This window comes from Melopsittacus undulatus, assembly GCF_012275295.1.
Source record: "Melopsittacus undulatus isolate bMelUnd1 chromosome W unlocalized genomic scaffold, bMelUnd1.mat.Z SUPER_W_unloc_3, whole genome shotgun sequence".
Classification (NCBI taxonomy): Eukaryota; Metazoa; Chordata; class Aves; order Psittaciformes; family Psittaculidae; genus Melopsittacus; species Melopsittacus undulatus.
In genome coordinates this window covers 467,122-530,725 of record NW_022993945.1, presented here as the reverse complement: position 1 = coordinate 530,725, position 63,604 = coordinate 467,122, and the positions used below count along the sequence as shown (strand labels likewise).

General features: G+C 43.6%; 1 protein-coding gene across 1 annotated transcript; it reads left to right on the top strand.

Annotated features, from left to right (window-relative positions):
- Positions 1–24,905: 24,905 nt before the first annotated feature.
- Positions 24,906–43,394, top strand: LOC117438246 (AN1-type zinc finger protein 5-like). The gene is made up of 5 exons (XM_034073765.1): positions 24,906–25,056; positions 25,514–25,625; positions 30,776–30,873; positions 42,842–42,967; positions 43,246–43,394. Exons 1-5 carry the CDS (start codon positions 24,906–24,908, stop codon positions 43,392–43,394), a joined length of 636 nt encoding a protein of 211 aa, XP_033929656.1.
- The last annotated feature ends 20,210 nt before the right edge of the window (positions 43,395–63,604 follow it).

Here is a 63,604-nt window from a genome sequence, read left to right as displayed (position 1 = left end):
TCAGCTTTCTGGGAATATCTGGTACAGAATTTGCCTGTTACCTCTTCCCCTTACTGTCCTTATCTCAAATTCTTCAAAAGCCCTGTGTCAGGTTCCAAACTGATAGTCAGTCATTTGTCTTCCAAAGCAACCACTACACTTACTGAGGCCCTGCTTCCCAGGAATCATAGAATGGTTAGGGTTGGAAAGGACCTTGAGATCTAATTCCAACCCCCCTGCCATAGGCAGGGATGCCTCACACTAGACCATGTGTAACAGACTGATCTGAAAACAGACTCCACTGTCCGTTGTCTCAAAGATTGGTCTGAGAAGCTGAGATGGAATTCCACCTGTCTTTTGCCTCAGAGATGGATGGGAAGAGTTCAGATAAGACTCTTTAGTCCAGTACCTCAGAGGATTGGTGTGAGGAATTGCTACCCATTATCCCAAGAATTGCAGCAGACACCTGTGTGTGCAGACACGTGCAGTTAAAGAGCTGGCTGCAAGACCAAGGAAACTGGTCCACCAGGAATGTGTAATGCATGACATGAGGAACAGAGGTACTCCCCCCATCTCATTATAAAAAGGGGAAAAGGTAATCACCAAGAGGCACATCCTCCATGAGATATCACCGTGAGGGCAACTCCACAAGACACACTCCATGGGGTACCTTCAAGGGGACAACTCCAGAAGGACACCTCCAAGAGGACACCCACCTCCAATGGACTCTTGGGAGACACTGACTATGAACCCTGAAGAACTCCCACCACCGACAACGATGACAAAGAATCCCTGGGATACCTCTGGATCCACAGTAGTGACTATCTCTCTCTGCACCCCAAATCCTTGCTTCATTTTCTACCTTTTTCCCAATATGTCCTATAGCTATCCCCTTTATTCCAATAATTTCACTTTTTTATAATAACTGTCTTTTTGTAATTTGTAATAAACTTACTAATCAATTACAGTACTTGACCTTGTTTGCATCTTAATTTCACTATTGGGATCATGAACTGAAACAGGGTTCGGTACTGGGGTTTTCTCCAATCAGAGCCTGACACCATGTCACCCAGGGACCTGTCCAACCAGGACTTGAACACTGTCAAGGACAGAGCATTCACTTCTTTAGGCAAACTGTTCCAGTGCCTCACCACTCTCACAGTAAAGAACTGAACAGCCCCAGGCTTCTTAGCCTGTCTTCATACAGGAGGTGCTCCAGCTACCTGATCATCCTCATGGCCCTCCTCTGGACTGGCTCCAACAGCTCCATGTCCTTATGTTGGCAACACCAGAACTGCACACAGTACACAAGTTTTCAAAGTACTCTGTTCTCATGAGAAGAGAGTAGAGGGGTGGGACCACTTCCTTCACCTGATGGTTATGCTTCTTTTGATGCAGCCCAGGATACAGTTGGCTTTCTGGGCTGTGAGTGCACACTGCCGGCTCATGTTTGGTTTCTCATCAACAAACACCACAAGTCTTTCTCAACTAGGCTGCTCTGATTCACTTCTCCACCTAACCTGTAGCTGTGCCTGGAATTGCTCCAACCCAGGAGTAGGACCTTGCACTTCACATTCTTGAACATCATGAAGCTGGCATTGGCCCATCTCTCAAGCATGTCAAGGTCCCTCTGGATGGTATCCCTTCCCTCCAGTGTGTCAATCACAGTACAAACTTGGTGTTGTTGGCAAACTTGCTGAGGGCGCACTTTATCCAACTGTCCGTGTCACTGTTACAGTTTAAGCCCAGTCAGTAATTCAGAACCACACAGCTGCTTGCTCACTCCCCTCCTCCCCTTCTTCTCCCCTGCTCCTAGATGGATGGGGAGGAGAAACAAAAGAATATAAATCACATGGGTTTAGATTAGAACAGTGCAGTAAATAAGGTATAATACAAAACCACTACTACCACCACAAATAATAATAATTATAAGGGAAATATAATGATAAGGGAGAGAATATAAAACTAAAATGGGAAAGGAAAAGAAACAATACACACAAGTAATGCACAAAACAATTGCTCACCACCTGCCAACTGATACTCGGTCCGACTCAAGAAGCAATATCGGCCTTCTGGGTAACTCCCAGTTACCTCCCCGGGCATGACATGCTGTGGTATGGAATACCTCTTTGGCTAGCTTGGGTCAGGTGTCCTGACTCTGCTTCCTCCTGGCTTCTCGTGCCCCTCCTCACTGGCAGAGCATGAGACTAAAAAGTCCTTGGTCTGGGTGAACATTACTTAGCAACAACTAAAAACATTGGTGTGATTTCATTGGTATTATTTGGAGAAGGCTGAGGTTCTGAATGACTTCTTTGCCTCGGTCTTCACTGGCAAGTGCTCTGACTACACCACCCAAGTCTTGGAAGGCAGATGCAGGGACTGCAAGAATGAAGACCCCAGGCCCACTGAAGGAGAGGATCTGGTTTGAGACCATCTTAAGAACCTGAATGTGCACAAGTCCATGGGACCTGATGAAATCCATCCACGAGTCCTGAAGGAGATGGCAAATGAAGTTGCTAAGAAACTGTCCATCATATTTGAAAAAAACATGGCAGTCAGGTGAAGTTCCTAATGACTGGAAAAAGGGTAATATAATGCCCATTTTCAAGAAGGGGAAAATGGAGGACCCAGGGAACTACAGACCAGTCAGTCTCACCTTTGTGCCTGGCAAAATCTTGGAGCAGATTCTCCTGAAAGGCATGCTAAGGCACATGAAAAACAACAAGGTGCTTGGTGACAGCCATCATGGCTTCACTAAGGGGAAATCCTGCCTGACCAATTTGGTGGCCTTCTATGATGGGGCTATGGAACTGATGGACAGGGGTGGAGCAGTTGACGTCATCTACCTGGACTTGTGCAAAGCATTAGACACTGTCCCGCATGACATCCTTGTCTCTAAATTGAAGAGACATCAATTTGATAGATGGACTACTTGGTGGATAAGGAACTGGCTGGATGGCCCCATGCAAATAGTTGTGGTCAACGGCTCAGTGTCCAACTGCATACCAGTAATGAGTGGTGTCCCTCAGGGATGGGTGTTGGGACCGGTCTTGTTCAACTTCTTTGTCGGTGACATGGACAGTGAGATTGAGTGCGCCCTCAGCAAGTTTGCCGATGACACCAAGCTGTGCGGTTTGGTTGATACGCTGGAGGGAAGGAATGTCATCCAGAGGGACCTTGACATACTTGTGAGGTGGGCTGATGCCAGCCTTATGAAGTTTAACCATGACAAGTGCAAGGTCCTACACCTGAATTGGAGCAATCCCAGGCACAGCTACAGGTTGGGCAGAGAAGAGATCCAAAGCAGCCCTGTAGAGAAGGACTTGAGGGTGTTGGTCAATGAGAAACTGAACATGAGCCAGCAATGTGCACTCGCAGCCCAGAAAGCCAACTGTATCCTGACCCAAAGTAGCCAAAGGGGTGTGTTCCATAGCACAGTACATCATGCTCAGTATATAAAATGGGGGGAGTTACCTGGAAGGCCCAGATTGCTGCTTGGGTTGGGCTGGGTATAGGTCAGCAGGTCGTGAGCAATTGCATTATGCATCACTTGTGTTTATTGTTTTCTTTTCCTTTTCCCCTTTTGGTTTTATATTCTCTCCCCTTGTTATTTCCCTTACCATTATTATTATTGGTGGCAGTAGTAGTAGTTTTGTATTGTACCTTAGTTACTGGACTCTTCTTATATCAACCCATGGGAGTTACATTCTTTCAGTTCTCCTCCCCATCCCTCTAGGATTGGGTGGGAAGAAGGAGGGGGAGTGAGCAAGTGGCTGTGTGATTTTGAGTTACTGGCTGGGCTTAAACCACAGCACATCTTCCCAGGAAATTCCTGTCCTTATTAAGCAGAACATAATGGCCATCATAGAACTAAGAATTATGTTCACATCTATTTTCTCCACACTTTTGAGGTGAATTTAATCTAATTACTTACATGAAACCTTGACTTGCAGTGTAGCAATGAACAGAGACTCTGTCAGAACAACGAATTTATTTAAGGGGAAGGGAAGAAAGGTTAGCATCTCCTGGTGAAACTTTCTTTGCTTTATTTAGTTTATGTTGAAATAGCTTGGCAGCTGGCAATTTTAATCAGAAAATTTAACGCATCATCAAAGTAAAAATATTTTTATTTGGAAATGTATTTAAATACATTTAAATTCAATGCTTTTATCTACTGTCGTCCTGGGTTCAGCAGTAGCAGTAATTTTTCTCCTTCTTAGTAGCTGGTGCAGTGCTGTATTTTTGACTTTCAGCCTGGGAACAACACTGATAACACCAACGTTTTTAGTTGTTCCTAAGTAATGATAACTCCGATCAAGGCCTTCCTCAGTCTTATGCTCTGCCAGGGAGGAGGGGAAGCCGTGAGGAAGCAGAGATAGGACACCTGACCCAAACTAGCCAAAGGGGTATGCGTGACACTTCAGGCCATCAGGGCAGAGATGCAACATATAGATGGGCTCATGATGGAGGGGTGGACTTAACAATGGACACTATAGCCCAGGTTATTCACTACTGTGAAACATGTGCTGCAGTTAAGCAAACCAAGCAGCTAAAGCCTCTTTGGTATGGAGGACGATGGCTGAAGCACAAATATGGGGAGGCCTGGCAGGCTGACCGTATCTCAGTCCCACTAATCCGCCAAGTCAAGCGCCATGTGCTTACCACAGTGGAAGCTATCACCAGATGGCTAGAAACATGTGCTGTGCCCCACACCACTGCCTGGAACACTGTCTTGGGCCTTGAGCAACAGATCTTGTGGCAGCAACTCACCCCAGATAGTACTGAGTCAGACAGTGGGACTCATTTACTGAACAACCTTATAGACACTTGGGTCAAAGAGCATGGCATTGAGTGGGTATATCGTATCCCCTACCATCCAGCAGCCTCTGGGAAAATCAGATGGTACAACGGGCTGTTAAAAACTACACTGAGAGCAATGGGTTGGGGAACTTTCAAACATTGGGATACACATTTACCAAAGGCTACCTGCTTGGTCAACACCAGAGGATCTGCCAACAGGGCTGGCCCAGCCGAATCAGAACTTTTACTTACTGTAGAGGGGGATCAAGTTCCTGTGGTGCACATAAAGGATTTGCTGGGGAAGACAGTCTGGGTTATTCCTGCTTCAGGTAAAGGCAAACCCACTCATGGGTTTGTTTTTGCTCAGGGACCCTGACATACCCGATAAGTAATGCGGGAAGATGGGGAAGTCCGATGTATACTTCAAGGGGATTTGATTTTAGATGAAACCAGCCAATGAACTCAATTGTATGCTCTTGCCTGCTATGTAGCACTTTTATAGCCCACGACCTAGATGTCTTCAGGTCACCAGCAACTGGCCCTGATTTCCCTCAGACCACCATTCCAACAAAGAATGAACTTTGATGAAATCAGGCGAGTTCTGCAGTATCATCAGCAGGCAATGATCCAACACTGCACACAGCCTCTCCTGCTCTGAAAGACTTACAAAAGATGGAGCCCGACATCATGGACCAAATGCACTCAGCAGCTTTATAGGGATTGGTCAATGCGCTATGGAATGGTATCTCTCTCTCTGTATGTGCATATATATATATATATATAAGAGAGAAGAGTGATGATATATTGAAAAATGTGTGATCTGGGCATGATGTGAATGATATGGAATAAGGGGTGGATACTGTCCTGGGTTCAGTAGTAGCAGTCATTTTTCTCCTTTCTAGTAGCTGGTGCAGTGCTGTGTTTTTGACTTTCATCCTGGGAACAATGCTGATAACACACCAATGTTTTTAGTTGTTGCTAAGTAATTTAACTAAGTGGTTTAACAGTTGGTTTTAGGTGAATAAAGCATGAAGAACTTTTTGTCCGATAGTGCTTATAATTATTTTGTATGATTTTTTTGATCCAACCAATAGAAAAATGGCAACACTAATACCTAAGAATGTTTTAATAAATCAAGCAGTACAGAAAGGAACATGGAACATAATTTGGACTACCTCCAAGTCACACTTTTATAGTTGACCTAGCTTATTAGCTCACACAAAGAGCATCTGAAAATTCCCCTTACTTACCACTTAAAATTCCTCTCATTTGTACTGTTTTCTTTATAGCAAACCAGTGCATTCAAACAAGTATCTTAGATTTCAATATTTGAAACGGACAAATATTTCAATCTGTATGTCAGCCTCATCTGATTTACAATATAAAAGGACAGCACAAATATTAAAAGAAAAAAATAAAAATCTTACCCTGAAGTCAGCAAGAATATACAGAAAGTTTACTCAAAAATTAAACAAATATTACTTCAGGGGGTTGGAACTAGATGATGTTTAAGGTCCCTGTCCTGGGTTCAGCTATAGCAGTCATTTTTCTCCTTTTTAGTAGCTCATGCAGTACTGTTTTTGACTTACAGCCTGGGAATAACGATGATAATACCCATGTTTTTAGTTGTTGCTAAGTAATATTTCCTCTGACCAAGGACTTTCTGAGTCTCATGCTCTGCCAGGGAGGAGGGGAAGCCCTGAGGAAGCAGAGACAGGACACCTGACCCAATGTAGCCAAATGGGTACTCCATACCACAGCATGCCATGCCCAGTATATAAACTGGGGGGAGACCACCAGAAGGCCCAGATCACTGCTCGAATTGGGCTGGGTATCTGTCGGCAGGTAGTGAGCAACTCTATAATCTCCCCTTTTAATTTCCCTTATTATTATAATTGGTGGTAGCAGTAGTACTTTTATACTGTACCTTAACGACCAGACTGTTCTTATGTGGGAGTTACATTCTTCAGATTCTCCTCTCCATTCCTCCAAGAGCAGGTGGAGGAAGAACTGTGGGTGTGAGCAAATGGCTGCATGGTTCTAAGTTACCAGCTGGGCTCAAACCACAACAGTTCTCATTGGCACCCAACATGGGCCACAAAGGTTGAGATAATGACAGATCTGATCAGAGTGTGTCTAATCATATTTGTGATAAACATTCATTGTTTTGAATTAGTAATCACTTGTCACAATGCTGATTTATTGGCTCTCATAGTTGTTGGTCTTGATTGCAGTTTCAGCATGTTGTACCTTACAGCTGGTATTTGCTGTTTTAGTGCTTGTCAGCTGGGGGGCCTGGGCTAAGGTTCTTGTTTCACTGTGCTGTATGGTAATGACTCCTCATACAATAGACTCATTGATCATGAAGCTGGTTTGGCTTGTGTTCCCAGCATGGTCATCACCTCTATACTTTGGGGTGCTGTCCTGGGTTCAGCAGTAGCAGTCATGTTTTCTCCTTCTTGATAGCTGGTGCAGCGCTGTGTTTTGACTTTCGGCCTGGGAATGGTGCTGATAACACCTATGTTTGTAGTTACTGCTCAAATGTTTTGTTTGTCCAAGGACTTTGTGAGCCTCATGCTCTGCCAGAGAGGAGGAGGGCAGGAAGCAGAGACAGGACACCTGATCCAAACTAGCCAAATAGGTATTCCATACCACAGCACATCATGCCCAGGATGTAATGGAGAGTTACCCAGAAGGGCTGGTGCTCTGGGGGGGTTGGAGGAGGTATTGGTCAGTGCTTGGTTGGGCAGGGTGGGGTGAGTTATGGATCAGCGGCTGGTGAGGTGTTGTATTCTCTTCACTTGTTATTTCCTTTATCATTATTATTATTGGAAGTAGCAGTAGTGATTTGTGTTATACCTTAGTTATTAAACTGTTCTTATCTCAACCCGTGGGGGCTACATTCTTTGGATTCTCCTCCCCAGCTCTCCGGGAGTTGGGGGAGAAAGGGGGGGAGTGAGTGAACAAACTCTGTGGTTGGGTTTAAACCACTACAGATGCATATAATTGGAATTTTTAACAATCACACATCTTTTTTTATCTCCTCATGTGGTCAGCCTATGTAGGAAACATTCCCTTACATTCCCAGCATCCCCACCAGACTATTTACAGCATTATTTGAGAGTTCTAAATGTTTTGGATGGTGTTTGAATACCCTTGAGACCTGCCTGATGATTGTGATGGGGATCAGCATGTTGGCACATATACAGAGTGTGTTTTACCCACCACCATTTCATCTGATCTCAAAGCAGTGTTGGGTTTGGGTCTGGTCTAGTGTTAGATGATGATATATGACCAAGAGATTTTCCCTGAGGCTGGACAGTCATGAGTGGCAGGGTGTTTGGGATAGTATGGGCAAGAATCTAGGCCAGTGGACCCCTCCAGTGCTTTGGAACTTCATCACTGAACAAGTACAAAATCCAGAAAAATTAGTAAAGCACTTAAATGCTATGTGTTGTCATCCTGGTCATACCAGAGAGGGACAAATCATGGCAATGTGCTGGGGCTTGGCTTACATGTTCAGAGCCCTGTTCAACACCATCCAGCAACTTCAAAGGGAAAAAGATGTCTCTGGATCTGATGGCAAAGCAACAGACAACGCAGCTGCTCCAAATCCAAGCACAGCAGCTGTACCAACCCCAGTGACAAGTACAGCAGCTACTCAAACTCTGACTACAACTGACAATGCAGCTACTTCAGCTCCAAGCACAGCAGCTATACCAGTCCCAGCAACAATTACAGCAGCTACTCAAACCCTGACAGCAAAAGACTGTGCATCTGCTGGTGCTTCTCAGTCCCCCAAGCACAGTGGCTGCACCAACACCGACAACAGATACTGCTGCCATTCCAACCACAGTGATAATCATTGCAGCTAAAACAAAGGACCAATTTGTGCCAATATCAGTTGCCCCTGTAAGCAAAGGGAAAAACAAACAAGATGCACAAAGAGCAACCCATACAGTGAAGGAAGATGAAAAAACAATGCACTTACTACACAGGACAGCATCTGAATAAGAGTTATGATCATGTGGATCAGTGGATGAGAAAGTTTATTAAACAAGCCCACTAAATCCAGTAAGTGCACAAAAGCGAGCACACTAATGGGAATTAGGTAAATACAGTAAATAAGTACAATAAGGCAAATCAGAGATATAGATGGGCTATAGTGTCCATTGTTAAGTCCACCCCTCCATCATGAGCCCATCTATATGTTGCATCTCTGCCCTGATGGCCTGAAGTGTCACGCATACCCCTTTGGCTAGTTTGGGTCAGGTGTCCTATCTCTGCTTCCTCACGGCTTCCCCTCCTCCCTGGCAGAGCATAAGACTGAGGAAGGCCTTGATCGGAGTTATCATTACTTAGGAACAACTAAAAACGTTGGTGTTATCAGTGTTGTTCCCAGGCTGAAAGTCAAAAATACAGCACTGCACCAGCTACTAAGAAGGAGAAAAATTACTGCTACTGCTGAACCCAGGACGACAGTAGATAAAAGCATTGAATTTAAATGTATTTAAATACATTTCCAAATAAAAATATTTTTACTTTGATGATGCGTTAAATTTTCTGATTAAAATTGCCAGCTGCCAAGCTATTTCAACATAAACTAAATAAAGCAAAGAAAGTTTCACCAGGAGATGCTAACCTTTCTTCCCTTCCCCTTAAATAAATTCGTTGTTCTGACAGAGTCTCTGTTCATTGCTACACTGCAAGTCAAGGTTTCATGTAAGTAATTAGATTAAATTCACCTCAAAAGTGTGGAGAAAATAGATGTGAACATAATTCTTAGTTCTATGATGGCCATTATGTTCTGCTTAATAAGGACAGGAATTTCCTGGGAAGATGTGCTGTGGTTTAAGCCCAGCCAGTAACTCAAAATCACACAGCCACTTGCTCACTCCCCCTCCTTCTTCCCACCCAATCCTAGAGGGATGGGGAGGAGAACTGAAAGAATGTAACTCCCATGGGTTGATATAAGAAGAGTCCAGTAACTAAGGTACAATACAAAACTACTACTACTGCCACCAATAATAATAATGGTAAGGGAAATAACAAGGGGAGAGAATATAAAACCAAAAGGGGAAAAGGAAAAGAAAACAATAAACACAAGTGATGCATAATGCAATTGCTCACGACCTGCTGACCTATACCCAGCCCAACCCAAGCAGCAATCTGGGCCTTCCAGGTAACTCCCCCCATTTTATATACTGAGCATGATGTACTGTGCTATGGAACACACCCCTTTGGCTACTTTGGGTCAGGATACAGTTGGCTTTCTGGGCTGCGAGTGCACATTGCTGGCTCATGTTCAGTTTCTCATTGACCAACACCCTCAAGTCCTTCTCTACAGGGCTGCTTTGGATCTCTTCTCTGCCCAACCTGTAGCTGTGCCTGGGATTGCTCCAATTCAGGTGTAGGACCTTGCACTTGTCATGGTTAAACTTCATAAGGCTGGCATCAGCCCACCTCACAAGTATGTCAAGGTCCCTCTGGATGACATTCCTTCCCTCCAGCGTATCAACCAAACCGCACAGCTTGGTGTCATCGGCAAACTTGCTGAGGGCGCACTCAATCTCACTGTCCATGTCACCGACAAAGAAGTTGAACAAGACCGGTCCCAACACCCATCCCTGAGGGACACCACTCATTACTGGTATGCAGTTGGACACTGAGCCGTTGACCACAACTATTTGCATGGGGCCATCCAGCCAGTTCCTTATCCACCAAGTAGTCCATCTATCAAATTGATGTCTCTTCAATTTAGAGACAAGGATGTCATGCGGGACAGTGTCTAATGCTTTGCACAAGTCCAGGTAGATGACGTCAACTGCTCCACCCCTGTCCATCAGTTCCATAGCCCCATCATAGAAGGCCACCAAATTGGTCAGGCAGGATTTCCCCTTAGTGAAGCCATGATGGCTGTCACCAAGCACCTTGTTGTTTTTCATGTGCCTTAGCATGCCTTTCAGGAGAATCTGCTCCAAGATTTTGCCAGGCACAAAGGTGAGACTGACTGGTCTGTAGTTCCCTGGGTCCTCCATTTTCCCCTTCTTGAAAATGGGCATTATATTACCCTTTTTCCAGTCATTAGGAACTTCACCTGACTGCCATGTTTTTTTCAAATATGATGGACAGTTTCTTAGCAACTTCATTTGCCATCTCCTTCAGGACTCGTGGATGGATTTCATCAGGTCCCATGGACTTGTGCACATTCAGGTTCTTAAGATGGTCTCAAACCAGATCCTCTCCTTCAGTGGGCCTGGGGTCTTCATTCTTGCAGTCCCTGCATCTGCCTTCCAAGACTTGGGTGGTGTAGTCAGAGCACTTGCCAGTGAAGACCGAGGCAAAGAAGTCATTCAGAACCTCAGCCTTCTCCAAATAATACCAATGATATCACACCAATGTTTTTAGTTGTTGCTAAGTAATGTTCACCCAGACCAAGGACTTTTTAGTCTCATGCTCTGCCAGTGAGGAGGGGCACGAGAAGCCAGGAGGAAGCAGAGTCAGGACACCTGACCCAAGCTAGCCAAAGAGGTATTCCATACCACAGCATGTCATGCCCGGGGAGGTAACTGGGAGTTACCCAGAAGGCCGATATTGCTTCTTGAGTCGGACCGAGTATCAGTTGGCAGGTGGTGAGCAATTGTTTTGTGCATTACTTGTGTGTATTGTTTCTTTTCCTTTCCCATTTTAGTTTTATATTCTCTCCCTTATCATTATATTTCCCTTATAATTATTATTATTTGTGGTGGTAGTAGTGGTTTTGTATTATACCTTATTTACTGCACTGTTCTAATCTAAACCCATGTGATTTATATTCTTTTGTTTCTCCTCCCCATCCATCTAGGAGCAGGGGAGAAGAAGGGGAGGAGGGGAGTGAGCAAGCAGCTGTGTGGTTCTGAATTACTGACTGGGCTTAAACTGTAACAGTGACACGGACAGTTGGATAAAGTGCGCCCTCAGCAAGTTTGCCAACAACACCAAGTTTGTACTGTGATTGACACACTGGAGGGAAGGGATACCATCCAGAGGGACCTTGACATGCTTGAGAGATGGGCCAATGCCAGCTTCATGATGTTCAAGAATGTGAAGTGCAAGGTCCTACTCCTGGGTTGGAGCAATTCCAGGCACAGCTACAGGTTAGGTGGAGAAGTGAATCAGAGCAGCCTAGTTGAGAAAGACTTGTGGTGTTTGTTGATGAGAAACCAAACATGAGCCGGCAGTGTGCACTCACAGCCCAGAAAGCCAACTGTATCCTGGGCTGCATCAAAAGAAGCATAACCATCAGGTGAAGGAAGTGGTCCCACCCCTCTACTCTCTTCTCATGAGAACAGAGTACTTTGAAAACTTGTGTACTGTGTGCAGTTCTGGTGTTGCCAACATAAGGACATGGAGCTGTTGGAGCCAGTCCAGAGGAGGGCCATGAGGATGATCAGGTAGCTGGAGCACCTCCTGTATGAAGACAGGCTAAGAAGCCTGGGGCTGTTCAGTTCTTTACTGTGAGAGTGGTGAGGCACTGGAACAGTTTGCCTAAAGAAGTGAATGCTCTGTCCTTGACAGTGTTCAAGTCCTGGTTGGACAGGTCCCTGGGTGACATGGTGTCAGGCTCTGATTGGAGAAAACCCCAGTACCGAACCCTGTTTCAGTTCATGATCCCAATAGTGAAATTAAGATGCAAACAAGGTCAAGTACTGTAATTGATTAGTAAGTTTATTACAAATTACAAAAAGACAGTTATTATAAAAAAGTGAAATTATTGGAATAAAGGGGATAGCTATAGGACATATTGGGAAAAAGGTAGAAAATGAAGCAAGGATTTGGGGTGCAGAGAGAGATAGTCACTACTGTGGATCCAGAGGTATCCCAGGGATTCTTTGTCATCGTTGTCGGTGGTGGGAGTTCTTCAGGGTTCATAGTCAGTGTCTCCCAAGAGTCCATTGGAGGTGGGTGTCCTCTTGGAGGTGTCCTTCTGGAGTTGTCCCCTTGAAGGTACCCCATGGAGTGTGTCTTGTGGAGTTGCCCTCACGGTGATATCTCATGGAGGATGTGCCTCTTGGTGATTACCTTTTCCCCTTTTTATAATGAGATGGGGGGAGTACCTCTGTTCCTCATGTCATGCATTACACATTCCTGGTGGACCAGTTTCCTTGGTCTTGCAGCCAGCTCTTTAACTGCACGTGTCTGCACACACAGGTGTCTGCTGCAATTCTTGGGATAATGGGTAGCAATTCCTCACACCAATCCTCTGAGGTACTGGACTAAAGAGTCTTATCTGAACTCTTCCCATCCATCTCTGAGGCAAAAGACAGGTGGAATTCCATCTCAGCTTCTCAGACCAATCTTTGAGACAACGGACAGTGGAGTCTGTTTTCAGATCAGTCTGTTACACATGGTCTAGTGTGAGGCATCCCTGCCTATGGCAGGGGGGTTGGAATTAGATCTCAAGGTCCTTTCCAACCCTAACCATTCTATGATTCCTGGGAAGCAGGGCCTCAGTAAGTGTAGTGGTTGCTTTGGAAGACAAATGACTGACTATCAGTTTGGAACCTGACACAGGGCTTTTGAAGAATTTGAGATAAGGACAGTAAGGGGAAGAGGTAACAGGCAAATTCTGTACCAGATATTCCCAGAAAGCTGAATAATTGCAAGGATTTTCCGTTGCTGTAATGTTGTAAAATGACAAGGGTGGAGCATGTGTAAACTGTTGATCTTTGTCAGTGTTGTGGTAATGATATTTTGACTTTGGTGTTGGGATTTTTTTTTAGAATCGTTCAGTTGGGACCTACAACAATCATTCCATGCAACTGCCAATGCACTTCAGGGCTAACCAAAATTGGAACAGTTTTGGTAGAAGGGGGGCTGTAGAGGTGGCTTCTGTGAGAGACGTCAGAAACTGCCCCCATGTCAGACAGAGCCAGTTCCAGCCAGCTCCAAAACTGACCCACCAGAGGCCAAAGCTGAGCCAATTAGCAATGTTAGGTAGCACCTCTGTGATAACATATTCAAGAAGAAGTAAAAAACACTACACAGCGGATGTAAGGTAGAAGAGTATGAAAAATGTGAGTGCAACAACTCTGCAGACACCAAAGTCAGTGAAGGAGAGGGAGAAGGCGCTCCAGGTGCTAGAGCTGATTCCTCTGCAGCCCATGGAGAAGACCATCGTGACACAGGTTGTCCCCATGCAGCCCATGGATGTGCATAGTGGAGTAGACATCTAGCCTGCAGCCCATAGCAGGAACTACAGCCCATGTTAGAGAATTTTGTGAAGGACTGCATACTATGAGAGGAATCCCATACTGGAGCAGGGGAAAAGTATGAGGAGAAAGGGGCAGTGGAGACAATGCTGTAGGAACTGACCAGAAGTCCCATACCCCATCCCCTTTATGCTGTTCAGAGTGGGAGGGAAGAGGCAGTACTACTGTAAAAGTCAGTCAGAGAAACTTCCTAAGACTCAATTTGGAGTTTTAGAAAGCAGGCATTCTTTACTGCAGCACTGGGAGCACATGCAAATCATTTTGCAAAGGTGACCACACCCGATACTTGCTATAGTGGCTATATATTGAAACAAGGGGGACACAAAACCACAAAATGGAATATATAAACCTTTAGAATTAGTTTTAAGCAATGTTAAGTTTGATGGCTTTGTAACAGTAGCAATGGAAAATTACTGAGGTGCATGGTACACAGAAAAAAAATAGAGTACAGCTAGAGAACATACTGGCACAAGATAAATCGTTATAGTTTATGTAGTTTTAAGAAAAACAGTCTAGAAGAACAGGACACAGGGATAAGGAGTATCTGGGAATGGCAGGTGTCCAGGATCAACTAACTGATAAGTAGGAGGATAGGAGGATTATTATGTCTCTGGTGCTAACGAACCAATTAGACTGGTATAAGCATCTACTGCGCATGCCTCAAAGGCTGCCAGAAGTGATGAAGATTGTTGGAAGAAGTAAACGACCCTCAGAGAACACCACCACATTTTTGTACGCATGCGGGGAACTTTCTGGAAAATAATGTAATCCATACATAGCTTCATGAATATGTATGTATGCCCAGGGACTACATAAGGATGGCTTGTGTAGCAATAGAGAGACACTCGTTAGGAGGAGCTATCCCCCGTGTCTCCCGGCACCACAATAAAGAATACCTGCTTGTCAGCTTGAAAACTTTGTTGGCACGTTTGTTCCTGGAGTTTTCTCCGAATCAATATTTAGCAGACTCATGCATACTCATAGCATCCTAATTACACATGCACTTTCTTGCTGAGTGGGGGTCTTTGGTGGTCTTCGATAGTCTTCCTCACTGTATTTACTGAATGACCTCAATGCCTGTACATGCTTGCAAGGTCCTAGTGCCATGTTTAGAAGCTGGTATGTCCTTGCTTCTATTCTGTTCCAGTTTTGCTCCATGCTGGGTGCCACCCTGCTATCTTGAAGGCTGGCATCCTTGGTCTTATTTACTATCTTCCCAGTTGTTATCAGTCCCATGATGTTCCTTCCATCAGACGAACATTCCTTTCTCTCTATGTGTTAGTAAGTTAGAACAGTTTGGCCTATTCTACTACGTTAAAGGCACACACACTATTGTTAGTTTAAGACTTCAGGTTACACCAGAAGAGCGGAGAGTGAAGTTGAGCTTGTAAGCTTCTCTTCCCTTGTTATTTCTCTTATCATTATTATTAGTCATAGCAGTAGTGAATTGTGTTATACCTTAGTTACTGGACCGTTCTTATCTCAACACATGGGAGTGACAGTGCCTTGTGACAGGCAGAAGCTAATGTGCTCACCCATGTGACCCAAGTTTCTGGGAAAATTCAGGAAAGCAGATAGTTCTCCACGGAAATTGAATGGTTCGTGGTATAAAAGCTTGTATGGAAGATTTTGAGTAGTCTGTAATCTGTCTCTTCTGAAAAACATAATTTTGCTGTTGGTTCAGAAGATTAAATGGCATATTTTAATGTCCTGGTTAGCTTAAATTCTGGCAAGTATTTTATAACCTAGTTAGGTGCTACCTGGACCTTAAGAAGTATGAAAAAGCACACTTTCTTAAGCATTAGGTTACAACTTGATCTTTCAATGTAGGGCCATGTATTTTTGAGTAGTGAAAGACTGTGCTGGTAAAGGAGCCATGATGATTTTTGTTTGCAATATGTTAATGTTAGTTTTAATACCTAAAGCTAAACTTAGTAAGTGGTGACACATGATAATTTGAAAGCAGATCAGGTCAATTGAGATCAATGGTATGTGATAGCACTTTGAGCATACCTGCATAATAATAATGGTGGAAGAAGAGTCTTCATTATAACATAGAGTTATAATGGAGATGAGGGTGTTTGGGTTTTTTTTTTTTTGTTGTGTGGGGTTTTTTGTTGTTTCTTTTTGTTTGTTTAAATCTGAAATTTAATGTTGCATCTATTGACTGCTGTATGGCTGCAAAACTGCAGTTTGTTGAGAGCTATACTGGAATAAGTGCAAGTTTCCTTTGTAGAACTGAAACAAAAATATAAATAGTTGCAGTCTTGTGAGCACAAGCAGGCAAGCAGATTAATTTTACTCATTTCTCCTACTCTTGATTTATTTTGATCCCAGGAGTTTATATCATAGAATCATAGAAGAGTTAGGGTTGGAAAGGACCTTAAGATCATCTAGTTCCAACCCCCCTGCCATAGGCAGGGACACCATGTCACCCAAGGCTTCGTCCAACCTGGCCTTGAACACTGCCAGGGATGGAGCATTCACAGCCTCCCTGGGCAGCCCATTCCAGTACCTCACCACCCTAACAGTAAAGAATTTCTTCCTTATATCTAATCTAAACCTCCCCTGTTTAAGTTTTAAACCATTACCCCTTGTCCTGTCACTGCAGTCCCTAATGAATAGTCCCTCACCAGCATCCCTATAGGCTCTCTTCAGATACTGGAAGGCTGCTATGAGGTTTCCACACAGCCTTCTCTTCTCCCGGCTGAACAGCTCCAACTTTCTCAGCCTGTCTTCATAGGGGAGGTGCTCCAGTCCCCTGATCATCCTCGTGGCCCTCCTCTGGACTTGTTCTAACAGTTCCATGTCCTTTTTATGTTGAGGACACCAGAACTGCACACAATACTTCCAAGTGAGATCTCACAAGAGCAGAGTAGAGGGACAGGATCACCTCTTTTGACCTGCTGGTCACGCTTCTTTTGATGCAGCCCAGAATATGGTTGGCTTTCTGGACTGTAAGCGCACACTTCTGGCTCATGTTCATTTTCTCATCGACCAACACCCCCAAGTCCTTCTCCACAGGACTGCACTGAAATTCCTCTTTGCCCAACCTGTAGGTGTGCCTGGGATTGCTCCGACCCAGGTGTAGGACCTTGCACTTGTCATGGTTAAACTTCATGAGGTTGGCATCAGCCCACCTCACAAGTGTGTCAAGGTCCCTCTGGATGGCAAAAGATATGTAAGGAAGACAAATTCTGCTGTCAATTACAGTTGTCATAATGTTGAAATATATGTTTATGTCTTGTAGTGTGGCTTTAAGTTATAGAAAATATTTCTTTATATTAGGTTTAATTAGCATTTGTTGTGGTTTAAACCAAATCCTCACAGTACTCTCACTCACTCCCCCCCTTGCTCCCCCAGCTCCCGGAGAGTTAGGAAGGAGAATCCAAAGAATGTAGCCCCCACGGGTTGAGATAAGAACGGTTTAATTGCTAAGGCACAACACAAATCACTACTGCCATTACTACTACAAATAATAATGATAAAGCCAATAACAAGCTAAAAGAATACAACACCCCACCAGCCACCGACCCGTAACTCACTCCACCCTGCCCGGCCGAGCACCACGTGCTCCCTCCTCCATTTCCCTCCAGAGCTCCACCCTTCCAGCTCCCTCTTCCAGTTGCATCCTGGGCATCACGTGCTATGGTATGGAATACCTCATTGGCTAGCCTGGGTCAGGTGTCCTGTCTCTCCTTCCTCCCGGCCTCCCCTCCTCCCTGGCAGAGCACGTGCTCAGAAAAGGCCCTGAACAAAAACACCCTCAAATCATGCTCGCTATCAAGCAACTGTTCCCAACCCAAAAGTCAAAACACAGCACTGCACCAGCTACAAGGAGAAAAATGACTGCTACTGCTCAAACCATGACAGCATTTAGTGTATTTGAGTTCTCATGAGTATCAGTAGACAAATATCCCTTATTGTGGCTGCCCATAAAGAGGAAGTCAGTAATATAGAGTTTTCACTAAGATGTCTCCAAGTGCCATAGGCAGTACTTGACTAAATCTAAATTTTTGAAGAGCAAGCTTAATATTCTTGAGTGTCCTCAATTTGTAGTGGATAGATTGACTGCTGTATATCAGTTTTATTGCCATTGGGAACTAATGATTTGGTTACGTAGCTTTTTTTCTCCTAGCTGTGTTTTTCAGGGGTTGACTATCAGTGAAGGTAAATTATTTTTATTTTGAACTCTTGCAGTTGATGGCAGAGATGAGGATTAAAGTTACCTGGTTTTGGGAGGTGCAAATGTCTGTCTATATCTTTAAAACAAAAGAATAAACTGGCTTTTGAAAATATGTAGGATGTATAAATGAATGTATTCAACATTTTAAAATTTTATTTTTCTTGAAAGAGTATCATCTGGTCTAAGTTATTTCAGAAATGCTTTTTGATCATCTGTATTGAGGGCCTGTTGTACACATGCTGATGGCAGCTAATATTCAGCATTGGGCTTCATATGTAATTTAAGCAGAGTTAAAGATCATTTTAGGAGAAGTTTCTATAATAATATAAAATACAGTTTTAAAGTGACTGTTGCCCATAGTTCACTGATTTTTCTGTTCTGTTTAACAAATGTGTTGTGAAAGTATAAACTGCTACTATTAGCATTAGCATCAGAATGAATCGAGTTCAACATTATTGGAAAAAGTGGAGTAGTTCTTTTGGAGTCTGTAAAGATACAATATGCTAATTACTAGAGTTATTTAGTAGACCCAAACTTGGTCTTGTTTATTCTACCTATCTAGCTGTAGTTTTTGTGGTATGTTGTTGTTTTGAGGGCTTTTGTTTGGTTTTGGGGGTTGGGGTTTGTCCTGGGTTTAGCAGTAGCACTCAATTTTTCTTCTTAGTGGCTGGTGCAATGCTGTGTTTTGACTTTCAGACTGGGAACAACACTAATAACACCAATATTTTTAGTTGTTGCTAAGTAATAATTACTCTGATCAAGGACTTCCTCAGTCTCATGCTCTGCCAGGGAGAAGTGGAGGCTGGGGGGAAGCAAAGACAGAACACCTGACCCAAGCTAGCCAAACAGGTATTCCATACCACAGCATGTATTGCCCAGGGAGGTAACTGGCAGTTACCTGGAAGGGCATGCTCTCTTCTGGTGGTATCATATTCTCTTCCCTTGTTATTTCTCTTATCATTATTATTATTGGTCGTAGCAGTAGTGATTTGTGTTATACCTTAGTTACTGGACCGTTCTTATCTCAACACATGGGAGTTACATTTTACATTATTTCCATTCTCCTCCCCATCCCTCCGGGTCCAGGGTAGGGGGGGGTGGTGTGAGAGAGAGAGACTGTGTGCCTGTGTTTATACCTTGACAGGGTTGTTTTTATTTATTTATTTTTATTGTATACCCTTGTCGTAGTTTAAGCCCTGTCAGCAAGTCAGCCATGCAGTTGCTCTCTCACCATCCCCCACCCCCCCCCCCCACGCTTCGTGTCCTCCACCTACTCCCAGAGGGATGGGGAGGGGAATCATAAGGATGCAACTCCCACGAGTTGAGATAAGAACAGTTTAGTCACTAAGGTATAACACAAATCACTACTGCTACCACCAGTAATAATAATGATAAAGGAAATAACAAGGGAAAAGAATACAACACCTCACTACCCACCGACTGATAACTAGCCTGACTGAGCACTGACCGATACCTCGTCCAACTCCCCCGTCTACTAGCCCTTCCGGGTAACTCTCAGTTATATCCTGGGCATGACGTCCTGTGGTATGGAATACTTCTTTATTCAGTTTGGGTCAGGTGTCCTGTCTCTGCTTCCTCCCAACTTTCCCTCCTCCCTGGCAGAGCATGAGGCTCAGAAAGTCCTTGGTCAGAGTAAACATGTGAGCAGTAACTAAAAACATCGGTGTTCTCAGCACTGTTCCCAAGCCGAAAGTCAAAAACCCAGCACTGCACCAGCTACTAAGAAGGAGAAAAATGACTGCTACTGCTGAACCCAGGACAACCCTATAAGTGCTTAGAGGTTGGTAATAAAGCTTTTGTTGTCCATTGAATTCAATTTGGTCATAAATTTAATTAATTTTCCCCTGGTGTCTCCTGCCCATGATAGTTCTTGGTGAGTGATTGCCATGTCCTCTCAACCCACAAGCTTTATATTTATGACAAAGGGGAGAGAGAGCAGCTTGGTGGGTACCTGGCAGCCAGCCAAGATTAGCCACAACAATCCCTTTTGCTAAAGGACTAAAAAAAAAAAACAAAACCAACCAAAAAAACCCAACAACAACAAAACAAACAATCCCCCTCCAAAAACAATTAAACCAAAACTTCAAGCAAAACAAAAAACCTAAACCAAAATAAAACCAAACAAAAAAAAAAACAACAAAAAATACCCACACCCAAACACTAGACCATCTTCATGAAAGGGAAAGAGCTCTACCCTACACAGTTCTGATATTTGCATTTCATGTAGAGGTACTATTGTAAATTGGAACAGGATCTCCCCTATGTGAAACACATTGGGAAAAGGCACAAGGCACTTCATATCTGCAACTGCATCAGGAAGTAACCCTTTTATTAAGGCATGTATGGAGAGGAAGAGAGAGAGACTGTGCTGAAATACTTATCCTAAGTAATAGTTATTTATTCATGGAGCAGACTTCCATATTCCCAACATCCTTACAGGACCTTCTTCAGCACGGCAAGATCCCATACCTGCTACTTCTCCATCTTTAAGAAACAGCAGAATGCCATGGAAAGTTTTCCATTTACTTTGTCAGGGTATTTTCCACTATGGAAAGAAAAACAAAAAGCAGATGTAGTTTTCAGATCTGAATTTAAAAAAGAAAAGCTAAAGATAATGCCAAAAATTTAAATATGTTATTTAGCATTTCCTGTAAAGCATACAAAAAGTTACATTACCTTAATACAAAAGGAAATAAAAATGAAACTGAAAACTTTACAAGCATAAGTTTGCCATGTATTTCCCATCACATACTTTATACCAAATCTGTGACAGTGTGCTTCCCCCCCAACCTGATCTTTATTCCCTGTAACCCTGCTCAAGTGATAACCACCAGTGATGATCCAAATAGATGTGCCTGGCAATGATGGATGCATCAGCTCAAAGCGGATTTGGGGGAGCCTTAACACAATAGCCAACGGCTAATTTGAGCAACACATCCCCCACAACTACAGTGCTGGTCAAGGTCTGACTCAAGCCAAGTTTGGAAGAGACTTAACATGTAGTCGTTATGTAAATATGATTATGAATCAATTATCTCACTCCATAAACAGTGGACAGCCAAGGGCCCACTGAGGTCTCCTACATGGCAGAAGGCTGCGCACCAGGATCTCTTCTCGAGTAAGGAAGCCCCTCAAGGTTACTCCTTACCAAAACAGATCCTTGGTAAGTGACTAACAGCATGCTAAACTTTAAAATCTTAGCTAAATAATATAGGGGATTGATTGTACATACATAATCCTTTAGAAACAAATCGTTGACCAAGTCTAGATCCAGCTATACCTAAACTCCCTTCTGAGAAGGGATTTAGAATGCAAGGGAAGCCCTTCTGAACCTCATGACTCAACAGGAGGGTCTCGCTGACAATTGCCTGATGCTGTCCTTTTGGCAGTAATTATGCAAGTGCACCTAGCCATCAAATCATGTTAAACCACTGTTGCATTTACTATTGAACTTTGTTAAAATTACTGGTTTACATTAATAAACATTGCTACTTCTCTTATTTAGGAGATAAGTGCATCAATCCATCCATGACAAACTCTATCTTAATTCTCTTTTGCCTGATTGGAAGGTCATAAAGCAGATTATCCTAAGTGAGATCACAAAGCATGTGTGGGAAAATGGGGGATCAGGCCCAGTCAGCATGAGCTCATGAAGGGCAGGTCCTGCTTGACCAACATGATCTCCTTCTATGACAAGTTGACCCACCTGATTGATGAGGGAAAGGCTGTAGACACTGTCTATTTGGACTTTAGTAAAGCGTTTGACACTGTCTCCCACAGAATTCTCCTGGAGAAACTGGATACTTATGGCCTGGATAGGTGCATTCTTTGCTGGGTTAAAAACTGGCTGGAGGGTAGAGCCCAAAGAGTGGTGGTAAATGGTGTCACATCTAGTTAGCAAACCAGCCATTAGTGGTGCCCCTCAGGTTGGGTCGTGCACCTTGGCCACAATAGTCCCATGCAACATTACAGGCTTGGGGAAGAGTGGCTGGAAAGCTGCTGGGCAGAAAAGCGCCTGGGGGTGACAATTAACGGTCAGCTGAACATGAGCTAGCAATGTGCCCAGACAACCAAGAAGGCCAACGGCATGCTAGCGTGTATCAGAAACAATATGGCCAGCAGGACTTGTACTACTAGGGAAGTAATAATCCCCCTGTACTCGGCACTGGTGAGGCCGCACCTCAAAAACAGTTCGCATGTTGATGGCAGCTAATATTCAGCATTGGGCTTTAAGCAGAGTTAAAGATCATTTTAGGAGAAGTTTCTATAACGATATAAAATACAGTTTTAAAGTGACTGTTGCCTATAGTTCAGTGATTTTTTTTTATGTTCTGTTTAACAATGTGTTGTGAAAGTATAAGCTGCTACTATTAGTATTAGCATCAGAATGATGCAAGTTCAACATTATTGGAAAAAGTGGAGTAGTTCTTTTGCAGTCTGTAAATATACAGTATGGTGATTACCAGAGCTGTTTAGTAGACCCAAACTTGGTCTTGTTTATTCTACCTATCTAGCTGTACTTTTTGTGGTATGTTGTTCTGGGAGCTTTTGTTTGGTTTTGGAGGTTGGGAATTTTTCTTTATTTTTTTAATGTTTATTTTATACCCTATAAGTGCTTAGAGGTTGGTAATAAAGTTTTTGTTGTCCATTGAATTAGATTTGGTCATAACCTGTACACAGCTCTGTGTCTGACAAGTATATTACTTCTCAGTATTACTATTTGTATTGGGCTTGCATGGCAAGGTTTTGGTAGCTGAGGGGCGTCAGGTGGCTTCTGTGAGAATTTGCTAGAATGTCTGAGTCACTTGGCAATGGTAGTAGCACCTTTCTGATATTGTATTTAAGAAGGGGGGGGGGAACTGCTGCACAACAGCAGCCATAATTGAGGACTGAGAATATGTGGGAGAAGCAACTCTGCAGATGCAAAGGTCACTGAAGGAGGAAGAGGAGGTACTCCAGATGCTGGACCAGAGGTTCTCCTGTAGCCTGTGGAGCAGCACATGCTGGAGTAGTTGAATGCCTAGATGTGAGAAACAAGCTCACCTTTAGAAAAAATTTAACTGGGGACAACGTCAGTGGAGCAAAGGTTTAGTGCTCGGTGCATGCCTTCATATCCTGCATGTGCACTTGTGAGTACAAAGTTTCTTATAGTCAAGCCTTTTACTTATTCATAGGACTTTCAGGAAGACGAATCCCACCTCCCAATGGCTGATGCAATCTTCATTCTTTCTTCTGCGTATATCCAGGAGGGTCTTTTAAGAGCTTAGTTGATAAAGGCCAGTAGTCTTCTTTGATATGAACATTTGATCTACTTAACCCTGTGCACGTGCCTAAAGCCCTTATCATATAACTTTTTCTGTTACTTCCAGGTTAGATGTTGGTTCGATCAAGCATGACTACCATACATCCTATGTCCACCCATAAAAGTCCCTTGTTCCTGCTTGTTTCACAGTTTCAGGAACTTACGTTCTTCCCGTCCACCTATGCGATTGTGCTTAAGCAGGATACAATGCAAAAACAAAGATAAAGCAAGCTTTTTCTGAAGCAAGCTATTTATGTTGCTTATCACACTAGAGAAATTATAATTCAGTAAGTTACATAACTGTAGTTCTCTTATCCCACTGCACACTTTAGGGCTACAGTGACAGTCTTTGGGTTAGTATTAATCAGGATTCTTACTGCTGTTTACCTTTTAGCTTAGTATCAGCTGCTAATACCTGCGAACTATGTGCTTAGTTCTTCCTTCAAATTGTTATCATATCTTGCCATTAGGGATGTCCCTGCTTAGAAGCAATTTACAGAAGCAGATGCAAGCTGTCTATGGGGACCAAGTTCTAATGCATTGCTTAGCAGGCCTCACCAGAAGAGCAGTTCCCCACCTACAGAGGGGCCCTCTGCTAAGCGAGTGCAGTCGTGTTTAAGTGCTGAATCAGGCTCATGCTAAAAAGTAAAGTTATTTCAACTAAGGCCTAATGACTTGGTCTCACCATGAAGAACTGCAGTCTGTGGGAAGGACCCATGTTGGAGCACTGTCTCCCATGGGATGGACCTCATGCTGGAGCAGTGGAAGAGTGTGAGGAGGCAGGAGTAGCAGAGGCAATGTCTGATAAACTGACCACAACCTCCATTCCCTGTGCAGCTTGGGGGGGGAGGGGGGGAATGGGATGGGTGGCAGCAAGAAAGGAGAGGAAGTAGATAATTTGGGAGTAAAGTTAAGCCCGCAAGAAGGTATTTTGAGATTTAGTTGTATTTCTCATTATCCTACTCTGATTTAATTTGCAATAAATTATTTTTTACCCAAAGTCAAGTCTGTTTTACCCGTGATGGTAATTGGTGAGTGGTCTTGACCCATGAGCATTTTGTCATATTTTTCTTTCCCTGTCCAGTTGAGGACAGTGATAGAGCAGCATTGGTGGGAATTTGGCATCCAGCCAAGGTCAACCCACTCTACTATGACACTTTTTACCTCTGTTAAAGGTTCATAATGTTGTTATTAATAAAGTACCAATAAATATTAAATTATATGTTAACATCCATGTAGCCATCTTTAAAAATGTTGATATTTATGTTCAAGGTAAGCAGACCTACTTAAATATTATAATCCTGCAATTGATTTTGGTGAAATCCAAGTTCCTAATACAGTTCTTGGTTTTATTTACAGCACTGAAATGGCTCAGGAGACAAACCAGACCCCAGGGCCCATGCTGTGTAGTACAGGATGTGGATTTTATGGAAATCCTAGGACAAATGGGATGTGCTCTGTTTGCTACAAAGAGCAACTTCAACAACGGCAGAATAGTGGTAGGATCAGCCCAATGGGTAAAGGTTTGAGTTGTGTGGGTTTGTTTTGGTGGATTGCTTCTTTATTTGTTTGCTTGGTTTTGTTGGTTTAGGCTTTTTGTCTTGGAAAATATAATGTATAGGCAATGAGAAGAATCGCAGAATGTATTTCGGAAGGTATTCCAGTAGCTGCATGCTGAAACTATGAATGTCAAAGGGAATAATACTTTAAATCACAATAAAAATGCCTTTTTTTTTCCCCTCTATAGTATATTCTGGCCCAGTTAGTGTTGAGCCTTAATTTGCATTTCTACTTCCCCTCTGCTGCAGGGTTTTTATAAGAACACACTTATATTTTGGTCATTAACAATATAGTCTGTCTTTAACAAAATGCAATATAATGAGGAATGGTTTGAAGTGATTCATAACTGTATGCAAAACTACTTGACTAACTTGTATTCTCTATTTTACTTATAATTCAATTTCTGTTATATAGGGACAGCTAGTGGCTCAAACAATCCCACTTCAGATTCTGCATCTGTGCAGAGAGCAGACACTAGCTTAAGCAACTGTGAAAGTACTGCTAATAACACATCTGAAAAATCAAGGTAAGATTATAGAATCATTTCGGTTAGAAAAGTTCCTTAGTATCATTGAGTCGACCATAAACTGAACACTAATAAGTTCACCACTGCCGCGGCCAGGTGGAGGGGAGAAAACACCGATACGATGTAGGTTCACAAAATGCTCCGTTTATTGATTACAAGGCTGCTCTTAATATACTGTCTTACACACGATCACGCATTACTTGATTGGCTGCTTCACTTTGCCCACGAGGGATACACGCTCCACTTTACCTCTCCTGATTGGTTTCACACCTTCGCTTCAGCTTAGCGTTACATCATGCTTCTGGCATCTTGTTATTGCGTTCCTGTTTTGCTGATCTTGACACTTCTTCTTCTTTTAACCTGGGGTCATAAGTTCACTTTCTCACAGCTTGCTGTAGGCCTGTTCAAGCGCCCATGCTCGACCCCCAACATCTCCCCCTCTTTTTTCAAATAAAGCGTTAGTCATCTGCTGCATGCATTGCATAATACATTGTAACAAACAAGGTCCAAAAAACAAAATTAAGAACATAATCATTATTGGTTCACTAAACATCATGATTAAACTCCTTAACCAACTACTTATTCCTAACGATTTTAACCAAGAGTCTATAGGATTTGTTTCTACATTATTTTCTTTAAGTTCAAACAATTTCTTGTGAATAGATTCAGAATGATCAGAAAGATTCATACAACACATGCCCAGAAGCATTCTAATGCAAAGGGGATGTGAAGCAGCTGCAGAAGTAAACTGTACAGTGTTAACAGTCAAGGAGTTACACTCCCCCTTTTTTTTTTTTTTTTTTTTTTTTTTGATAAGACAAAAAGCCATTTATTGCAAAGCATTAACTCCTTATATACTATTGCTTACACACACCTACAGCAATTTGGCATATCATGATTGGCTACTTGTCTTGAAGACCCTCAGTGACTAACATAATTGGTTAAGCACAGGTGTGAGAACTTGACCTCGAACGCTTGCCAACAGTCCACAGTTCTCAGGACTCAGTGAATTACAGCTTCTTCTTATCTTGCTTGCTTAGGCTTCCTCGGGCCTCCCAAGGCCTTGCTGTATCCCTCGGAGTTATTCAGAGCTCATGTACCAAATATTCATTCTCCTGTGAGAACACTGTCTCCACATCTCCCCCTTTTTAGTTTTACTAAAAGTTTTTTACAATTTCGTATGTCTGCTCTGTCACTGCTGGACTTGTGTAACATAACAACCCACTACTCTAGGTAGCATTATTTCAGTAAGATTAGTCTGATTTGAAGTTACTTGATGTCACCTTTATAACATGTGGCATACCAGTGAATCCTACACACCATGTAACAGGATGGAATAATGAGGATTTAACACATGTGCTCAGTATACTTGTCCATTACCCATGGTCACAAATAATAGAACAGATATTACAAAGATTTTACATAGATTTCTATCACTGCTGTTTCTTTATGTTGTTCTGCGGCTTTATACTTTTCGCTGGCAGTCAGTATGGTCCTGTTGATAGCTGTACACAGCTGGGCCTACCCTTTTTCTCCTGTATGGCTCTCTGATAACAGCGGAGGCCATCCCTCACATCAAGGTCTGGCATGGCATGTGTCTCCACCGCTCTACACCTGCTGGGTTGCAGCCAGCAGCGGAGCTAAAGGTTCTTCTTGGTGGCAAACACAGAGGCCAACCCAGTCTTGCCCTTGAGTGTGGTAGCAGGCATTTGGTCAATCTCAGTCCTTGCACCTTGTTGTCAATGCAGAGTTTCACCTGCTTAACCCAGTAACAAGTCACTACTACAGCAAAGCACACACAGATTTACATTAGCAGAGTAACTATCACAGAGTGCATCAGCATGTTGAAGATGCTGATGACAGCGAGGGACTAACCAAAGAAATTTCTTACAGTGGAGTTCTCCCACCCTCTTAATTTGTTCCATTACTTGCTTTGTAACAGTACCATCATATTAAAATCTTTCTAGCTTTTACCTTAGCATTTTCTAGGAGCTGCTGCAGATCTGCATGCTCTAACATCTCTTTCACAAGTGACAATTCCATACAATACAAGGTATAGTTTCTTGTTAGCAACTGGCTAGTAAATACAGGTGGTTTTATACACAAAATCACAACCTCTAATAATAGCTACTTTACAAGCATGCATATTCAAGCTGTTAATTTTCAGTTGCCCCCAAGTGATGTTTTTTTTTCTTTTTTTTTTTTTTTTTTTTTTTTTGTATTACACATGCATATTGTCTGGAAAACAAGCTTGAAGCAATATACATCAAAACTACAGTCATTAATAACAGCTAGAATGTGTTATCATTACCCTTTTTTTTTATTTTTCTATATTTTTTTATTTTTTTTTCTTTTTTTTTTCAATTTTTTCTTTTTTTTTTATTTTTTTTTTTTCTTTCTTTTTTTTTTTTTTTTTTTGAAGTTGCTCACTCTGCTTTGCACAGCTAAAACCACTGGCCTATCGGCAACTGCACTTTTGCATTAACCTTTTCTTGCCTGAAAGGTTAAGCTGCTACCTGTTAAAACTTTTACATGAACCTGACAACAAAAAATATACAGAACACTGTCTGCGCTCATTACAAACATACACAGACACACACACACACATATGGGATCCCACAAGCACACTGCACACAACTACAGTATTTGAAACACAAAATCCAGACGATCATTGTTCCCACTGCACAGTCCCACATACAGGACGTGGCACAAGGACCCTGTAAAGACTATCAGGAAACCAGCTCCGAGAAGCATCATCACAGTGTGGGGTGGCAGGCTCAACCTTAGCGGGCGTCCCCGCAGAGGCTCTGCCTCCCTCACATCGCATGAGGCTTAGGTTTTTTTACTGACCAAAATGCACACTCGTTCCGACACAGGTGGCCAGCCTATGTTGGAAGAAGTTGCCAGCAATACCTCTAAAGGTTTCCAAGGGTCGAAAGAAACATGGACATACTTATGTTTACCAACTTCAAGTACATGAGTATCACAGAGAGACCACAACAAAAGAGTTGTACACGGGGTCCCAACTCCATGGTCTGACACATTCCGCCCGATACCATTGATAAGAGCATACAAGAGACTTTCCCATCTCAGGTGGGAAGCACACACACCACGGGAAACCGTGCAATACATCCACATCCCCCACCCATCTCACTTCTCCCTTTACAGCTACCCATTTATCATGAGGATATGGGGGATATAAATCAGGCTTCTTTTCCGGATGAATAGGCTCCAGGTCAAAAGCACCATCCAGGTCAGCATTGGCATTATCAGGCGTCAGGATCTCAGGAGCAGCAACAGCAAACTGATGAACGTGCACAGGCTCCTTCTCGGGGTCAATAGGATCTGAGTCGAAAGCATCATCTTCATCCCCGACATCAATCTTCGCAGCCATAGCGGCAACCGGCGGAGATTGGGGGGGGGGGGGGGCGCACTGGTCTCCATGACCTCATTTTTTGACTTTAACATCTCTAATACAGTTCTCCAAATTACTAACAAACTTTTCACAGCTTCATTGCCTTTCGTGGCTGCATTCCACAGCTTAACTCCTGCCCCATTCCACAAGGATATCTCAAATCCGGTAGACTCATAAATCTCTGGGTAACGTGTCTTCGACCATTTCAACATTAACTTTAGGTCTGTCTCTTTAAGGGTTGCTCCCTTCACCTTAAGAAGGACTGAAAACATCCATAAATCAGGGGCTTCTTCCTTAGTAATTTTCTCCCAAGTCTCGAGATTAAAAGCTTCACCGACTCCCACAATTCTTCCCCTATCTTACGCCATTGATCTTTGGAGAATAACTGTCCCGTATTTTCTAACAACCCCCTTCGTTGGCACCAAAATAAAAAGTCCACAAGTTCCTGTCGGGGTATCGAGTACCCTGTTTTCTTCGCTACACTTCTATCGTAGCCTTTTCTATCGCTGATACAGCGAAACCCATCCCGAACCAGACCGCAGTCTGCCTGACTCACCGGTCAGCCGTGGCCACGTAATTTGAGCTCTTTTCCTGCCTCTCTCGGACAGCCTGCCTCTCTCGGGCAGCCGGGATCTCCACCTTCTCTCGTCCGCGGTCTCTCTCTCTCCTGGTATCACGTCGGGGTCACCAGAATGCCGCGGCCAGGTGGAGGGGAGAAAACACCAATACGATGTAGGTTCACAAAATGCTCCGTTTATTGATTACAAGGCTGCTCTTAATATACTGTCTTACACGCGATCACGCATTACTTGATTGGCTGCTTCACTTTGCCCACGAGGGGTACACGCTCCACTTTACCTCTCCTGATTGGTTTCACACCTTCGCTTCAGCTTAGCGTTACATCATGCTTCTGGCATCTTGTTATTGCGTTCCTGTTTTGCTGATCTTGACACTTCTTCTTCTTTTAACCTGGGGTCATAAGTTCACTTTCTCACAGCTTGCTGTAGGCCTGTTCAAGCGCCCATGCTCGACCCCCAACACACCACTAAACCATGTACTTAAGTGCCATATCTATCTACCCAGTCTTTCGAATATCTACAGGGATGGTGACTCAATCACTTTCCTGGGCAGCCTGTTCCAATGGTTGATGATCCTTTCAGTGAAGAAAATTTTTCCTAATAACCAGTCTAAACCTCCCTTGGGGCAACTTGAGATTGTCCTATCGTTTCTTGGGAGAAGAGACCAATGCCCACCTCACTACAAACTCTTTTCAGGTAGCTGTAGAAAGTGGCAAGTCTCTTTTCCTCCAGAGTAAACAACCCCAGTCCCCTTAGCTGCTCCTCAGAAGACTTGTTCTCTAGACCCTTCCTTCACCAAATGAAGGTGGTATTTTGAGGTTTGCATGAACTCTGAATATATAGCAAGTTATTGTAGTAACCTTGACCTATTCCAGTGAGTTTCTGCAGAGGAAAGGACAGTGCTTTATGAATCTTTACAAATGAGAACTAGTTAGTGTTTGGTGTTGGACTGGTGCATTTACAAGGACATTTCTGGTTTATCTGGGGAAATATTTGCTACAGCTTGCCTAGTTCCTTCTAGGGAAGAGAGATAGAAGAACAGGTCAGGAATGTGTATCAATAATAATTGTTCAGGTAGTCTATTGATAGATTTCTGACAGTTTAAGCTCTTATTATGAACTCAAACTAATGTAATCCATTTCACTGTACGTAAACAGAACTGTGGCTGTTGCTGCTTTGCCTGTAATGCAGCTAATGACAGAAATGATCATTTCGAGAGAGGAAAAACTATCATCGAAAATGGAGACAGAGCCAGGTATGTTCGCAGAGATACAACTGGATACAACTGACTTAACAGCATCTGACAATTTATTTACTTTGCCTTAAGTAGGTATATCCCTTTGTAGCGATGGTCTTGAGGAGCTGTTAAAGATGCTTCTTCAGTATTAGTATACTCAGAAAAGCAAAAAAAGTGCCAAAATATAATTTTCAAACACGTGTTCAATTTTAGTAGATAATTTAATGCTTGAGGAGCAAGATGGCTATCAAACTGTCATTTTTAAAAAAGACACTTAAATTGTATCTGGATGCAAGACGTTGAATTTTGAAATCAATGCTGATTTCACAGAATCACAGAATCATAGGTTAGGGTTGGAAAGGAACTTAAGACCATCTAGTTCCAACCGCCCTGCCATAGGCAGGGACACCTCACACTAAACCATGTAGCCAAAGGCTCCGTCCAACCTGTCCTTGAGTACCGCCAGGGATGGAGCATTCACAACTTCCTTGGACAACCCATTCCAGTGCCTCATCACCCTCACAGTAAAGAATTTCCTCCTTTTATCTAATCTAGACTTCCCCTGTTTAAGTTTTAATCCGTTACCCCTTGTCCTGTCACTACAGTCCCTAATAAATAGTCCCTCACCAGCATCCCTGTAGGCCCCCTTCAAACACTGGAAGGCTGCTATGAGGTCTCCACGCAGCCTTCTCTTCTCCCGGCTGAACAGCTCCAACTTTCTCAGCCTGCCTTCGTACAGGAGGTGCTCCAGCCCCCTGATCATCCTCTTGGCTCTCCTCTGGATTTTTTCCAACAGTTCCATGTCCTTTTTATGTTGAGGACACCAGAACTGCACACAATACTCCAAGTGAGGTCTCACGAGAGCAGAGTAGAGGGGCAGGATCACCTCCTTCGACCTGCTGGTCACGCTCCTCTTGATGCAGCCCAGGATACGGTTGCTTTCTGGGCTGTGAGTGCACACTGCTGGCTCATGTTCATTTTCTCATTGACTAACACCCCCAAGTCCTTCTCCACAGGACTGCACTGAAATTCCTCTTTGCCCAACCTGTAGGTGTGCCTGGGATTGCTCCGACACAGGTGTAGGACCTTGCACTTGGCTTGATTGAACTTCATAAGGTTGGCATCGGCCCTCCTCACAAGCGTGTCAAGGTCCCTCTGGATGGCATTCCTTCCCTCCAGCGTATCAACTGAACCACACAGCTTGGTGTCGTCGGCATATTTGTGTGATATCCATAGGTATTGACACTTGTTAATTTTAAGAGTTCTGAAACAGTATTAAAACATCAGTCATGGTTTAAGCAAAACCAGTAACTCAGAACTGCTCGCTCACTCACAGAATCACAGAATCCCAAGGGTTGGAAGGGACCTCGAAAGATCATCTAGTCCAAACCCCCTGCAAGAGCAGTGAAACCTAGAGTGCATCACACAGGAACTTGTCTAGGCGGGCCTTGAATATCTCCAACGTAGGAGACTCCACAACACCCCTGGGCAACCTGTTCCATTGCTCTGTCACTCTTACAGTAAAGAAGTTATTCCTGATGTTAACGTGGAACCTCCTGTGCTCCGGTTTACACCCATTGCCCCTTGTCCTACTACTGGATATCACGGAAAAAAGCCTAGCTCCATCATCCTGACACCCACCCTTTACATATTTGTAAACACTGATGAGGTCACCCCTCAGTCTCTTCTTCTCCAAGCTAAAGAGACCCAGCTCCCTCAGCCTCTCCTCATAAGGGAGGTGTTCCACTCCCTTAATCATCTTTGTGGCTCTGCGCTGGACTCTTTCAATCAATTCCCTGTCCTTGAACTGGGGGGCCCAGAAATGTATGCAATATTCCAGATGTGGCCTTACCAAGGCAGAGTAGAGGGGGAGGAGAACTTCTCTTGCCCTACTAACCACACCCTTTCTAATGCACCCTAGGATGCCATTGGCCTTCTTGGCCACAAGAGCACATTGCTGGCTCATGGTCATCCTCCTATCCACCAGGACCCCCAGGTCCCTTTCCCCTTCACTTCTCACTCCCCCCCCCTTCATCCTCTCCCCGCTCCCAGAGGGATGGGAAGGAGAATTGAAAGAATGTAACTCCCATGGGTTGAGATAAGAACAGTCCAGTAACTAAGCTATAACACAAAACCACTACTGCTATCACCAGTAATAATCATGAAAAGGGAGATTAAGGGAAGAGAATATAACCGCTCAGCACCTGCCGGATGATACCCAGCCCGACCCAAGCAGCAATCTAGCCCTTCCACATAACTCCCCCCAGTTTATATGCTGGGCATGATGTGCTGTGGTATGGAATACCCCTTTGGCTAGTTTGGGTCAGGTGTCCTGTCTCTGCTTCCTCCCGGCTTCTTCTTCTCCCTGGCAGATCATGAGACTGAGGCAGTCCTTGATCAGAGTAATCATTACTTAGCAACAACTAAAAACATTGGTGTTATCAGTGTTGTTCCCAGGCTGAAAGTGAAAAACACAGCCCTGCACCAGCTACTAAGGAAAAAAATGACTGCTACTGCTGAACCCAGGACAACATCAAAAGCTGATACTGAAAAGAAAAATCTATTCACTACAAGAGAAGATAAAATGATATTTGTTTTAAAAATCTTGAGTTGATTATTTCAGAAGGTACCACTCCAGGTGCAGGCTGTATCCAGAAGGTACAGGCTGGATCAATGGGCTATAGCCAGTGGTATGAGTTTCAACAAGGCGAAGTGCCAGGTTCTGCATTTGGGCCACAGCAACTCCATGCAGTGCTACAGCCTTGGGGAAGAGTGGCTGGAAAGCTGCTCAGCAGAAAAGGGCCTGGGGGTGCTGACTGGTGGCCAGCTGAACATGAGCCAGCAGTGCCCTGGCAACCAATAAAGCCAATGGCATCCTGGTCTGTATCAGAAATAGTGTGACCACCAGGGCCAGGGCAGTAATCAGCACTGGTGAGGCCACACCTTGAATACTGTTTTCAGTTCTGGGCCCCTCACTGTAAGAGAGATATTGATTTGCTGGAACAGGTCTAGAGAAAGGCAACAAAGCTGGTGAAGGGCCTAGAGCACAAGTCTTAGGAGGAAGGGCTGAGGGAACTGGGGTTGTTTAGTCTGGAAAAGAGAAGGCTCAGAGGGGACCTTATCACTCTCCAGAACTACCTGAAAGGAGGGTGGGGAGAGGAGGTGGCTGGTCTCTTCTCCCAAGTAACGAGTGATTGGTACAAGAGGTAATGGCCTCAAGCAGTGCCAGGGGAGGTTTAGATTCGATATTAGGAACATTTTCTTCACTGAAAGGGTGAGCAAATATTTGAACAGGCTCCCCAGGGAAGTGGTGGAATCACTGTCCCTGGAAGTGTTCAAAAAATGCGTAGATGGGGCCCTCAGTGACATGGTTTAGTAGTGCTCTTGGCCGTCCTGGGGTAATGGTTCGACTTGATGATCTCAAAGGTCTTTTCCAACGTAGCTGATTCTATGATTCTAAAACAAAATTCCTACTTCCCTAGTCCTGCTGCCTACACTATTTCTGATACAGGCTAGGATGCCACTGGCCTTCTCAGCTGCCTGGGCACACTTCTGGCTCATGTTCAGATGCCTGGGCACACTGCTGGCCAGGGATGGAGCATTCACTACCTCCCTGGGCAAGCCATTCCAGTACCTCACCACCCTAACAGTAAAGAATTTCTTATATCCAGTCTAAACCTCTGTTGTTTAAGTTTCAACCCATTACCCCTTGTCCTATCGCTACAGTCCCTAATGAATAGTCCCTCACCAGCATCCCTGTAGGCCCCCTTCAAACACTGGAAGGCTGCTATGAGGTCTCCACCCAGCCTTCTCTTCTCCAGGCTGAACAGCCCCAACTTTCTCAGCCTGTCTTCATATGGGAGGTGCTCCAGTTCCCTGATCATCCTCGTGGCCCTCCTCTGGACTTGTTCCAACAGTTCCATGTCCTTTTTTTGTTGAGGACATCAGAACTGCACACAGTACTCCAAGTGAGGTCTCACGAGAGCAGAGTAGAGGGACAGGATCACCTCCTTTGACCTGCTGGTCACGCTTCTTTTGATGCAGCCCAGAATACGGTTGGCTTTCAGGGCTGTAGGTGCACACTGCTGGCTCATGTTCATTTTCTCATTGACTAACACCCCCAAGTCCTTCTCTGCAGGGCTGCTCTGAATTTCCTTTTTGCCCAGCCTGTAGCTCTGCCTGGGATTGCTCCGACCCAGGTGTAGGACCTTGCACTTGGCATGGTTAAACTTCATGAGGTTGGCATCAGCCCACGTCAAAAGCATGTCAAGGTCCTTCTGAATGGCATTCCTTCCCTCTAGCGTATCAACCAAACCACACAGCTTGGTGTCATCGGCAAACTTGCTGAGGGCACACTCAATCCCATTGTCCATGTCAGCGACAAAGATATTAAACAAGACCGGTCCCAACACTGATCCCTGAGGGACACCACTCGTTACTGGTCTCCCTGGCAGTGTTCAAGACCAGGTTGGATGAAGCCTTGGGTGATATGGTCTAGTGTGAGGTGTCCCTGCCCATGGCAGAGGGGTTGGAACTAGGTGATCTTAAGGTCCTTTCCAACCCTAACTATTCTATGATTCTATGATTCTATGTTCAGATGGCTGTCAAGCATTCGCAGGGTAAAGCCAAAGCACAGCATTGTACCAGCTACTAGGAAGAAAATTATCTCAGCTGAAACTAGGATAGTATCCACCCCTTATTCCATACCATTCATGGCATGCCAGGTCTCGCACTTCCCACCATCACCTTTCCCGTCTTCCGATAGGTTATATATGTATATATATGTATATATGTACACACAGATATCATACCCTTAGTCTGTTGACCATCCCTAGAAAAGTTAGTTTTCCTCATTCAGTTAATTACTTGAGGCTCTATCTGTCATAACAGTTTCTCTGGGCAGGAAAGACAGATGGTGTGTGGTGTTGGATTGTTGCATGCTGAAATTCGTTCTGATTCTATCACCACTGCACTTGTCCAGTTTTATCAAAGTTCATTCTTCATTAATGTGGTGATCAAAAGGGAGTCAGGTTCAGATCCTCATATCTGGAGCAGTGGACATGGGTGCCATGAGGCGTCTAGTAGTGCTGGGTGTATAGGTTCCCTGGAAGTGATAATAGCAAATGTTATGCAGCATCACACAGTTCAACTCACTGGCTGTTTTCACCCAAAGTCAAATCTCCTTGAGGTACACAACTGACTTCCCCATCCTCCCATATTGCCCACCAAGTACACCCCATTCCTTGAGCAAAAGCAACCCTATGACTGGGTTTGCCTTTACCTGAAGGAGGAATAACCTCAGCCTATTCTTTATGTGCACCACAGGAGTTTTATCCCCCTCCATGGTATGTGAAAATACGGTGTTCTGGGTAGCGGCACAGGGCACAGCATATGTTTCCAGCTGTCCGGTGGTTGCTTCCATGGTGCTTACCTTGGCGGGTCAGTGGGGGTGTGATAATCGGCCAGACCTGCCAATATTTATAGTTCATCCATCATGCTTCATACCAGTGAGACATTATAAATACTCTGCTTGCTTAATTACAGTGCATGTTTTGCATTAATTAATAACCTGGGCAATAGTGTTCATGGACAAGGCCACCTTTTCATCACAAGCTCATCTATATGTTGCATCTATGCTCTAATGGCCCGAGGTGTCATGGGCCCACTGGGATAAAAATAATTCACCCTTATGTTGCAAATCTAAATACATCTGAGTCACCTCAGTCTGAACAGCTTGATCCACCTGTTGGTGGTTCTGATGTTCCTCAGTGGCCTGACTCTTGGATACATGAGCATCTACATGGCATACCTTCACAACCAGGTTCTGCACCCAGCCAGTGACATCTTGCTACAATGTGACAGCCCAGATGGGTTTACCTCTGTGTTGCCAGTTGCTCTGCTTTGATTGCTGCAACCACCCCCACAGGGCATTTGCTACCATCCATGAGTCAGTATAGAGACAAAGTATTGGCCATTTCTCTTGTTCAGCAGTGTCCAAGGCCAGCTGGATGGCTTTCACCTCGGCAAACTGACTAAATTTACCCTCTCCTTCAGCAGTTTCCACAGTTTGTCATAGGGGACTCTATGCAGCTGCCTTCCATCTCCAATGCTTTCCCACAGTACGTCAGGACCTATCAGTAAACAAGGCATATTGCTTCTCATTTTATGTTTGTTTGTTGTATAGTGGGGCCTACTCAGCATGTGCCACCTCATCCTCTGGTGACACTGCAAAATCTTTGCCCTCTGGCCAGTCCATGATGACTTCTAGGGTTCCTGGACAACTGGGATTTCCTGTTTGAGCTCGTTGTGTGATCATTGCAACCCCGTTACTCCACATAGCATCTGTTGCATGATGTGTAGAGGGGACCTTCCCTTTGCACATCAGCCCAGCACAGGCAACCAGGGTGTCAGGAGGTGCTGTGCTTCACTACCAATCATTTCTGAAGCAGCTTGAACCCCTTCATAAGCTGCCAGTATCTCTCTTTCATTTAGAGTATAGCAGGCCTCAGATCCTCTGTATTCCTAACTCCAAAAGCCTAGGCACTGACCTCGAGTTTCCCCTGGAGCTTTCTGTCCAAGGCTTCATATAGGACCATTCCCCCAGCTGTAGAGTACATTTTTCACATTTTGCCCTGTCTGGACTGGCCCAAGGGCTGCTGTATGATCTTTCTCCTTTTTAACTTGTTCAAAGGCTTTTTAGTGTGCAGGGCCCCATTTGAAGTTCTTCTTCTCATCAAGGTCCTTCTGGATGGTGTCCTTTCCCTCCAGCATGTTGACAGCACCCCACAGCTTGGTGTCCTTGGCAAACTTGCTGAGGGTGCAGTCAATCCCACTCCATGTCAGTGCCAAAGATTTTGAACAGTGGTGGTCCCAATACCGAGCTATGAGGAACACCACTGGTCTCCACTTGAACATCTAGCCGTTGACCACAACTTTTTGAGTGCGACTATCCAGCCAATTCCTTTTCCACCAAGTGGTCTATCCATCAAATCCATGCCCCTCCAGTTTAGAGGCAAGGATGTTGTGTGGGACAATGTCAAATGCCTTGCACAGTCCAGGTAGATGATGTCAACTGTTCTTTCCTTATCCACCAATACCATGGCCCTGTCATAGAAGGCCACCAGATTTTCCAGGCATGATTTGCCTTTTGTGAAGCCCTGTTGGCTGTCATCAATCACCCCTTACTGTCCAGGTGCCTTATCATAGTTTCCAGGAGTATCTGCTCCATGATCTTGCTGGGCACTGAGGTGAGACTGCCTGGCCTGTAGTTCCCTGGGTATTCCTCCTTTTTTCCCTTTTTAAAAATGTAGGTTATGTTTTCCCTTTCCCAGTTAGCAAGAACTTCACCAGATTGCCATGACTTCTCAAATATGATGGATAATAGCTTGGCAACTTCCCTCAGGACCCGCAGATGTATCTTGTCAGGTCCCATGGACTTGTGCACCTTCAGGTTCCTTAGATATCTTGAACCTGATTTTTTCCTATAGCAGGTGGTTCTTCATTTTACCAGTCCCTGTCTTTGACTTCTGTGACTTGGACAGTGGGGCTGGAACTTTTGCTGGTGAAGATGGAAGCAGAAATGTCATTGGGTACGTTGGCCTTCTCCATGTCCTGGGTAAGCAGGTCTTTCATTTCCTTATTTCCTTCGGGGGGGGGGGGGGAATGCGCTTCCTTATCCCCAGTGTCCCTATATAAGGCTTTTTTGTAGTCCTTAATGTTCTTGGTCAGATTGAGTTCTGTCAGGGCTTTAGCTTTCCTAAGTTGATCTCTGGCTGCTCTGACTATTTCTCTGTATTCTTCCCAGGCTACCTGTCCTTGTTTCCACCCTCTGTAGGCTGAGGTTTTATCCTGGAGTTTGTTCAGGAGCTCTTTGCTCATCCACACGGGCCTCCTGGTTTCTTGCCTGACTTCCTCTTTGTTGAGATGCATCTCTCCTGAGCTTTGAGGAGGTGACCCTTGAATATTAAACAGCTTTTTGTGCCCCTCTTCCTTCCCGGACTTCCACCCATGGCACCTCCACCAAGCAAATCCCTCAAGGTCAAAGTCTGGCCTCCTGAAGTCCAGAGTAGCAAGCTTGTTGCGCACCCTCTTTGCCACCCTAAGGATCTCAAGCTCTGCTTTTTTATGGTCACTGCAGCCACAGCTGCCCTCCAGGTTCATGTTTCCCGTTAGCCCCTCCCTGTTGGTAAGAACAAGGTCCAGCACAGCCACTCTCCTCATTAGCTCCTCTATCAATCGAAGAAGGAAGTTATCACCAATGCATTCCAGGAACCTCCTGGATTGCTTGTACTCTGCTGTGTTGTCCCTCCAGCAGATATCAGGGTGGTTGAAGTTCCCTGTGAGGACCAGGCCTTGTGAATGTGAGGCTGCACCTGTCTGTCTATAGAGGGCCTCATCCTCTCGGTCTTCCTGGTCAAGTGGCCTGTAGTGGATCCCCACTGTAATGTACCCTGTCCCTGCCCTCCCTTTAATCCTGATCCATAAGCTCTCAGTCAGCTCCTCATCCATCTCCAGGTGGAGCTCTGTGCACCCTAGCTGATCATTGATTTAGAGGGTGACACCCCCTCCTCATCTCTCCATCTTCTTTCCTGAAGAGTCTGTATCCCTCCATTCCAACATTCCAGTCATAGGAGTCATCCCACCACGTCTCTGTGATGCCAATGAGGTCATAGCCCTTCAGGTGTGAACCTGCTCCAGGCTCTGGGCATTGTCAGGGTCTGACTGGAGTATCTTATGATTATAAGTATTGTTTATGATCCCAAGAGTGAAATTAAGATGCAAATGAGGTCAAGTACCGTAATTGAACAGTTGGTTTATTACAAGAAGACAATTATTATAAAAAGGGAAATTATTATAAAACAGGGGATAGCGATAGGACAGATGGGAAAAAAAAAGACAGAAAAGAAGCAAGAATTTGTGGTGCAGAGAGAAAGATAGTCACCACCGTGGATCCAGTGGTGTCCCAGGGATCTGTAGTCAATATCGGAGCTGGTAGGAGTCCTCCAGGGTCCGTAGTTGGTATTGGAGCTGAGTGTCCCCAAGAATCCATCGTAGTCGTCGGAGGTGGGTGGGTATCCTTGTGGGAGTGTCCTTCTGGAGTAGTCCTCTTGAAGGTGTGCCCATGGAGTTGTCTCTCTTGCTGATTACCTTTTCCCCCTTTTATAATGAGTTGGGGGGGAGTACCTCCGTTCTTAACGTCACATATTACATATTCCTGGTGGACCAGTTTCCCTGGTCTTGCAGCCAGCTCTAGGTGACTGCAGTCCTTCCAGGGCAGCGACGGCCCCTTCACTTTGGGTATTGCTTGTATCTTTCCCTGCAATTTGATCCCCACAGCTTTCAGGGAGTTGGGAAGGCCCCAAATGAGGGGAGTCATACGTTTGGGATCGACTGACATCATCATCGGGAACTCCTGTTTAAGTTCCCGATCATACATCATTTGCAGACATGCTGCTTTCTGTACATTTTCTACCAACTGTTCAACTGTCTCTGTGATGGTGAGGGGATCTCCCTTTCCAAAGGGTTAAGTCCTCCAGCCCAATAAGCTGCTCTTTGAGTTAAGGACCAGGGTGCATGGCGGTCACTGGTGGTTAAAAATACTCCTGGCCCCCAATATCTTTCAGCTTCCTTCTCACTTAGTAAAATTCGATCTCCCTCAGACAGAGATACTCTCCAAACATATTTGGTTTCTGATTCCTTTGGAGAATGACCAAAGTCCTTTTTAAGTTTAGCTAATTCCGTAGCAGTATATGGAACCTCCTTGATGGCAATTTGTGGGAACTCGTCCTCTCCCCCTTTGTAATTCTGGTTTTATCAAGGGTCAGAGAGAAGTGTCAGGAACGTTTAATTTTTCTAACCTTAGTTTTGCCTCTTCCCAGGTCACTGTGGGGGTATTTATTCAATTGTTTTCTCTGACCCTGGACAGGTGCTTTTCTCTTCAAGGACTTGCTCTTTCAGGACTAATTGCAAATAGTTAGCCTGATTTTTCTCTTTGTCTAACTGTTCTTTTAATTTAACTACCTGGTCCTGCAGGCCTCTTGTAAAATTTGTATGAACTGAGATTCAGCTGTTTGTTGTTCTCTGCCCTCTACTGCAGCAGCCAAACTGGCGCCCAGTACAGCACAGACAATTGATTTACCCTTTCCCGGACGGAGTTTTGCATCCTTCTGCAGGGCGCTTACTTAGTCTGTTACGCTTTGCAAATTATGCCAATTTTTCTCTGCCCACTCTACCCCTGGCAGAGAGGAGTGAGCCTTATGTTTCTCTAAAAGACCACACAACACAACTCTGCCCTGAGGGGCAGCTTCACTGCTATTCGTTTCTGAATGGGACAGTTGTCTCAAGGAGGCAGCAGTTTTGCTTCAACAAAACCCACCCCTGAAGTCCCTGAGAGGTACACACGTAATACCTTACACTTTACGTGACATTACGGTACTTTTCACTGCAAGGGATCCTGTCCATGATGCCAGTTTAATTGTCAGGGTCTGACTGGAGAAAACCTCAGTGTCGGGCCTGTTTCGTTCGTGTTCTCAAGAGTGAAATTAAGACACAAACGAGATCAAGTACCGTAATCGATCAGTTGGCTTATTACAAAAAGACAGTTATTATAAAAAGGAAAATTATTATAAAACAGGGGGAAAAAGATAGAAAAGAAGCGAGAATTTGGGGTGCAGAAAGAGAGAGAGAATGTCACCACCGTGGATCTAGCAGTGTCCCAGGGGTCTGTAGTCATTGTCAGAGGTGGTGGGAGTCCTCCAGGGTCTGTAGTCACTATCGGAGCAGTGTCCCCAAGAGCACATAGTATTTCTTGGGGGTGGTTGTCCAAGCAGTAGCAGTAATTTTTTCTCCTTCTTGGTAGCTGGTGCAGTGCTGTGTTTTGACTTTCAAGCTGGGAACAGTTGCTGATAGCACCGACGTTTTGAGTTACTGCTCAAATGTTTGGTTTGTCCAAGGACTTTCTGAGCCTCATGCTCTGCCAGGGAGGCCGGGAGGAAGGAGAGACAGGACACCTGACCCAGGCTAGCCAAAGAGGTATTCCATACCACAGCACGTCATGCCCAGGATGTAACGGGGAGTTACCCGGAAGGGCTAGAGATCTCTGGGGGATGGAGGAGGTATCGGTCGGTGCTCGGTCGGGCAGGGTGGAGTGAGTTATGGGTCGGTGGCTGGTGAGGTGTTGTATTCTCTTCCCTTGTTATTTCCTTTATCATTATTATTTGTAGTAGTAGTACCAGTAGTGATTTACGTTATACCTTAGCTATTAAACTCTTCTTATCTCAACCCGTGGGGGCTACATTCTTTGGGTTCTCCTTCCTAACTCTCCGGGAGTTGGGGGAGCAAGGGGGGGAGTGAGTGCACAAGCTGTGCGGATTGGTTTAAACCATGAGAGATACAGATATCCAATGTAAAGATACACTTGTTTTCTTTAAAATACTGAAAAAAGTGTCTGAAACAAGGGTTCTTCTGAGCTGTGTGGTTTGTATTAGTGTGCTTGATGTATCACAGAATCAGTGGTGTGAAGCTCAAGAAAGTTAGCTGTTGTTCTGGTTGACTCTGAGGTTTTAGATCATCTGATTTGGCAAATGCAGTGGTAGAGTAACTTGGTACTATGACAGAAAAGCATTACTGTAAATGTCATTTTTTCTAAAATATGTTCCTATTAACAATTTTCCACAAGTATTCCCTCTGTTCAACAACTTTGACAATATTGTTATTGCTTTGGCTTAATTTAAATTAGATGATCTGACTTTTGACGTTGTGTACATAGAACTTCTGGAGTGCTTACCAAGCCTTTACACCGATATGGATGTATACAGGTGATAATACTAGGTATCCTGCATTTTCTAGATGATGGAACAGTGGGGAAAACTATCTTTTTCTGTAGAGATAAAAGAGGAGTTAATAGAATACCTATTCTGCTAGTAAAAGCAAACAAACAACCCCCCCAAAAACAACAACCCTTTATTACTTTTGCTTGCTTTAACAGTTGTTATTCAACCAAGCCCATCCGTTTCTCAACCTAGCACTTCAGAGAGTGAAGAGAAAGCTTCTGAACTGCCTAAACCAAAGATGAACAGATGTTTTATGTGCAGAAAGAAGGTTGGCCTTACAGGTATGAGAGCACTTTGTCAATATTGAACAGATCTATATGATTAGTTGCCTCTTCCTAGATTAAATTTGTTGAAATATTTGTAGTCATTAAGCTTGCTTGCTGTTTCAAAATCCATTTTAGATCCATTAATAGAGCTGACATTTGGAAATATCAATTTCATTTATTCTGTTTGTTAAAGTAGATACACATACCCCCTTTGTACTGACTAAGCCTTTAATTTATAACTTGCTTAGGTCTGAAGCTTCCTATTGGTGTTGGTTTTCCTTTTCTTTGTACAGGATTTGATTGCCGATGTGGGAACTTATTTTGTGGACTTCACCGTTATTCTGACAAGCATAACTGCCCATATGATTACAAAACAGAAGCTGCAGAAAAAATATGGAAAGAGAATCCAGTAGTGGTGGCTGAAAAAATTCGGAGAATATAACCTAGCCTACTTGTGAAAAGGCTGACTTTTTTTTTTCTTTTTCTTTTTTTTTTTTAATATACCCTCAGAAAGCTTTAAAGAACAGATGCATGGCTGTTTTCCTTTGTTCTCAAAAGTTTTAATTTTAGCCTTGTCTGTCTTAATGATATTTTGGAATGTTTGGGTGTTTGTTACAGGCAGAATTGTATAGATACAGTCCTTGAAAATATATGTGCTCTCCTTAGAATATGATTGTGTGATCAGAACCTGCACAGGAGTATGCATGCACAGAAGACAGTCTCTATTCACATATGCCAAACAGACGTATATTAGCTGTATGTTTGCAGCAGGTCTGCCTTTTGAGATGTTCAAGGTGTATAACACTAGCCAAAGTATGTGTCTTCTGGAGAAGGATATGTCAGAAAAGCTTGGTGCTCTCCTTCTATAATTTAAAATCTTGTTCTACTTTTAGTTTCCACACTCCATTGCTTTACAGCAGAATGTAAGCCTTGTAGAGGGCTTTACCTTCCAGTAAGATGAGTGTTGGTGCTATATTTAACTTAAAAAAATAATTTAACAATTGCAGTGGGAAAAAAAATTAAAAAAAACAGATATGTATGAGAGGAAAATGATTTTGTAACAGATTACTCTAACTTTAGAATCTTTAAAAGAGTTTCCCAAAGGAAGTGTCCTGTTGCAAACTTAAGAACTGGCCTGCAGTGGTTGTCTGCTTTTCCTTGCATAGCTATAAATGTTGTGAAGCATAGTATTGTGTTAAGATTGACTTACAGACAAAAGCTACATGTGTGGATTTTTAGACATACCGCAGCAGCTCTATCAAGTAACACATGCAGCTGTGTAAGTTGCAGAAGTATTTGAGCAGTTTATTATTCATGTACTACTTCAGTGTGTTCTGGAGTCAAAAGAATACTAGGAGCTTTTTACGTGTCGAACTTCTTTAATTTAAATAATTGCACTTGCAACAATTGTTGGGTAGGGAAAGCCATACCCATCATGACTCCTGTAGACGTAAGTGGGAGCTAGAACCACGCTGGAAGACTGATTTATAATTCTTAATAGTACTTGGGTGTAGGACTGTAGTGTTCTCGTGTGTACTGCATAGGCTCCGCTACCTACAGCTTTCTAGAAAGGGCAGTATAGTTCACTGATGCTTGTCTGGTAATATCACTTCTTTGTTATAATGGGGTTTTTTGATATATGAAATTTGTGGGTTTTTTCATATAATCAAGTATAGTGTAGATTAGTGTTGTAGTAATGCCTCTTCTCTTCTTTAGTTGCGTATGTGCGCAAGATGCTACTGCTGACTTTTAATGCAATGTTCAGTCTTTTTTTTTAGTTCACTATTAAAAGCATTAGGCTTTTGCTTTAGCCTTGTTCTTTCAATATATTGATCAGATACGCAAACATGTACAGATCGTACTGAGGTACTGCACATAAGCTATCCAGAATCTATGCTTTATTATGTAAAGAATAAAAATCATGTACAGAAGGAAATACCTTTTGTGATACTTTGTTAGTTTTAGTTATTGCTGTAACTTGAAAGTGGCCCTGTGGAGGGTGGGGTACAAAGCTAGTACTAGGTTTGTATAGATGTTTGGTGGTTGGGGTTTTTTTTGTTTGTGTTGGGGGGGGGTTGGTCGTTCTGTTTGGGGGACTTTTTGTTTGCTTGTGGTGTTCGATTTTTTTGGGGGGGTTTGGGTTGGGTTTTTTTTTCTTAAACCTGCCGCGGAATGGACTAAGTCAGAGATCAGTATGATCAGACAAAAAGCCATTTATTGCAAAGCATTAACTCCTTATATTAACTCCTTGCACTTTTGCACTCCTTGCACTGTCGATTGTTCCTGCAAAAGGATGATGGATTGACAGCGTTAGTGACCACACTTTCTATATCATCTTGTTCCACAAGGGTGGCCTGGTATTTAAAAAAAACATGACGGAGATAACCAGTGGGCTCCTTTCTGTTCCAAGACTGCTGATACAACATGGGACATTAGCATGGTAATTTTTGTCCCAAGATGAATTTGCGAGGCTCTTCAATATTCATGACAACTGCTCCCACAGCTCTTAGGCATCTGGGCCATTCTTTGCTCTCTTCATCCAGCTGTTTTAAAAAATATGCCACTGTCCTTCTGTAGGGTCCTTTTTTTCGAGCAAGGACCCCCAAAGCTATTCCCTGTTCTCAGGAATATAGCCAAAAGGATTTAGTTACGTCTGGAAGTCACAGAGCTGCAGCTCTCATTAGCTCTGTTTTTAAATTTTTAAAAGCCCCCTCTGCTGAATTAGTCCATTCTAAAGAGGGAGAATTTCCCTTCAACAGTTCATACAGTGGTCTTACCAGAACACCATAATCATGGATCCAAAGTCTGCACCATCCAGTCATTCCCAGTAATGTCCGGAGCTCCTTGCCAGTCGACGGTCGTGGAGTCTGACAGATGGCTTGTTGGGGGTCGAGCATGGGTGCTTGAACAGGCTTACAGCAAGCTGTGAGAAAGTGAACCTCTGACCCCAGGCTAAAAGAAGAAGCGTCAAGATCAGCAAAACAGGAATGCAATAACAAGATGCCAGAAGCATGATGTAACGCTAAGCTGAAGCGAAGGTGTGAAACCAATCAGGAGAGGTAAAGGGGAGCGTGTATCCCTCGTGGGCAAAGCAAAGCAGCCAATCAAGTAATGCGTGATCGCGTGTAAGACAGTATATTAAGAGCAGCCTTGTAATCAATAAGCGGAGCATTTTGTGAACCTACATCGTATCGGTGTTTTCTCCCCTCCACCTGGCCGCGGCATTCTGGTGACCCCGACGTGATACCAGGAGAGAGAGAGACCGCGGACGAGAGAAGGTGTCGTGGTTTAAACCAAGACATTTTTTGGCGCCCAACGTGGGGCCCGAGGGATTGAGATAAGAACAGATCTGAGCGGATTTATGGTCTCTTGTCACAATGCTGATTTATTGGCTCTTAGAGGTTTTTCTCTGGATCTCGCTGTTTCGGGATTTTACCGGGTACTTGGTGTATGGATTGGATGTGTTTGTGTTTGTGTCGGAGGCTTGTAATACGGTGGGGCTCCGGCAGCAGGGGGGGATGGACGTGGCCGTGGACTTGGACTTGTACCAGGCCGTCCCGCTGCTCTTCGCCGTCCTTGTCCTTATCCTCGTCGTCGTCTGTGTGGAGCTGCGTGAAGCCAGGAAGGAGCGGCCCCGGGAGCTGCCGGCAGCTGAGGCTGCCAGGGAGAGCGGCACGGGGAGCCAAACGGCTGTGGCAGAGCAGCGGGAGCAGGCGGGGGAGGAGCGGAGCAGGGCGGTAGCTGAGCAGGGGGATCACGCAGCGGGGAAGGTGAGTCCCGCGGCCGTTCCCGACCCTCCGACGGCCGAGAGTGTCCCCCGGAAGTCGCCCGCCGACCCCCAGCAGGATGCAGGAGACTACGCAGCACTTCCCAGCAAGGCAGAGGAGGAACCGAGTCCTGCCGCCATTCCAAACCCCGCAGCATCCGAGAATATTCCCCGGAAGTCACCCGCCGAGCCCCAGCAGGATACAGGAGACCAGGCAGCACTTCCCAGCAAGGCAGAGGAGGAAGATTTGGACTCGGGAGAAGAGAAGCTGATAGTGGGAGAGCTGGCAAGCACAGCAGCTACATCAGCCCCAGTGACAAGTGCAGCAGCATCATTTGAGAGTTCTGACGGTTATGAATGGCTTTTGGGTGCCCTTGGGACCTGCCTGCTGATTGTGATGGTTTTCGGCATGGTGGCACACACACAGAGTGTGTTCCATCCACAACCATTTTGTCTGATCCCAAAAGTTAAGCAGAGTCAGGTCTGGGTCTTGTCTAAGTTTAGACAAGTATATAGGAGCACCAGGAGACTGTCCCCAAGTCTGGACAGTCATGAGTGGCAGGGCATGTGGGACAGTATAGCCGGGTATCTGATCCACTGGGCCCCTCCAGTGCTTTGGAAGCATTGGAGGTGGAAAGCAGCTGTATGGAGTCCCCAGCAGCAAGCTGTAGAACTGCTGAAGGGGACGGTGAATGATTTTGGTGGGCCCAGATACTTCAGGCTATTAGTCCAGAGATGCAACTTAGAGATGTCTCATGATCGAGGGGTGGACTTAAGAGTGATGGTGTATTGAAAATGTGGGATCTGGGCATGACGTGAATGGTATGGAATAAGGGGTGGATAATGTCATGGTTTGAGCATGTTTTGAGGGTGTTTTTTGTTCAAGGTTTTTTTTTTTCCAGCCAGGTGGGAGGGGAGTCCGGGAGGAAGGAGAGACAGGACACCTGACTCAGGCTAGTCAATGAGGTATTCCATACCATAGCACGTGATGCCCAGGAGGCATACTGGGAAAGAGAAGGCTGGAGGGGTAGAGGCTAGAGCTCTGGAGAAAAATGGAGGAGGGAGCACATGGTGCTCGGCCGGGCAGGGTGGAGTGAGTTATGGGTCGGTGGCTGGTGGGGTGTTGTATTCTTTTCACTTGCTGTTTGCTGTATCATTATTATTTGTAGTAGTAAATGGCAGTAGGGGTTTTGTGTTATGCCTTAGCAATTAAGCCGTTCTTATCTCAATCCGTGGGGGCTACATTCTTTGGATTCTCCTTCCTAACTCTCCGGGAGTTGGGGGACCTGGTTTAAACCACGACAGAAGGTGGAGATCCCGGCTGCCCGAGAGAGGCAGGCTGTCCGAGAGAGGCAGGAAAAGAGCTCAAATTACGTGGCCACGGCTGACCGGTGAGTCAGGCAGACTGTGGTCTGGTTCGGGATGGGTTTCGCTGTATCAGCGATAGAAAAGGCTACTATAGAAGCGTAGCGAAGAAAACAGGGTACTCGATACCCCGACAGGAACTTGTGGACTTTTTATTTTGGTGCTGACGAAGGGGGTTGTTAGAAAATACGGGACAGTTATTCTCCAAAGATCAATGGCGTAAGATAGGGGAAGAATTGTGGGAGTCGGTGAAGTTTTTAATCTCGAGACTTGGGAGAAAATTACTAAGGAAGAAGCCCCTGATTTATGGATGTTTTCAGTCCTTCCTAAGGTGAAGGGAGCAACCCTTAAAGAGACAGACCTAAAGTTAATGTTGAAATGGTCGAAGACATGTTACCCAGAGATTTATGAGTCTACCGGATTTGAGATATCCTTGTGGAATGGGGCAAGAGTTAAGCTGTGGAATGCAGCCACGAAAGGCAATGAAGCTGTGAAAGGAGTTAAGCTGTGGAATGCAGCCACGAAAGGCAATGAAGCTGTGAAAAGTTTGTTAGTCAGTTGGAGAACTGTTTTAGAGATGTTAAAGTCAAAAAAAAAATGAGATCATGGAGACCAGCGTGCCCCCCCTCCCCCCAAACCTCCGCTGGTTGCTGCCATGGCTGTGAAGACTGAAGATGAGGATGAAGATGATCCTTTCGACCTGAGCCCTATTGACCCCGAGAAGGAGCCTGTGCACGTTCATCAGTTTGTTGTTGCTGATCCTGAGATCCTGATGCCTGATAATGCCGATGCTGACCTGGATGGTGCTTTTGACCTGGAGCCTATTCATCCGGAAAAGAAGCCTGATTTATATCCCCCATATCCTCATGATAAATGGGTAGCTGTAAAGGGAGAAGTGAGATGGGTGGGGGATGCAGATGTATTGCATGGTTTCCTTGTGGTGTATATGCTGGTTCAAAACCCGCAGTGGGAAAATCTCTTGTATGCTCTTATCAGGGGTATCGGGAAGAATGTGTCAGACCGTGGAGTTGGGACCCCATATACAATTCCTTTGATACAGTCTCTCTGTGATACTCATGTACTAGAAGTTGGCAAATATAAGTATGTCCATGTTTCTATCGACCCTTGGAAACCTTTAGAGGTATTGCTGGCAACTTCTTCCAACATAGGCTGGCCACCTGTGTTGGAACGAGTGTGCATTTTGGTCAGTAAAAAAACCTAAGCCTCATGCGATGTGAGGGAGGCAGAGCCTCTGCAGGGACGCCCGCTAAAGTTGAGCCTGCCACCTTGCACTGCGATGATGCTTCTCGGAGCTGGTTTCCTGGTAGTCTTTACAGGGTCCTTGTGCCACGTCCTGTATGTGGGACTGTGTAGTGGGAACAATGATCGTCTGGATTTTGTGTTTCAAATATTGTAGTTGTGTGGAGTGTGCTTGTGGGATCCCATGTGCATATATGTGTGTCTGTGTGTGTTTGTAATGAGCGCAGACAGTGTTCTGTATATTTTTTGTTGTCAGGTTCATGTAAAAGTTTTAACAGGTAGCAGTTTAACCTTACGGGCAAGAAAAGGTTAATGCAAAAGTGCAGTTGCCGATAGGCCGGTGGTTTTAGCTGTGCAAAGCAGGGTGAGCGACTTTAAAAAAAAAAAAACAAAACAAAACAAAAAAACCCCAAAAAAAATAGAAAAAAAGAAAAAAAAAATAGAAAAAAAATAGAAAAAAATAGAAAAAAAATAGAAAAAATAAAAAAAAGGGGTAATGATAACACATTCTAGCTGTTATTAATGACTGTAGTTTTGATGTATATTGCTTAAAGCTTGTTTTCCAGACAATATGCATGTGAACCCAAAAAAAAAAAAAAACAAAACAAAACAAAAAAAAATCACTTGAGGGCAACTGAAAATTAACAGCTTGAATATGCATGCTTGTAAAGTAGCTATTATTAGAGGTTGTGATTTTGCATATAAAACCACCTGTATTTACTAGCCAGTTGCTAACAAGAAACTATACCTTGTATTGTATGGAATTGTCACTTGTAAAAGAGATGTTAAAGAATGCAAATTTGCAGCAGCTGCTAGAAAATGCTAAGGTAAAAGCTAAAAGATTCTAAGATTATGATAGTGTTATAAAGCAAGTAATGGAACAAATTAAGAGGGTGGGAGAACTCCACTGTAAGAAATTTTTTTGGTTAGTCACTCGCTGCCATTAGCATCTTCAACATGCTGATGCACTCTGTGATAGTTACTCTGCTAATCTGTGTGTGCTTTGCTGTAGTAGTGACTTGTTACTGGGTTAAGCAGGTGAAACTCTGCATTGACAACAAGGTGCAAGGACAGAGATTGACCAAATGCCTGCTACCACACTCAAGGGCAAGACTGGGTTGGCCTCTGTGTTTGCCACCAAGAAGAACCTTTAGCTCCGCTGCTGGCTGCAACCAGCAGGTGTAGAGCGGTGGAGACACATGCCATGCCAGACCTTGATGTGAGGGATGGCCTCCGCTGTTATCAGAGAGCCATACAGGAGAAAAAGGGTAGGCCCAGCTGTGTACAGCTATCAACAGGACCATACTGGCTGCCAGCGAAAAGTATAAAGCCGCAGAACAACATAAAGAAACAGCAATGGTAGAAATCTTTGTAAAATCTTTGTAATATCTGTTCTATTATGTGTGACCATCGGTAATGGACAAGTATACTGAGCACATGTGTTAAATCCCAACTATTCCAACTTGTTACATGGTGTGTAGGATTCACTGGTATGCCACATGTTATAAAGGTGACATCAAGTGACTTCAAATCAGACTAATCTTACTGAAATAATGCTACCTAGAGTAGTGGGTTGTAATGTTACACAAGTCCAGCAGTGATAGAGCAGACATACGAAATTGTAAAAAACTTTTAGTAAAACTAAAAAGGGGGAGATGTGGAGACAGTGTTCTCACAGGAGAATGGATATTTGGTACATGAGCTCTGAATAACTCTGAGGGATACAGCAAGGCCGTGGGAGGCCCGAGGAAGCCTAAGCAAACAAGATAAGAAGAAGCTGTAATTCACTGAGTCCTGAGAGCTGTGGACTGTTGGCAAGCGTTCGAGGTCAAGTTCTCACACCTGTGCTTAACCAATTACGTGTTAGTCACTAAGGGTCTTCAAGACAAGTATCCAATCATGATATGCCAAATTGCTGTAGGTGTGTGTAAGCAACAGTATATAAGGAGTTAATGCTTTGCAATAAATGGCTTTTTGTCTGATAAAAAAAAAAAAAAAAAAAAAAAGGGGGGAGTGTAACTCCTTGACTGTTAACACTGTACAGTTTACTTCTGCAGCTCCTTCACATCCCCTTTGCATTAGAATGCTTCTGGGCATGTGTTGTATGAATCTTTCTGATCATTCTGAATCTATTCACAAGAAGTTGTTTGAACTTAAAAAACTTACTGTAGAAACAAATCCTATAGACTCTTGGTTACGCCTTATTTGAGAAAAGAGGGGGAGATGTTGGGGGTCGAGCATGGGTGCTTGAACAGGCTTACAGCAAGCTGTGAGAAAGTGAACCTCTGACCCCAGGCTAAAAGAAGAAGCGTCAAGATCAGCAAAACAGGAATGCAATAACAAGATGCCAGAAGCATGATGTAACGCTAAGCTGAAGCGAAGGTGTGAAACCAATCAGGAGAGGTAAAGGGGAGCGTGTACCCCTCGTGGGCAAAGTGAAGCAGCCAATCAAGTAATGCGTGATCGCGTGTAAGACAGTATATTAAGAGCAGCCTTGTAATCAATAAACGGAGCATTTTGTGAACCTACATCGTATCGGTGTTTTCTCCCCTCCACCTGGCCGCGGCAATGGCTTCTTTTCTAGCAGCTCCAAGTTCTCTCTGTCCTCCTGTTATTTCATATACCAGGTAGGAAACTCGGGTTTGGATTAGTTAGGTCTTTTTTGGATACCCGATAACCATTCAGTCCCAGAAAAGTTAATAATTCCACTGTCCACTGGATACATTCTTCCTCTGTTTCTGTAGCAATTAATAGGTCATCCACATATTGTAACAGAGTCCCCGTCTGAGTAGGTGGCTTCCATGATTATAGTTCTCTTGCTGATTTCCAAAAATTGCTGGACTGTTTTTAAACCCTTTAGGTAATACCGTCCAAGTTAATTGAGTTTCGCTTCCTGTGTCAGTATTTTCCCATTCAAAAGCAAATAAATTTTGGCTTTCTTTTGATTCAGAGAAAACTCCAGGAACAAACTTGCCAACAAAGTTTTCAAGCTGACAAGCAGGTATTCTTTATTGCGGCGCCGGGAGACACGGGGGATTACTCCTCCTAACGAGTGTCTCTCTATTGCTACACAAGCCATCCTCATATAGTCCCTGGGCATACATACATATTCATGAGGCTACGTATGGATTACATCATTTTCCAGAAAGTTCCCCGCATGCGTACAGAATTGTGGTGGTGGTCTCTGAGGGTCGTTTACTTCTTCCAGCAATCTTCATCACTTCTGGCAGCCTTTGAAGCACGCGCAGTAGATGCTTATACCAGTTTAATTGGTTCGTTAGCACCAGAGACATAATAATCCTCCTATCCTCCTACTTATCAGTTAGTTTACCTGTAGCCTATCCTGGACACCTGCTATTCCCAGATACTCCTTATCCCTGCGTCCTGTTTTTCTAGACTGTTTTTCTTAAGACCACATCAACTATAACGATTTATCTTGTGCCAGTATGTTCTCTATCTGTACTCTATTTTTTTCTATGTATTATGCACCTCAGTAATTTTCCACTGCTACTGTTACAAAGCCATTGAACTTAACATTGCTTAAAATTAATTCTAAAGGTTTATAAATTCCATTTTGTGATTTTGTGTTCTAACACAGGTGTTTTGGTACTAACAAACACCTTTTCAGGTTGAGCCTTTCCAACTAGAAGTGGAAAAACCCGGGAGGTAACGAAAATATTGTAACATGAAATAATACCACGATATGGAGTTCCAGCCACTGTAACATGTGGCTGGAACTCGAAGCAGAGGACTGGAGAGTCCAGTACATAATATACAACCTGGAGATTATGTGTATATAAAATCTTTCAGACCCACAGGGGAAGAAGATCTCAAACCAAAGTGGAAGGGACCATTCCAAGTATTACTCACAACTTTCACTACTATCAAAATTAGAGAACAAAGCGTCTGGATTCAAAAAGGCTCCAAAAGCTCCCTGGAAAATCACATCGAGCGGTAATAACAGAACAACTCGCGAAAGATAGAGTGATCCATGGGTGTTAACACAATGTTGCAATTGTAATCAGAATATAAATCCAGGTATCGCTTACTACCTGAATGAGATAAGGGCAGTACAAGTGCTGCATGAAGCTTGGCCCAATTAGGTGTATACCCGGCTGCTAGTGTCCATTTGGTATACACCCACAAGAAGCAGTGGGCATCCTGTGGTTTACAATCAGAGGAGGCAGTGGGCATCTGGTGGTTTGGGTCCTGCAAGACACAGTGGGTGTCTTGTAGAAAAGGTTTTGGTTTTTACTGGTATACAATCACAAGAAGCAGCGGGCATCTTGTGGTTTACAGTCACAAGAGGCAGCAGGCATCTGGTGGTTTGAGCCCTGCAAGATACAGTGGGTGTCTTGTAGAAAAGCTTTTGAGGATTTCAAAGGTATGTGCTGCATGAATGTAATCTGACCATTCTGAATAAATCCATGCTAAGCTGGGAAAACTGCAGGAGAATATGCAAGAGCTTAAAATTGTTGGAAGTGGATTAGATGAGGAGTTACTGGATGGTTCAGAGATATACTTAACCAAGGCCTTCTCCAGGTATAATTTTATCAACATCACTTCATAAATCAATAGAAGGAACATGGACAGCTCTGTCATAAATAATATCGTAAAAGAATTTACTCACTTTATAGAAAAAGGGGGGATTGATACAGGGGTAACCAATGTACAGGGGGGTAATACAGAGAAATTGTACAAGGGAGTTAAAGGAATTCCTTTGCTTAAACAAAAGTATTGTCTTAAGACATATAACATATTGTCATATTGTCATGTCATATTATTGTTATTATTGTTAATATTGTTAATATATAATTTTATATTGTTTAATATTGTTTTATATTAATATTGTTTTAATTGTTTTATTAATTAATTAATATTAATTTAACTATTAATAATTATCAATATATTATTCTATAATATAATATTATATATTATATATAATTATTCTATTATATATTATTATATATTAATTTATTAATATTGGTTTTTATTGTGTTTTTATTGTTTTTTATATTAATATTGTTTTATATTGTTAATATATAATATTGTTATTATATAACAATAATGTCATATTGTCATGTCATAACATATTGTCATGACATAAGACCATGACAAAAGCACAGGTGTTTGGTCCTACTGAGAAGTGGGGGAGAAGCAGACTGGGCACCGACCAGACCCTAAGGCCATGTCTGAAGGCTAAAAGGTGTAAAGTTTAAGAAGAGGAAAACCCATTTACTTCATCTTGAAGACCCCTACCCACAAGAGGAAGACTCATTTACTTCATCCTGAGACCCCTGCCCATGACCAGAAGGGGCACTGCGCAGGTGCAAAGGACCTTCCGGCTCATTATAATACGAAGCGGGGATAGATACTAAATATGTATAGGCGAATTGAGCAACCTCATGTCTATGTATACCTTAAGAGAATAAATGTAAAGGGAGAACAACCCTGAGGTGTGCATGCTTTGCAGGAGCTATCCCCATGCACCTCAGCGCTGAATAAAAGCATACCTACTTTACAACTTTAACGAGTTGTGGGGTCTATCCGCGCATCATCGTGGGAGTAGGTTCGTACCCATTCCATACTTCCACATCCTCCTGCCCGCTTACCACTGTCTATTGCTTCACAGGCATCAAAAATTACACTTCCTGGACTATTTAGATTAGTGATTTCAGTTCACCCTACTACTATTCCATCTTTCCCCAGTGACCGCACTTTCAACCACCATTCCTTCACCTTCGTTTTAGGATCATAACAGATTATCTTGCCTTTTATATCACATCTGGCATACTCTGTATTGTTATGGGTACACGTCTCGAGTGGGGTCCCACTGCATTGATAATGGGTGTGATAGATTAAAGTTTGCATAGTCAAATACCCACTCAAAGTGGTCTTTATACATTCCGTGCAATCGGAAGAGGCTCGTACTTCTGATAGGTACAGTAGCCATAAGATGATCAGAGGTCCAGTATGACATATACCTCCACCCCTCTGGCCTGTGAGGTTGCTGCCCACAGCCGAGGTATGTTTCTGCTTCCTGGGGGCAGGCATAGAGGCCAACCTGGGCTTGCCCTCGGCAATCTTATTTCCTCCCATTCAATTCTCACACAAACTTTATTCACAGACCCTTATAGTAAATACCTCTTTAGTTACCTCCCACTCTGATGGTACCAATAACTCCCAGTCACAGAACAGAGTAAGCAGTCAGCACTCAGTAATAGCTGTCTATTCGGCTGGCTAGCCAGAACACCCCAATTATATATACTCGCACTTAGCATTTTTTTTCTCATACCTTGGTGTAGACTCTCATACCTCAATTAAGTCTAAGCAAGTTCCCTATATATATGTCTGATTAATTTAATCCAGATCCCCTAACCTGAGGAATATTATCTCCCCAGGAGTAGAACCAGAGTTTCCTCGAAGTATCTCCCAAGGGAATTTGAGACTTTCTATTTGCAAGTTATTACATATATATATATATTACTACCCCGTCCTCTTCCTGATAGTCAGTTTGGTGTTCATGTGTGGATAGACTCCACAACTAGTTAAGGTTGTAAAGTAGGTATGCTTTTATTCAGCGCTGAGGTGCATGGGGATAGCTCCTGCAAAGCACGCACACCTCAGGGTTGTTCTCCCTTTACATTTATTCTCTTAAGGTATACATAGACATGAGGTTGCTCAATCCGCCTATACATATTTAGTATCTATCCCCGCTTCGTATTATAATGAGCCAGAAGGTCCTTTGCACCTGCGCAGTGCCCCTTCTGGTCATGGGCAGGGGTCTCAGGATGAAGTAAATGAGTCTTTCTCTTGTGGGTAGGGGTCGTCAGGATGAAGTAAATGAGTCTTCCTCTTCTTAACCTTTACACCTTTTTATCTTCAGACATGGCCTTAGGGTTTGGTCGGCGCCCAGTCTGCTTCTCCCCCGCTTATCAGTAGAACCAAACATCTGAAACATCTGCTTCTGTCCCTTACCTGTAGAGCTAAGCACCTAGCTAAGCATCTGCTTCTCCCCCTCCAGCAGTAATCAGTGCCTTGGCATGTTAGGTACTTAGGACAGACAATACTTTTGTTTAAGCAAAGGAATTCCTTTAACCCCCTTGTACAATTTCTCTGTATTACCCCCCTGTACATTGGTTACCCCTGTATCAGTGTCACCTGGCGCAGATACGACAGTCCACTCCACAGGTTTTTGTTTTCATAAACCTGCCGTGGAATGGACTCAGTCAGAGGTCAGTATGATCAGACAAAAAGCCATTTATTGCAAAGCATTAACTCCTTATATTAACTCCTTGCACTTTTGCATTAACCCATTCTTGCCCAGAATGTTAAACTGCTATCCGTTAAAAACTTTTACATGAACCTGACAACAAAAAATATACGGAACACTGTCTGCCCTCAACACACACACACACATATGGGATCCCACGAGCACACTCCACACAACTACAGTATTTGAAACACAAAATCCAGGCAATCATTGCTCCCACTACACGGTCCCACATACAGAACGTGGCACAAGGACCCTGTAAAGACGATCAGGAAACCAGCTCAGAGAAGCATCTCCTCAGTGTGGGGTGGCAGGCTCAACCTTAGTGGGCATCCCCGCAGAGGCTCTGCCTCCCTCACATCGCATGAGGCTTGGGCTTTTATACTGACCAAAATGCACACTCATTCCGACACAGGTGGCCAGCCTATGTCGGAAGAAGTGACAAGCCATATCTATAAAGGTTTCCAAGGGTTGATAGAAACATGGAAATACTTATATTTACCAACTTCTAGTACATGAGTATCACAGAGAGACTGTATCAAAGGAGTTGTATATGGGGTCCCAAGTCCACGGTCCGCTACAGTCCACTCAATACCTCTGATCAAAGCATACAAGAGACCTTCCTATTGCAGGTCTTGATCCAGCACACACCACGGGAAACCGTGTAATACATCCACATCCCCCACCCGTTTTGCTTCTCCCTTTACAGCTGCCCATTTATCATGAGGATCTGGGGGATATAAATCAGGCTTCTTTTTTTAATGTCTCTAAAACAGTTCTCCAAATGACTAACAAACTTTTCACAGTGTCATTGCCTTTTGTGGCTGCGTTCCACAGTTTAACTCTTGCCCCATTCCACAAAGATATCTCAAATCCGGTAGACTCGTCAATCTCTGGGTAATGAGTTTTCAACCATTTCAGCATTAACTTTAAGTCTGTCTCTTTAAAGGTTGCTCCCTTCACCTTAAGAAGGACTGAAAACACCCATAAAAAGGAGGCTTCTTCCTTAGTAATTTTCTCCCAAGTCTCGAGATTAAAGGCTTTGCCAACTCCCACAATTAACTCCTTCTCCTTACTCCAGAGCAACAATCTTTTTAGCATAGCTTCATCATAGTCTGTCCCTCTAACAGAGAGGATATGTTGGAAGAGCTTAAGCAGTACTTCTTCTTCTTTACTTAACTGGTTTCCCAACCTTAAGCTCCCTTCCAACCGTCTGGCTGCTTACCTTATTTGCACTGTGCAGTGTCTTCCGGGCTCACAAGGCTCCGATCCGAGGATTCCCTCCTCTGAGGCTTCTGCCTCCCGATCTTGGTCCAGCCAGATCGATTCCAGCCAATTTCTTCTTATTTTTCTTTCCTGCCCGCGGCACTGCGATTCACACCCTCTTCCGTTCCAATGTGAATTTATAGAGTGTTCCTGTTCGTCTGCCATTTGCCGCAGAATGGACTCAGTCAGAGACCAATATGATCAGACAAAAAGCCATTTATTGCAACGCATTAACTCCTCATATACTATTGCTTACACAGACCTACAGCAATTTGGCATATCATGATTGGATACTTTTCTTGAAGACCCTTAGTGACTAACATATAATTGGTTAAGCACAGGTGTGAGAATGTGACCTCGAAAGCTTGCCAACAGTCCACAATTCTCATCACTCAGTGAATTACAGCTTCTTCTTATCTTGCTTGCTTAAGCTTTCTTGGGCATCCCATGGTCTTGCTCTATCTTTCAGAGTTATTCAGAGTTCATGTACCAAATATCCATTCTCCTGTGAGAACACTGTCTCCACATAAACCCACTTTTCTAACTTTATTATTTTGACGTACCGACTTGTTTAAGATGGCTTGTTGAGGTCAGAGAAGCATGAACAGCTGAATGACCAAAGAGGTCTGCAGACTATGTGCTTAAAGGGAATGAAAAAAATAGCAGTGAACTTTAAATGTTTGTTGGGAGTGGGTGGTTGTGGGGTTTTGTTTGGTTTTGGTGGTGTTTTTTTGTGTGGTGGGTTTTTTTCCCCCTTTCATCTACAAAAGTTATTCCCAGGGTATCTGTTTTAATACAGCTGGTACACTGACTACGTTGTTTTCAAATCTTTGCCAGCATGACTGGCCAGGGTTGTCAGGGTCTGTATCCCAAGGAAAAACAAAAGTACAGAGCACACAACACGTGTTGACTTAGAAGAAGTTAACTTCACTGCTGAATAATGCATAAAAAATTGTCTATATCGGAAGTGTATAATGTGCATCCCATCATTCAGCTAGTACTAATGCTCAGGGGATAGGTTATTACTGCTGCCACCATATATGCTTAAGAACCTGAATGCACACAAGTCCATGGGACCTGATGAAATCCATCCGCGGGTCCTGAAGGAGCTGGCGAACGAAGTTGCAAAGCTACTGGCCATCATATTTGAAAAATCATGGCAGACAGGTGAAGTTCCTGACAACTGGAAAAAGGGAAATATAACCCCCATTTTCAAGAAGGGGAAAATGGATGACCTGGGGAGATACAGACCAGTCAGCATCACCTCTGTGCCTGGCAAAATCTGGGAGCAGATTCTCCTGGAAGGCATGATAGGGCGCATGGAAAACAACAATGTGCTTGGTGACAGCCAGCATGGCTTCACTAGGGGGAAATCCTGCCTGACCAATTTGGTAGCCTTCTATGACGGGGCTACAGAAATGATGCACAGGGGTTGAAACAAGGGGAACACAAAATCACAAAATGGAATATATAAACCTTTAGAATTAGTTTTAAGCAATGTTAAGTTTGATGGCTTTGTAACAGTAGCAGTGGAAAATTACTGAGGTGCATAATACATAGAAAAAATAGAGTACAGATAGAGAACATACTGGCACAAGATAAATCGTTATAGTTGATGTGGTCTTAAGAAAAACAGTCTAGAAAAACAGGACGCAGGGATAATGAGTATCTGGGAATAGCAGGTGTCCGGGATGGGCTACAGGTAAACTAACTGATAAGTAGGAGGATAGGAGGATTATTATGTCTCTGGTGCTAACGAACCAATTAAACTGGTATAAGCATCTACTGCGCGTGCTTCAAAGGCTTCTAGAAGTGATGAAGATTGTTGGAAAAAGTAAACGACCCTCAGAGACCACCACCACATTTTTGTACACATGCGGGGAACTTTCTGGAAAATAACGTAATCCATACATAGCCACGTGAATATGTATGTATGCCCAGGGACTATATAAGGATGGCTTGTGTAGCAATATGGGGACACATGTTAGGAGGAGCTATCCCCCATGTCTCCCGGCACCACAATAAAGAATACCTGCTTGTGAACTTGAAAACTTTGTTGGCACGTTTGTTCCTGGAGTTTTCTCTGAATCAGGTGGAGCAGTTGACATCATCTATTATTGCTTACACACACCTACAGCAATTTGGCATATCATGATTGGATACTTTTCTTGAAGACCCTTAGTGACTAACATATAATTGGTTAAGCACAGGTGTGAGAACTTGACCTCGAACGCTTGCCAACAGTCCACAGTTCTCATAGCTCAGTGAATTCCAGATTCTTTTTATCTTCCTCCACTCGTTTTGGCGGGTGGTATCGTATTCTCTTCTTTTGTTAATTCTTTTATCATTATTATTATTGGTGGTAGCAATAGTGATTTGTGTTATACCTTAGTTACTGGACTGTTCTTATTTCAACCCATGGGAGTTACATTCTTTTGATTCTCCTCCCCATCCCTCTGAGAGTGGGGGGGGGGGGGAAGGGGAGGGGTATGTGTGTGAGAGAGAGGCTGTAGTTGGGTTTTAAACCATAACAGCAGATAATGAAGCTACGGGACAAAAAAAGGAAGTGGAATTTTTGGTTGATATGGGTGCAAGTTTTCCAGTTTTAAACAAAACTTTAATACCCTTGAGGGACGATTATATTACGGTAAAAGGGGCGACTGGCCAAAGTAAAAAGGCTTATTTTTGTAAACCATTAAAATATCAATTGGAAAAACAATGGGGCACCCATAAGCTCTTTTGGGAAGAGATTTGTTAGAACATTTGGTAGCGACTGTTACTTTCAAAGGAGGCGAGATCACTTTAAAAGTAAATGACCAACAATATATAGATATGTTAAAGCTCAGTTTTGAACATTAATCGCGTTGAGGGAGAAGTCAGGGAAGATATACTGGATCAGGTATTCCCAAGAGTATGTTCCACAAATGTACCTGGAAAAGCCAAAAAAAAAAATGCACTCCCGATACAGGTCAATCTCAAGGAATGAAAACAGTCAGTCAGACTCCAACAATACCTTTGAAAAAGGAAGACAGGAAGGGATCTGCCCAATAATTGAAAACTTCTTGCAATTAGGGCTATTAAAGGAGCACCAGTCTGACTTTAACACCCCTATTTTACCGATCCGTAAACCTGACGGGACATATCGGATAATGCAGACCTTATGAGCTGTCAACAAAGTAACTGAAGATCTTTACTCTGTGATAGCAAATTCATATACCCTGTTAACATGCCTGACACCAGAGCTAACCTGGTTTACTGTTTTAGATTTGAAAGATGCCTTCTTTTGCCTCCCTCTCGACAAAGCCAGCCAGAAAATCTTTGCATTTGAATGGGAAAACCCTAGGAGTGGATGCAGAACTCATCTCACATGGATGGTGCTGCCTCAGGGATTCAAAAATAGTTCCACCCTGTTTGGAGAACAACTGGCAAAAGATTTAGAATCCTGGGAGGCCCCATCTGAAGAGGAAAAACTATTGCAGTATGTAGATGACATCTTAATCGCCACTCAGACAGAAGAAGCTTGTGTGGCCTGGATGGTAAGCCTTTTAATTTTTTTCTGGACTTCAGGGATACAGAGTATCCAAGTAAAGGCCCAAATAGTGAAACAAAAAGTAATTTACCTGGGCTATGAGATAAGTGCCAGACAGTGAACTTTGGGACAGAACAGTAAAGAGGCAATATGCCAGACCCCAAAGCCTCAGACAATAAAAGAACTCCTAACCTTCTTGGGAATTGCAGGATTGTGTAGGATGTGGATTTACAACTATGGGTTGCATGTGAAGCCTCTAAATTGATTCGGAGAAAACTCCAGGAACAAACTCGCCAACAGAGTTTCAAGTTGACAAGTAGATATTCTTTATTGCAGTGCTGGGAGACACGGGGGATAGCTCCTCCTAACGTGTGCCCCCATATTGCTCTACAGGCCATCCTTATATGGTCACTGGGAATATTACATAATTTTCCAGAAAGTTTCCCATATTCATACAAAAATGTAATGGTGGTCTTTAAGGGTCATTTACTTTTCCCAGCTTAATTAACATTACAGACATAGCAATCATCCTGTCCTTCTACTTATCAGTTAAAGTGCTCCCATCCTGTCCATCAGCTAGTCCCAGACACTCCCCACCCCCAGGTCCTGTTCTTCCATTCTGCTTTTCTCACACCTTCTGTACTAAGGTTCTGAGGATCTGAAACTATGTCAACTACCTTCAGGCACCACGGTTATTTTCCATTACAAAGCCATCAAACTTATCATTACTTAGAACTGATGACATTTTGTGCTTTTGTGCCTCCTTGTATCAAATCCCCCCTTTTTCTGTCCTTTTGCAAATTCTTTTGCAACATTTTATATAACACCATTACCATCTAGAGTCTTTTGAAATAGTTTCCTGTTTCTACTTGATACTTAAATTTCATTTCTTTTTCCAATCTTCATAACTTATCATAGGTTGTTTACAATACCAGAAAGAAAATTTTGTTATACCACAAGTAATCAATATTAAGACAATATTAATATCCTGCAAATGTTAGAAAAGGGTGAAATTTTATGTTAAAAATAATTATATTTGAAAGTTTGTAAATCAATAGTAGGCCTTTGATTTTGCTATTCTGTACCTTAGTTAATCGTTTTGTACCTTAATTGTGATTTTGCTGTTCTGTACTTTAGTTAATCTATAACTAAACATCACAATGGTAGTCCTAGCAGTAGAAATTAACACAGTCATATATGAAGAATGGTACAGGGGTGGATTTAAGAAAGTATTGTAAAACCTTATCCAAGCAGAACATACAGATTGACCAGAGGCAGCCAAGTGAAAACAAGAGAATGCTGGCATCCACATAGTGGTTGGGGTCTGTTCAAAGAATGGAAAGGTGAAAAGGACAAAGCGAGGAAGACTTCTTACTTCATCTGAGGAAGACTCCTTACTTCATCAGGACGACCACCAGAGGGGGGCTGCGCAAGCCCCGAAGAGGTTGATGTCGTAATGGACTGATGAGGCAATCCCTGATGCATATGTAATAGTTAAGGTAGCAAATTAGGTTGAATATGCATTAATTGTGAAACTTTTGATGTATAAATTGCAAACACGATGTGACGAGGTCGAAGCCAGATTTGGGTGAGTGCCCCTGGTTTCCCAGAGCTGCAATAAAGCACCTCATATAACCATTCCGGTGGTTATGTGTGCATTCTTACACTAACACAATCAGTTGCCTTAACCAGGAGAGATCAAGTAACCATGAAGTTAACTTCTTCCGTATTTCTTTAAACCCCCAGGAGGTATCATCCTTGGCCATTTTATGAAAGATCTTAGTTCGTTTCCAGATTTGTTTCAGGAACAGCAACTTTCACTGATTATGTAACAAACCCCTCCTTGTGAAGACAATAACATGTCCAGAGCCATTCAGTTTTGTAATACCATTTTAGATATTCTTTTATTTCCTCTATGGTTGCTGATACATTTACGATTACCTTCTCTAATCTACTTGTTCCCAAAAATGGAATTAGCCATCTCACAAAACTATGAAATGCAGTATTCCATTCAGCAATAGGGTTAAACCCTCGCTTGACAAATACCATCCTTTTCTTCAGAAACAGGCCATCACTGAACCACGATACCATCTATATTAATAATCTCATACTCTGGTTTGCCGCGGAATGGACTCAGTCAGAGATCAATATGATCAGACAAAAAGCCATTTATTGCAAAGCATTAACTCCTCA

Excerpts from the sequence above, each read along its gene's own strand:
- LOC117438246 (XM_034073765.1), top strand. The coding sequence starts at position 24,906 with ATGGCTCAGGAGACAAACCAGACCCCAGGGCCCATGCTGTGTAGTACA. Across the intron at positions 30,874-42,841 it reads GAAAATGGAGACAGAGCCAG|TTGTTATTCAACCAAGCCCA; the intron begins GTATGTTCGCAG and ends TTGCTTTAACAG. Across the intron at positions 42,968-43,245 it reads AAAGAAGGTTGGCCTTACAG|GATTTGATTGCCGATGTGGG; the intron begins GTATGAGAGCAC and ends TTCTTTGTACAG.